The sequence below is a fragment of the Carassius auratus genome, linkage group LG44F (assembly GCF_003368295.1).
Source record: "Carassius auratus strain Wakin linkage group LG44F, ASM336829v1, whole genome shotgun sequence".
Taxonomy (NCBI): Eukaryota; Metazoa; Chordata; class Actinopteri; order Cypriniformes; family Cyprinidae; genus Carassius; species Carassius auratus.
The window spans coordinates 2,763,555-2,835,643 of record NC_039298.1 but is presented as its reverse complement, the minus strand read 5'-3'; the positions used below and the strand labels follow the sequence as shown (position 1 = coordinate 2,835,643).

General features: G+C 38.2%; 2 protein-coding genes across 2 annotated transcripts; both read left to right on the top strand.

Moving 5' to 3' along the window:
* The first annotated feature begins 39,913 nt into the window (after positions 1-39,913).
* Positions 39,914-56,443, top strand: LOC113068323 (transcription factor HIVEP3-like). Its single transcript, XM_026241034.1, has 6 exons — positions 39,914-43,889; positions 44,405-44,544; positions 51,526-51,701; positions 51,845-51,946; positions 52,831-53,441; positions 55,180-56,443. The coding sequence occupies exons 1-6, from the start codon at positions 40,140-40,142 to the stop codon at positions 55,738-55,740; spliced, it is 5,340 nt and encodes a 1,779-aa protein (XP_026096819.1). The 5' UTR covers positions 39,914-40,139; the 3' UTR covers positions 55,741-56,443.
* A 12,034-nt stretch (positions 56,444-68,477) lies between these two features.
* LOC113068222 (endothelin-2-like) lies at positions 68,478-71,615 on the top strand. The gene is made up of 5 exons (XM_026240882.1): positions 68,478-68,766; positions 69,323-69,461; positions 69,670-69,783; positions 70,242-70,334; positions 70,440-71,615. Exons 1-5 carry the CDS (start codon positions 68,706-68,708, stop codon positions 70,525-70,527), a joined length of 495 nt encoding a protein of 164 aa, XP_026096667.1. The 5' UTR covers positions 68,478-68,705; the 3' UTR covers positions 70,528-71,615.
* The last annotated feature ends 474 nt before the right edge of the window (positions 71,616-72,089 follow it).

The window sequence follows — 72,089 nt, the reverse complement described above, 5'->3', positions numbered from 1 at the left end:
CTACATTTGAGTACTGAGTAATATTAATAACTTGTACTTACTACAGAGTTAGGATCAGGTTTTGCATTGTAATTATGCATACTTTTACTCTTACTAGTACTTTAGTAAGTATATATAATGTGTAAAGAACACATTGTAAAATAAAGTGTCACTTCAAAGATATTTTCAAATGATTTTACCCAACACTGCCTGTGAGAACCGAGTTGATTGGTCATTTCTAGATTAGATAATGTGTATGTTTCTGTTTAAATTGTATACAAGTATTCCTGTTTGGGATCGAGGAGATCACAGTCTCCCGTTGTCACTCCAGGACGAGGGTTGTTTTCGATAATTACAGTTTAAACAGAAACATACACATTTAGACATCTTTAGCTGTCTAGCAAATGTGTAATGTTGGGTAGTTATAAAGTAATTAGCTACTGTAATCTAGTAATATAAATACATAAATAGTAAACAAATAGATACAAACATGCAGAACCTGATTTTACCAAGTGAGACATGTTCCTGGGACAACATCGTTGTTGACCCTGGAACAACATTGTGATTAACCAATCAGATTTGAAGAACCAGTTTATAGATTTTGTGAAGTTTACGCATAAAATCAGTGTTTGGTGCTTGTACATCAGTGTCATTCATCTATAATTTCCTCTGATTTTAGGGATTACTCATGGTTAAGGTTAGGTTTAGGTGTAGGGATATGGTTAAGAATATATTTTTGGAGTAAAATGTTGTTCCAGGGTCAACAAAATATGTTGACCTAGGAACACATCGAACTTGGCAAAATCAGGACGTGCATACAAACATATATACCTAAATGTCCTTTTTATTTTTTTAGATTAAATTTTTGTATTATATATATTATATATTATATATATATTCAATAAAACAGAAAAAATCAACTTACATCTGTTGAAACCTTGCAAAGTTATGTAATGTCCTGAAGTGTGACTTTGCTGAGGTGCTACAACAAGGAACCTTTTTCCCATCATGCATTACTTGGCGGTGACCTCACTAATTTTGCTCTTACTCCCTTTCCACTCGCTGCTGTCCCGCTGTGGGTATCCCCCTGTCTTTTACTACTCCTGATTGTTTTATGTCCGCACACACACACACACACACACACACCAGGGAGCAGTAGGCAAATCTAATTCGGTTATATAACCATTAACTGCACCACAACATAGTCTAAAGTGGGACTGTCTGCCTGCTTGAGTACGACGGCTGCCATCGCGTCGGCACGGGAAGCTGAAGGCCCAAAACAGGCTTTTGACAATATCAATGTCCCTCTTAAGGGACTGACTCAAATAGAGGATGATGCACTGTTTAGGGAGCCTCTTGCAGTCTCTGGATCTGTGTGTTTGCTGTCAGGGTAATTAAAGGTTCAGCTGCGGCTCTGAGACATCAGTGTGGTGTGTGGGGAGGCTGCTATGGTTATGTAGTGGAAAACAGCAACCGTTTACACCTGCTCCATAACAGCAGTAATTGCTCCTAATGATGCTCACTGTGCTGTCCATTGGAGCTCATTTTGAGTCTGATTAGTTCACCAGAGAAGAGGCAAAAAGCTTTCATCATGGAAATTGTTTTAGAAATGCTGTTTGGAGGCTCTCTTTTAAAATCATTAATATCAAAAGTCGTCCTATATATATATATATATATATATATATATATATATATATATATATATATATATAAATCACTATTTCACTATTGTCACTAAGTCACTATTGATGTGTTGTTATATATATTTTTTGGGCTTCTAATTTGTAACTCAATCATGCACTTCTCTGGTGACATATTTCTCTAATCAGTGAACTTGTCATTACCTCAATCTCAAAATTCACCACAACTATTTAGTAAATGCATGTCATAGAACTTATTGTATGATTCATCCATGTATATGTATATTTAACCTCTTAATTGTTAATTAAAATGTCATAACTCAATCCTCCAGTGAAACAGCTCAGGTGATGTATTTATTGTGTTTAAACTCCGCCCCTCCACAATTAGCTGCAAATTTGAATTTTTGAGTCCGGCCACTTCTCTGAATCCATCCAATCAACACTTAGTGGTTAAAACTAAGTTCCCACTCTAGTTTTAAATCACTTTCAATAATCTGTTACATCACAATACAGAATAAAAGTTCTGTCACTTCCTTTTCACTGTGACTTTACTGAACAGACACTGTGACTGTGCATTAACTGTAAACAGTGGTAAATAGTAGATAGAGATAGGTGATGTACTGAGTCATTTTGTATTGATTTATTGTAATAAATATTAATACAGTGTCCACACACACACACACACACACATCAATTCAGTAAATAAAGATTTTATTATAGAGGGCGGATAGATCATCATGCAACTGAAGCATAGCTTGATTTTGTATTTATCTATTTGTTTTAAAATGTTTGTTATATATTTGCTTTGAAATGTACATTTGAACATAATAGATGGATATAATGAAACTTCCGGACCACATCTCTCAAACAAATTAGATTGCTGTCTCTTCATTGTAAAAGGTTTAGGCACCTCTGGTCTTAACTTTTTGATATTGTGTGTAACAGTAGTCACATTTTAGGATAATTTTATATATATATATATATATATATATATATATATATATATATATATATATATATATATATATATATATATACGCCTTGGACTTCCAAATAAAATAATACGAGCTAAATTACCTCCAGTAGGACTTAATAAGCCCTGAATCCTCATAAAAATACAGATACACTTTGTTTTTACTGAAATATAATTTTCAAATACTGACCTTCTATGACACCTAAACACAACCATAATAAGACCATAATAAGCAGTTTCATTTAAATTTAATATAAAAAAAATCTCTTACTTAAAAAGATATACTGCTCAGAATGAAGCTAAGCGTATTAGGTAATTTGTGGTTGTTAGACTTGAGTGGGAATGAATTGTGTTCATATATAATGTGATGAACTACTGGTTGTCACTCCAGGATGAGAGTTGTTTTTAATAATTACAATATACATAGAAACATACACATTTAGACTTTAGCTTTCTAGCAATTGTAGGGCATCTAGTGAAACAAGGCTGAACTGACTTCATTCATCCACTAAAACCCAGTTGACTGAATGTCAAAAATGTCTCAGAAAAGTGCAATTAGCTCTTAATGCTCTAGCAGGCAATTCATTTATTTATTTGCACATGGCACTTGCTTTTATAATTCATTATCTAATATGAATAACATTCAACGTTGATCTACGGATCGAAACACGTTTTGGGGCCACTGCAGGTCTGCATGGAAACACATACTGTAAACGACTGTAAAGCACGCAGTGTGACAGCTCACTGAAGCGAGTAGAGGGGGCGTGGCGCCGGGGCCGCTCAATGGTCTCGTGCGGGATAGCGTGGCGCGTGGCGCTTGCGCTCAGCGATCCGGCGTGTCCTGCGCGAGACTGCTGCTCTGCAAGTGCCAGCCCGTGGACGAGAGGAAATACATGTCCCAGCATCCCACAGCCCTGCCTCCCTGGACCTAAATGCCACAAGGCAATCGGGTGCCCGAGTCATCGCGGACTAATAGATGGAGAGGGAACGGCCACGCTGTCAGGTAAACGTCTTTTCTGACATCGCGTTCACTGAGCTTCATTGTGTTCACTGATCTGTCCTGCAGGGAACAGTAACAGAGCGTTACACCTGAAGAAACCAAGTCTGTCCCATGCGGTGTGCAAATATCCTTTAAAGACTTATATTCACGCCTGATCTTTACAGTGATGCCAAATGCAAGGTTTAGTGCGTACAGCCCAGTGTTTTTACAGCCGCACGCGCCGTGCTGCGCTCGATGGGAACATCACTTAGGAGCCAGTAGGCACAGGGTGGGTATATGTTGCATTGTCAATGGTGTGAAGGGGGTCACTTATCATGCTCAGTGGCTTCAGTAAGAATACAGTCAAGTGTTTCCCACCTGCTCTTTCATTGATAGCAATTTGGGAAGCATTGTTACATGAACGAATGAACATCTATCATATGAATACCATATTTAATATAGTGCCTAGTCAGCAGCGATCTGGATAACGTGCCGTTTTGTCGCTGAAGTGAAGTAGTGGAATATTGCAGGCATTGTCCAGAGCGCGATGGAATCATCAATAGTGTTACATAATCGGGGTCACTGCGTTCCTAGAAAGATGAGAAACGTCACTTCATAATGAATATAAGTCAATCAACCCAAGCGATCCATCGCGTCGTTTGTTGATCGCCGTTGTTACGTCGACGTCCGCGCGGTAGTGCAGAACGCGCGAGCGCATCGCGTTATAGAAAACAGCAATTAGAGTCACTACGAGAATAAGCGTGGATGCTAAGGAAGCGTTCACAAAGCGTTAGTTTCATTCATTCTCTGTACACTTGCGCCGTTGTGTCAACGCCCCCTAAATAGTGTACGCTTCGCTGATTACAAGGGAGCGTTTCTATCGCGTCGCTCGCGCTGTGGATGGGGCTTAAAGATGACGCTGGCGTACAGCTCACGTGATTTATGCTAATGTGGCCTAATTATAGCCCACCTTTTTGTCATTTCCAGTCACATTCTGCCCGGATAAGCCAAAGGCACATTATTAAAAATGATAACTATATGAGCAAATAAGAGATTTTTGAAAAATGAAAGCATTGGTTTAGATTTGATGCCTACTGTAAAACTGGTATTATCCATCCTCCAGAAACCTAGATGTCTTTGCTGTCAGGCAGAGAGCGGTTCAGGAAAAATACTCCAGTGTTTCTGATATCATACTGCTTTTGACCCAGTTATAAGCTGACATTTCCATGCTGTGTGCTAGAGTATCATAACGCATAACTTTTGGAAATGCTGTCTGGCACTACGGTTAGAACTGTTCAGCTTTTTGTGTTATATGTTTAAAAAGAGATATACTTGTGATGTAAATCAGATGCATATTGTGTATTAATAAAATGTCATTTAATTAATAACTACACAAGAAAAATAATGACAAAAGTCTTTGTAAAATATAAAATAATGTCTTGTATTTTCAGGGCTTGCATTTTTAGGGGCTAAAATGTAAGATCATTTTTTCTGCCATAAATAACTTTGCAGCCATGGCTGATGCATGCCACGAAACCCTTTCACTGATCTGTGATGTCAAAGCTCAAAGGAGCCTAGAAAAAAGATCTGTACCACTGGTAAATCAACAGCACATTGTAAGTTATTTAATTATGTCAGACAAATGTCTAAGTGACCAAGGCATGTAACAGGTGAAGTGTCGTACTACCATAGTGTAATACCATGTACTGGACCAGTCATAGTATCATGAATTGTTTAGTTATTATCATTATTATTATTATTATTATTATTATTAAAAATGACTTTAAAGTATATTTTAGATTACGAGCAGTACATTTTAACCATAGTTCAAAGACAGTAGAGGTAATTATAAAAACACAAAGATATACTTAAGTATTAGTTAAGTGGGTCAAAAACACTACAGTTTAGCTCATTATTTTTAAAATTAATACATTTAAACTATAATATGTTTTCAGTTAACATGAAAACATTACATTTTGTTCACACAAGTAAATTCTAACATATAAATTAGGACTGCAAGATTAATTGAAATAAGATCGCAATAAGGCAGAAGCTGTGATTGTCATGGAAGCACGATTCTGTGATCAGCTGTAAATCTCCATCCGATGGCCAGAGGGCGCTCTCGTGCTGAAAACTCTTAATACAGCCTGCAGAAGAAATCAGGAAATCCCTATAGCTGTTAGCAAGGGGCAAGGAACTCGACCGGAAGTTGAAGTCGGGTGGGGGCTGCCATCTTTTAGCAGAACTTCACTTGCGTTAGCATTCCCATTGACTCCCATTCATTTTGGCGTCACTTTGACAGCGAATAACTTTACATCTGAGGCGTTTAAAGACTCTGTTTGTCCATTATTTATTTCTAAAGATACACGACAATGTATAAAGGGCTCCATTACCGTCTATGTTACATTATGGCCCCGTATAAACAGTTTTTGTAAAAAATAGGCTAACGATTGCGTCATAACCACTCGGCTCTGTCGCATTACCGTACAGACAGGAGGAGAAGCTCACAGGCAATTACCTTAATATGGTGTACTGTCGTTACATTTTAAAATACTATACAAAATAATTAATCAGAATACTTACTCCTGCTCACTCACGACAAAGAACTCCCCGCTCAAGCTCGCCGTCTCTGCAAGATTAACGATGGCAGTTTGCACGCACAGCTACTAGAAGATTTACATCTGTCAGACAGGTTGCTGACGCCGTCAAGCTTCGTTTGAGTCTGCACGTCAGAAACGGAAGTGCTCCACTATTGTATTTAGGTATTGCAAAATTTCTGCTTTTAAAATCAAAAATAAAGGCTTATTTCCTCCAAATTTACATTTATGAATACTAAATTTAGCTAACAGAAGAAGCAGCTTAATTAAATAATATTCCTTATGGTAAGATTTGTCATAAGAGAAAAAACCAAATAATACATTTTTAAAGCACAGTTGAAAGCTGGACATGATATGAGCCTTAATAAAGGAACAGAAATCTGACCAAAAACAAACTGAATGAGGACAACTCCAAAATAAATGATAAAATGTTTCATCGTGTAGATCACAAAATGTACACAATGTATCAATTTCACAATTAAATCTGTTCACAAGGAAATAATTACATGGGTAAATTTTATAAATAAGTTTAAGCGAGATTTCTTTGATTTTATTAGTAATTAAGTATTTATGTGGGAGTTTCCAGATTTTAAACCATAACAAATTATCGGCATATCCATTCCAGAATGATATAATAGCAGGTCTGGAGACAATATCCCTTTGAAACAAAGCCCGTATACAACGGTTATTATTTTTAATACAGGGATTAGAGAAACAGATCCGTCCAATTTCAGTATCAGCAGGATCCAACGAGCATGGAGAGAGCAGAGGACAGGTATTTTTAAGAAGAATTTTAAGACCAGAGGGGATAGCATCCATAACCACAGCAAAATCTCTAGGAGTAACTAGAATATTATATTTAGAAAGAAATTCAGAGTAGGTCATCATAAGACAATCATGGTTATAAAGTTGCCTGACAAAAATTATATTATTACAAAACCAATTCAAAAGAAATAAAGATTTAGATTTATATAGAATGTGCTTATTATTCCAAATAAAACACCTGTTAGGAGAGAAGTTGTGTTTATAGATTAAATTCCAGGAAAGAAGCATCTGTTTGTGAAAATTAGATAGTTTTAAAGGAAGTTTGGTAATACTGTAGTCACAAAGTAAAAGGAATTGAAGACCACCAACTTGTGAAAAGATAAATTGAGGAATAATATTCCAGATAGATGTTGTTTTTTTAAGGAATTGCTTAATCCAGTTAACTTTGAAGGTGTGATTAAGGGTGGTAAAATCTAAGAAATTCAGGCCTCCATTTTCAGTTGAGTTCATAACCACAGATTTCTTTATATAGTGGGTTTTATTTTTCCATAAGAAGTTAAATAGCATTTTATCAATAATTTTACAAGTATTATCGTTAACTGCTAGGGATAGCGCTGCATACGTAAGTCTCGATATGCCCTCTGCCTTTGTGATCAGTACTCTCCCCCTCAAGGATAGGTCTCTTAGTAACCACTGATTTAACTTTTTCTTTGTTTTGTCAATGACTGGTGAAAAATTAAGTTTACATCGTTCCTCTTCATTCTTTACGATCTTAATGCCTAAATATGTGATTTCATCTTTAATGGGAATATTACAAATTGACAGAAGATTACTGTTTTTAAGAGACATTAATTCACACTTATTTAAATTCAAGTAAAGCCCTGAAGCTTTAGAGAACGTGTGGATAATATTAAGGGCTAAAGGTATTTCCCCTGCATCTTTTAAAAAAAGGGTAGTGTCGTCTGCTAATTGGCTTATGATAATTTCTCTGCCAACTGCAGTGATTCTTCTTAAAGGGCTCTGTTTAACATGGTCTGCAAGAAGTTGTGAACAAAGTAAAAATAAATAAGGAGAAATAGGGCATCCCTGTCTGATACCACGACTGAGATTAAATCTGGGTGAGGTGCCATTACGCAGCTTGATTGAACAATTTGCATCATAATATAAAGTTTTAATGGAGTTATAAAGAAATCACCAAAACCAAATTTGTTTAGTGACGAATATATGAAATGATGTTCAATAGTATCGAAGGCCTTATGGAAGTCTAAAAAAAGAATGAAACTCTCATCTGGATATAGATGTGGGTAATCAATGAGGTCCAGTACCAAGCGAATGTTATTTGAAATGTGTCTATTACGCATAAAACCTGACTGTGTGTCATCGATAATGGAATCCAGGGTTGTCTTAATTCTAGAAGCTAATATAGAGGCAAAAATTGTATAATCATTATTAAGTAAGGAAATTGGTCTCCAATTGTCTAACATTAAAGTGTCTTTTTTGGGTTTGGGAATTAAGATAATTAGGCCTTGTGTCAGGGTAGGCGGGAGCTTACCATACTCAATAGATTGTAAGAAGAGTTTTAAAAGGAAAGGAGCAAGTTCTTCTGAGAAGGTTTTATAGAATTCAGAGTTTAAACCATCTATACCAGGGGATTTATTCATCTTGAGTTCTGTAATAGCTTGAAGAACTTCATTTAAACATATAGGACTATCACAATGTTCCTTTTGAGCTTCACTTATAGTTTTCGAATTAGTAAGACTATCTATAAAAACAGAGGAATTATCCTCATTAAATCTTGAATTGTAGAGGGTGCTAAAAAAGGTTGAACAGTAATCTGCAACGTCCTTTGAATCACTTGTTATTGTACCATTAATATTCAGTTGCACAATTGTATTTGTTTTTGCATGGATTTTTTCTAAATTAAAGAAAAATGAGGAATTCTGTTCACCTTTTTCCAACCATCTCTGTCTAGATCTAATGAAGGCACCCTCTGCCCTCCTTTTATAAATATCATCTAATTGGCTTTGAAGTGTGAATAATTCAAGATATTCATTATCCGACAAGTTTGGTGATTTATGAGTAAAAGACATAATTTTAGAAATTATCATCTCCTCTTCCAACTTTCTAGCTTTAGTCACTAAACTGCCAAATTTTCTAAGAAATTTACAAGCTTCAAATTTAAACAACTCCCAATTAGTGCAATAGTTATTACTAATCTGAGCTATATTCCAATATTGTGCAATCAAACTGCGAATGGTCATCTTAACAAATTCATGTTCCAATAATGACTTATTGAGCTTCCAATAAGAGTTATGGTAGTTAGAGGGAAGAGAAGAAAGTAACGAAATGTTAACAGATACTGCCTTATGGTCTGTTAATGGCGTGGGAAGAAGATTAACAGAAATATCTTCTTTGTGTAAATTGCACGGTGTTAACCAGTAGTCAATACGAGACATAACGGTACAGGACTTATTATTCCATGTAAAAGAGCGAATACCAGGGAATTTCTCTCTCCAAATGTCTATTACACTAAATTTCTGCATAAAAGTCTTTAGTGTGGAGTTATGATAATTTACACTGCGAGGTGGCCATCGGTCAAGGGAGTTGTCTAAAGTGATATTAAAATCTCCTCCTATCAGAACAGATGAATTTGGGAATTTAGATAAAAAATTTGTAATACGACTCTCTAACAATAATCATAGTCACCAGATCTACTTTAATAACTAAAATAATGAAATGACCAAGGGGATCACCCTCTGAAAATAAAATTTCCCCCGAAAATTTGTTTTTTAAAATTGCAACGCCAGCTGTACGCTCAGACCCATGAGCAAACCAAACATCATTACCCCATTGAGCTTTCCAGAATTTTACATCTTTGGGAGTAGAATGAACTTCTTGAAAGAAACAAAAGTCAGATTTCTGCTGTTTAGCAAATAAGAACAATGCTTTACGTTTAACATTAAACCTTAAACCCCTGACATTAAGTGTAACTAACGACAACGACATGAATATAAGATGAACAAAAGAAACAAGAACAGTTTTAGAAAAACTTCCATCCTCTTTTAAATCAAATAAAGAATTAACCCGGTTATGGGACTATAAATGCTAAAGCTAACATTAACCCACAATTTACTTGGGAGTAGGTGTAATAAGCATTAGCACACACTTACAAGTTGGCTTAACAGCTCGGTTAGAAAATTGTTCATATGTAAGATGAAAATCACTTAATTTCAGGTGGGTAATTGCACCTCTTTCCCATCAATGAATACGCGCACACCGACAAAGAACGCTCGTTTTCCTTCCTTCCTTGCAGCTTCAATCAACGGCCACCTCTTCATCCTCAGCAATTTGTCTGCTTGAGATAAATCTTCGGTGAATCTCAGCTTGTGACTCCGCAGATATTCAGATTGCTTGGCCTGTCGCCAGATCAAGTCCCGTGTAGATCTCCTCACGAAGCGAATGATCACTGGTCTCGGTCTATTGGTCTGCTCATTCAGCTTTCCCAGTCGATGCACTACATCTATGTCATCTTTGAAAGAAATGTTTGAGTCGGGAACAACTGAGACACACACGCCGATGACTTTTTGCTTGATGTTTTCCTCATGATGTCCAGGAATACCGTATAAACGGAGGTTGCATCTCCGCTGATAGCGTTCGGCATCGTTCAGTCTCTGCTCAAGTTCGTGGATTTTGGTGCTGTTTGAGTTGGCGGTAGTTTTGCAACTTTTCAAATCTGTCTTCAATGCGTTTACTTCTTCAAACACAAAGTCAATTGATTTCTTAAGACCCTCAATGCTCACCGTGTTGCTGGTAATCATTTTGCCGAGGTCGTTTGCACTTTCTTTAATCCTGGATGTCAATGCCTCAATGACGTTATCTTGCAATTCCGTCAGAGAAATTTCACCTCGAGATTTCTTTAGCTGAGGTTTCACAGGCGTATCTAGGTCAGAGTCATGGACAATCTCGAGACTTGGGCTCTCAGACCGGGTGACAGCGGGACTTTTTTGCCGTATTGATGGTCTATCTCGATTTGTGCAGCAGACTCAACAACATCGACAGGAACATCTAATTCCATTTCTTCTGTAAGCAACTTGGAAGTAGAATTCTTATTTTTTCCTTTGCGTTTCATCGTATTATCCTTGGTTTCCATGTGCGTTTGAGATCAGTTAACGATCGCCAACTAAATTAAATTAAACTTACTTAAATAACAAGTTACTTAGGTTAAACAAAACAGAAAAGTGCCCTATTGCATATTCGAACGTTTTGATGCGTCCGGGTTTAAATAGCGTTCAAATGTAGGGGATGTAAAGTAAAATTGAATCAGCTGCATAAAACTTTGACCGCACCGGCTGCCATCTTGGCCTCCCTCCGTCCATTTCTTTTACTGTCTATGGCTGTTAGTGATGGGAAGTTCGGATCATTTTACCGACTCGGACTTTTGAATCTCGTTCAGCAAAATGAACGAATCTTTTTTCGAGTCATTTCGTTCATTTCGTTTATTTTAGCAAAATGTTATTAAAATATTAAGTGCTACCTCCCCAACACATCTAGTACTTACGCAAACGTTGATCACACTACAAACAATACAAAACTAAAATGCTATGAGATAAAGAAAAAAATACTCATTCTTTACCTGGATCTTCAGTCTGTGATTAGCTCATCTCACCTCTTATCTGACAAGAAGTCTTCGGGTTTAAGTCATTCCTTAATCACGTGACAGCCCCATACGCAAAACTAACGCGGTCTTGAGCCGGAAAGAGAATTGATTAGTTCATCTCATGAGTCTTTCGGGTCGAGTTTGACTCGTTCCTTAATCACGTGACAGCCCCATGCGCTATTTCTGACATTTCTGTCACTGTGTTTTTGTTACTGTTTGTTGAGGATCTGTGGTTTGTTATTATTTTATAAATAAATAAAACCCTGTTATAAATAAAATTTTGATTAATTTGTCTTCTTGACTGTCTATCGGTAAATAAACACTAATAATCCAAGCTTACAATAAAAAGTATTTATAGACTATAAATTTGTTCATTTTTACTCCAATTTTGAGTTTGCTGGTATAATAATTGCTTTTCCTAGGCAGACTTGACATATTGGTGTAATATATGTATAAGAAGATTGCTCAAAAAAGGACATAATGACATACATTAAAAGCAAATAACATTTTGAATTTGAATTATTAATGTTAAAGACAAATGTTAAAGACATTAAGGTTATGATAATTTCAGCTTTAACAGTTTTAACCCAGCTCAGAGTGAGGAGTTTCAGATCCTGGTTCACTGCCAGTGCAGGGGCCATGTTTTGGGAAGACTTTGACGAGAGGGTAGCAAGCTTGAGGCCTTCTGCTACCTCTTCTAAGACCTCAGATGCTATGATGGCCAACCTTGCAGAGCCACTCTTACCCCGCACATCAGACCCTCTGGCCTGGTGGAGGAGATGTTCACCAGTATACACATGCCTTTCTGAAGTCACAAAGACAAGACTTTACATTGTGGCCACATCCGTGCCATCTGAATTTTTTTTCTAAAACTGGGCAGATTATCTCAGATAGAAGAACTCACAGACTCAGCCCATCCAAGGTCAGGGAGCTTGTTTTTTTTTTAATAATGTAAACATGCCTTAAAGCAAGTCCTAAAAATATATCCACAGTGTGTTTTTTATTTTAAAGTTTATTTATTTTTATTTATTTAGAAAAAGACTAGCTTGTTGTGCAATATTTTTGTTGTTGTGATTTTAAAAGGTAATTTGTTATTGTTATAAGGCTCCGTAGCTTTAGTATCTCTTAATTTTCATTTATTTTTTATTCAAATGGTTTAAAATTATTTTGGGAATAGCTTGTTGTGCAATATTTAGTTTTTCTTTTTTTTATATTGTACTTTTAAAGTTAAGGTTATTAGACCCTGTGGCTTTATTAACTTTTAATTTTAATTTCATTTTTAATTATTTTAATTAAAATAAAATATTTTATTATTTTAATTTATTTTGGAATAGTTGTCCTCTTTGTTACAAAGCTTTTCTGTAATAAACAATAAACAACTATTCAAAAGTATGTACAGTGTTTTTAATGTTTATAAAGTGTCATATGTTACAAAAGTATGGTTACACAGACAATCTGATTTAATAACTGCACAACTAAACAAAAACAAACAAACAGACAGAAAAAAAGATCAACATTTTAAGCATAACCAACTCTTTATTTCCACATTCAGTGTTATGGAAAAGTACCACCATGACAGAAATTAACAACAATTTGAAACCAGAAATGCATCATGTTACTGTAAGAGTAAATAATACTAATAATAAATAAGTACTACGCACCCATTTTGTAAGGAAAGTTGTAAATGAACTAATTACTCTAGCCAATGTTGTCACACAGTACAAAAGAACGAAAAACCCGAAGAACCGAAAGATGAACTATTCAATTATCTGCATTCTTTTACTGTCAGTGTCTATGGTTTTAGCGTATGGGTCTGTCACGTGATTAAGGAACGACTCGACCCGAAGACTCATGAGATGAACTAATCAATTCTCTTTCCGGCTCATGCTGCATTGGGTTTAACGTATTGTGCTGTCACGTGATTGAGGAACGAGTCAAAAACCCGATAGACTCAAGTACAGGTCTCGATAGACTCGAACTATGAACTAATCAATTCTCTTTCCGGCTCATGCTGCATTGGGTTTAACGTATTGTGCTGTCACGTGATTGAGGAACGAGTCAAAAACCCGATAGACTCAAGTACAGGTCTCGATAGACTCGAACTATGAACTAATCAATTCTCTTTCCGGCTCATGCTGCATTGGGTTTAACGTATTGGGCTGTCACGTGATTGAAGAACGAGTCAAAAACCCGATAGACCCGAACTATGAACTAATCAATTCTCTTTCCGGCTCAGACTGCATTGGGTAAGCGTATGGGGCTGTCACGTGATCAAGGAACGAGTCAAAAACCCGATAGACCCGAACTATGAACTAATCAATTCTCTTTCCAGCTCAAGACTGCATTGACTGACAGGTGAATTACTACTACTAGAACAGAACCCATAGAACAATGCGCATGCGCGACTGAACGAATCACTCCCCGAGACGACTCGTTCTTCTCGAGTCACATTAAAGATTCGTTCAAAATGAACAAATCGTTCAAGAACGACACATCACTGATAGCTGTTGCTGAATAAACAGAAGATTGAACTGCTTTCATTACTGCAACATGACTAAAAAACTCAAGTTTACGGCTATATATGGTTTATCTAAGGCTAATCGACATAGCCTTTATCACTACATATAAGACTTTGAAATATGTTGCTTGCCTTATTCTGTGTAAGAAGCCACATCATCTCACAGAAGGATTTTTTTCAAACACTCAACGTTATGAAGTGAGTTAGGTGTAAAAACATGGTATTAAATGTGGTATTGTCACAAGCTTTCAGATAAAGCAGCATTTACTGCACAGAGTCATAAGTTCACTGACAAGCTACGCAAACAGCTGTCATAATCACAGAATGATTTATTTTATTATTGCACCATTAAATCGTCTGCGATTATGAACATGATTATTCGTAGCTTCGTATTACTACGGCTCTGTGTAGTAAATGCTGCTCCATCAGAAAGCACGTGATTGAGATTTACTCCTAATCACAGAACTGGCTTTACTGACAAGATACACATGACAATCACATTCGATTGAACGTGCAGCCCTGATATAAAAACTCTTTTAAAATAAATGATTTCCATAATAAGGACTCTTTTTAAAGGTGTCATATGATGCGGTTTCATGTTTTCCTTTGTCTTTGGAGTGTTAAAAGCTGTTGGTGCATAGAGAAGATCCATAAAGTTACAAAGACTAAAGCCTCAAACCAAAAGAGATATTCTTTATAAAAGTTAAGAGTCAATCACACCCTCCTAAAACATCTCGTTTAAACACGCCCCCACATGTCTATGTCACAATGTGGGAAGATTTGCATAACACCGTCCAAATGTTCACGCAAAGAAAGGACAAGTTTCCTGAACCTGGTAAGGCGCGTAGCATTTCCGCACTGGAAAGCTGGCCAATCAGAGCACACTTGTTAAATTCTAAACGTTTCAGAAAGGTGTGACATATACGAGAAACAATAATGCAATATATATATATATTTTTTCTAGCAACATCATATGACCCCTTTGAAATATGCTGTACATCTTTATCATAAGCACTTGAAAGGGTAGTTAATGCAAAAATGTCATAATTTACCCTTGTTGTTCCAAAGCTGTAGGACTTTTTTTAAAGGATGTTTTATCATTTCTGCTTATAATAAAAGTTAGTGGGGTCTAAAACACCATTAACCCCACTGACTTTCATTGTGCAGAAAGAAGAAGAAAAAAAAAAAACAATTATATATATATATATATTTTTAAATGTTTGAAATTGTGTTCCAAAAGTTGAAGGTGACAGGATTTTAAATTTTGAGTGATTCCTTTTAAAGTAAATTTGTGTCACTACAAATAAAATTCTTTGCTCAATTATTCATGTATTCATCTATAATATGAGCAATTAATTGCATATAATAATAATGGAAATATTAATAATCATTCATGGCTTATCCAATAAATTCCAGTTATTAATCAAAGGCAGTACACCCGACGGAGCCACCAGCATGTGCTTTGATGGAATCAGTTCTTCCCTGCAGGGCCCTCAGAGGCTCCTTTCCTTGTGTTTCCGATGGCCTGGCATGCTGACATACTGATAAGGCAGTCTGATTTTTCAGGTTGCTTTGCATTGGACGGGCCATAACTTCTCTAGGAATCTCCCCAGTGGCTCTAAGGAAAGCCTGTGCCCATATTTATCTCAATTCTTTTTCTAAGAGCCATCCCGAGATCGCATAAGGGCAATGTTGCTCAAGATTGACCAGGATCTTACCTCACACAGCCTACTTTCTGTCTACAGCACTGAGCTGCTTCCTTTTGTGCAGTTGGCCTGTGGTTCTTAGCTCAAATCAACATGCAAAATGCCAATCAAGTCATGCCAGAAGTGTATAAATGTCAACTTTAAACTGCAGCATTAAAGTAACAGAGGACGATGTGGAAACAAAACTGGTTTCTCAATGACATCCTTAAATTGTGTGTAAAGCGAATGGTATCTGCTAATGTAACCAAATATAAAGATACTTCTTATATTACTTCATGGTTACCTTAAATAATCCCAATTATTCCCTTAAACTCAAACCTGATGCTTAACTGTCCTTCCCGTAACTCTCGTAACTCGGCTCATAAGATTTAGCTCACAATCCCTCTGTAATCATATGTCTCAGCCGTCATAGTCCAGAGGAATAAAGCCTTGATTGTGAAACTGATAGGCCCGGAGCCCAAATGGCACTCTGAAGGTGTGTCATCAGAGCCAGTTCGGAGTTTGATTTCTTGATACCTGATCCAGGCACAGTTCAGAAGGAATTAAACCCATTCTATCCAGACAAGAGCCAAGCGAGGGCCAAATCTGCTTTAGTGCTTGAGCTGTTTGATAAGTGAACGAGAGTGATGACAATATGACTCATATTTGGTGCTGTGCACCATGATGAAGCGCTAGCTTTGTTATGGACTCCGGCTAAATTTTGAATTTGAGGAGACTGCAGTAAATCTCAGTTGGCCAAATGTGTTGAATTCAGGGTTACCACGATACCAAAATGTCAGCAGTTAACACTGATACCAGTAAAATTTCACTATTCTTGGCACCCATTTTAGGAAAACAAATACCCTGTTAAACAGACATCATTTTTAAGGTAAAGATGTAGTGTAAATATGAACAAATTAAAACAATAGAATTTTAGCCTTCAAATATTTACTGAACTATGTATTAATAATTTAGCACACTTTGAATGCAAAGTCAAAATAAATATAAAATAATTACTCCATCATAATAACATTTCGAAGCAAATTTCCATCAAAGCATTATTTTGTTAAATCAATTTTATTATTTTTATTAAATTCAGTTCATTCATTTAATGAAAAGCTAATAATGAATTAAATCATAAAAAAAATAATAAATATTTTTAAATAACAAAGTAAAACAAATGTTTTTTTTGTTTTTTTTTGCGTTCAAACAGTGATTTTAGCATCAGATTGGTGCTGAAGTACTGACACTTTCATCCTTTGTTGCGTTGATTGCTCTGTACTGTAAAGTTCCCTGCAACTACCCCTCAAGTCATAGCAGTGCACATGTATAATTTCAAGACTAAATTATAGAAACAGTACAGGCTGTCCATTGTTTCAAGATTTTAGTGTACAGCCAACAGCAAATCCCAGCGAATTCTACAGTATATTGATATTCTTGGCTCATTCACATGTAGGCACTTTCAGTAGCTGTCAGTCAGGTGACTCCTCTGAAGAACTGGGACTTAGATTGGAGTCCAACCCCTTTCCAATGCACAGCACAAGAAAACAATAACCAACTGCCTTGTCAACCTTTAACCCATCAAATGAAATCATGAAAGCAAAGATTTGTGAGGTTAGTCACCAGTAGGCCAGTATGGTCAGCTGTCAAAAAAATTAAATGAAGGTTAGTTCTGATGGCTAACTGAAAGAGTAATCAAGGTCATTGCACCTTGCAGTTAAGCCATTACTTTTGAAAGATGTTTAAACACAAACACACACACACACACACACACATATATATTATATTGTATTCAAATTTTTAGATAGCCACCCCTCATAGCAGCCACTACATTTTCTCGTCTTACAATTTGCAGTTTGCAAGTTAATAAACACATTTGATAAAAAAATCTGCATCACTATATTTTTTTATATTCTTGTGGTTCCGCAGTATATTACATTATGATGATTTCTGTGCATGCCTGGATTTTTAGATAGGCGTATAGTAGGTTATTTTAAAGGAAAACATAGAAAATAAAACTATTTTAATGCCAAAAACAATTTTACCACCAATAATCAAATCAATTTATAAAAGTAACAATTCAGTAGATTTTTTTGTTTTATTTTAATTATTTTCAAGAATTTACTTTACTTTGAGAAATACATTCTATTGTGTAATAGTAAAATATATCTATTATATTTTGTTTCAATATATTTATCTATTTATTTTTTCATTTTTTGTCCGAACTGGTGGGTTGTAGTCATTTTTATGTTTCTGTGTTTAAATCAATGTTATTATTATTTTAATTATCATTATTACTACCTTAAAGCTGCGGTAGGTAACTTTTGACGCTCTAGCGGTTAATAAACAGAACTGCTTGCGTCTTGTGGAAGAACATCGTAGCCGGAACTACTTCTCTCTGTTTATGTCTATGAAGAATCACAAAGGTACTGGGTTACTCCCCCGCGGTATCCCCGAAGCAATCTAAAATAGTCCGAATATAAACACTTATTATAGGTGCACCCTAGTGATTCAGGACAAGCCAAAAACACAGTTTGGAAAATGGTGTACTCTCTTATTATATACATTTTTCTACATTTTGAACACAAACAAAGTTACAGACCCCAGCTCTGATTGGTTGATTTCTTACCGGGAGTGGTCCGTAACTGCAAATGGCAATAGGACACTGGGAGGAGCCAGAGGAGCTTGATTTTTTCACAGATTATCTGTCTCATATTCTACTGTCAGGACATAATGACAGGTTTAATAAATATGTAAAAAATATTTTTTTTACAAAAGTTCCCTACAGCACCTTTAATGCACTGTAAGTCACTTTGGATAAAAGCATCTGCTAAATGCATAATTTTTTTTTTTATTATTGTTTATTTAATTACTGTGATAAGTACATTCTACTGTACAATAGTAATGGATAAAGTTAAACTGAACTTTTATTTTGACAAGTTTTCTGGTACTTTGACTCTCATTTCGGTTTCTGTGTGTTTATTATATTATGAGTTTTGATCAGTTTTTTTCTTATCTTGGGTTTCATTTGTGTTTATATGTCAACTTTTATAAAATGTAGCCTTTCAAAGTCTAAACACTGTATATATCCAATAACATAATTTAATGCAAGTAAGTAATTATATTTGAAAACAATGTTCCCAACAACTAGGGATTACACAGCCCTGTTTATTTATTTAATAAAGTGCTATAAAGCCATGTAGTGGTTTCACCATGGTGCATAAATTAAGAGTAAATACTTAGTAAATATTTAGTACCAAAAAAATCACCTTAAAATACAAAATTGTCAAAATATGATGGAACTAATATACTATTATACATACATACATATACATATGGCTGAGCAATAACTGTCCCATCCCCAGTGTTTTTGCCCCTCAAAATGTCTGTGCTGTATCATCACATGGGTACTCAAAAAGTGGTGGGGGCAGCAGAGACGCAAATCCTGGAGCCAGTTTTTGGAGCCCTTGATGCAATATTTGTTGAGCCAACATTGATTCTGATTCCACATTGGGCTTCTACTACAGTCTGTGTGGCATTACATCACCAAAATATAAACTCTGAGGAAGACCATAGGCCACAGTTTGGGACAAGACGGTAGTGCACTTTTCAAGTTCTACAGGTTTACAATATTCTGTTCCACTGTATCTCAAGAAGAAATGTATCTGTTAGACTTGATTAGAAATGTATCTACAAAGTGTTTTATTTCTATATCTCACTGTTGAATTATCAGGGTTTCTCTTCTTCTTCCTACCTTTGCCTTAAAGGTGCCATAGAATGCATTGATACAATAGTTTAAATTGTTCTATGATGTCCCCAGAGTGTCTATGCAAAGTTTTATCTCAAAATAAAAAAAATGCCACTTTTAGGGTATGAGCCAAGTCTATGTCCCCTTTAAATGAGAATCAGCTGGTGCTCCAGCCTCCCTTACAGTGTTGCCAAGTCCGTGGATTTGGGCTACTTTAACACTTTCACAGCGGGCTGTTTTTCATGTCCGCGGGAGGGCTTTGTTGACCTGGCAACCCTGCTCCCTTCTCAGAAGTCTGTGGTGCTTCAAGAGCTCATGCTTGTGGCATACCAGTGATACGTGACCGTGTTACTTAAGTCACACATTGCTTCCAAACACAATTTTTAACTACTGTACCGCATTCCTATTCACAATCATTCTGGTAGCAGATGAAGGCAGCATTAGTGAAAACAGGCAGAGATGATGGTATATTTATCAACAATAGCCTTACAGAGAGGCAAGAATCTCTTTTGAAAAAAAAAATGATGCGTGATGCTTACTTTGTCTGGAGTCTGGACGTTTGCACACAAAGCATTGGTGTCGATCCCTCTTTCAGAAGCAATCTTTGCACAACTCCAGTGCTGAACGGACTCTCATTTGTGAGGCAGCCTTGTGTAAAATGTTAACACAAAGTATAAGAATTTTTTTAGCACAAAGTATAGGATTTTTTTCTCAGGCCTTTCTCAGCAGCCTATGTAGATTATATAAGTATAAAACAATGAGCCGGTGGTTCCCTTTCAAGGGAAGTTCAAACTGCATCCTCTAGGGGTTGCTCTGGGGAACACCTCATCGTGACCTGTGTCTGAAGCATACATTGAAAAAAAAAACACCAACGAGTTGGCAGGCGACAGCCCATGACTTCACTACGACTATGGACAAATAGGAGCTGGGAGAACACGTCATTCTCTTTTTCGTCTTCACTGTTCTGTTTGAAGCGTGCATCTGAAAGAACTGGTAAGAGCGATCTTTCTCTGTCTATCATGGCGACTACTAGCAAGCGTTTAGATGATGTGTGCATCCGTGTCAGCATTATTTGACACCCAATGAAACACAATCTTTGCGTTATTTCTTTGGGTTAAGAGCATGCAAGCAATGTCATTGAGGAGGCAATCTTCATGCAGTTTTAGCGTTTCTTCAGTGAAAAAGCCCTGCTCTCATTCGTCTTTCTTTCCGAGAAAAAACAAAACAAAAAAAGGGCAGCCTTCTGCTTCCCGCAGTTCAGGACCCGCCGTTGCTGAGGCACGGAGGAAAATGAGCTCGTGGGGATCACCGGTGGATCTGGCTGACGAGTTTAGAGAGGGACTTTCCCTTTCCCACTTGTCGGTGGCGGACGTGAGAGAGAGCCTCAGGAGGATGGTGTTAAATCTTAACACTTTCTGATACTGAGGTTAGAGCTCGGCTTGGTTTTTACTCAGGAAAAGCAGGAGATGTTTGAGGATGGCGAAGAAGCTGAGGCTGAGCCTTTTCAATCCTCCTGCCCTGCGTATGTAGAGCTGTTGTAGGTTATGGATCGCGCCACAGCAAAGTTGGACTGGTAGTGTGCTAACAAGGTGACGCTGTGAGGCCGCCTCGACGAACGTTATCTTTCTGACTGCAGCCCTCCAGCTCAGGTGAGCCTTCCATTTCTGCCTGATCTCCATGCAGAGATAAAAAAGGAATGTAAGAGGCCGTTTTCTTCTCTCGTCCATCGGTTTCGGCATAAGAGTTGTGCCGACATCATATCATATCATATTGTACATTCAATCATATCAGACTGATCTGCTAAAAGACTTGGATAAAGGCAAGTGCCTTATCTCCTGATCAGGTAGCCGAGCTGCACCGCACCACAGATCCCTCTGTCCATGCTACCAAGCAGCCCGCCTCCGCCATGGGCAGGACTATGGCAGCCATGGTGGTAACGGAGAAACATCTGTGGATGAACCTGGCAGACATTGGGAAGAAAGAAAAGGCTTTCTTCTCGATGTTCAGGTTTCGCATTCCGAACTTTTTGTTATCTCCGTTGAGACATTGATCGAGAAGTTCAGGGAGGTGAAGGCGCGCTCTGCTGCTTTCAGATCCTTCATTCCATGGAGGTCCAGGTCTGAGGGTGAACAACACAGGGGTCCTGGTCCGTCTCAATCCATGGATCAGAGACAGGCACAGAAGGCTGGTGTCACGACTCATGCTTCTCCCTGTCTGTGGGTAAGGGTAAAAATAATCGTGGGTAACAGGGAGGTAGGCAAGACCTAAGGCATGTGCTCGAGACGAGGCATGAGAGTTCTCGTCCGATTACAGTGTGTACTAAACAATAGTCTGCATAATGTCCAGCTGGTATGATAGCCCTGATTCTGGGCTCATGTTTCCGTTATCAGGGGGCCAGATCACAGGTTTCTGCGGGAGCCTTCTTGATCATCAGACCCGGCACGGCACTGCAGGGAATTTCATGGAAGTCTGGCCAGGTCACCCTGAGGGGCTTCCTGGCTGCTTGGTTGCTGACGCATCAAGCGGGAAGTGAAGGTGGCAGTTACAGAAGTCTTCTTGTATATGCTGCCTCAGGTGATGCTTCCCTCGCCAGAGGTTTGTAAATTTGAACTTGCCTCTCCTGTGCAGTTCAGAGACTATGCAATGCTTAGGAATCTTTAGGTACACACGCTAAGCTCTGTGTACTTTCTCAAAACCACATGGTGGTGAGTGTGCACGTTGAACACTTCGCGCACTTTCTAAAATTCACACTGTGGTAAGTTCGCACACTAGTGCTCTGCGTATCCTTGGATACCTATCTAAACAGGGTTTTGCTACTAGGGATCTGTTGAAACAGCTCCTTCAACAAGCTTATGCAAGAGCAAGCAGTAGCCCCCGTGTGACAGACAAAACTTAGAATAAAATGCTAGTTTCTTAGCCGTATCCCTTTATAGGAATCTTTCTTGATTCCAAGCCATCAGCTCTACCCCCTGGCCGAGGCCCTAACAAATACGTTGGGTATGCAGCCTAGGCCTTTGGCCATAAGGGGTAATGTCACGGACAGCTGTCTAAACGTCCCAGGGGCACCTCCCATGGAAAGTGTTCGACATGATTCTGGCCTGCACTCCCCTCAGCATGGCAGCATGGGTATACTGTTCCCCACAGTGACCCCTAGAGGACGCAGTTCAAAGTTCCCTTGAAAGGGAACGTCTCAGGTTAAGAATGTAACCATGGTTTCCTGAGTAGGGAACGAGACACTGCATCCTCTAGCTCCCGGCTTCGGATGCCAGCTTCAGACAAAGAAGTGTATGACGTATTCTCCTGGTGCCTATTTATCCATAGTCACACCGGTAGTGATGTCAGGGGCTGTTGCTGGCCAACTCGTTGGTGTTTTTTTCAATGTATGCTTCAGACACGGGTCACGATGAGGTATCCTCATATCGACCCCTACAGGACGAAGTGTCTCGTTCTCTACTCAGGGAACCATAGTTACATTCATAACCTGAGGATCTGAGGATCTGAGGAATCAAAAGGATCTGAGGTCCTCATTCAAAATACCCTCGTCTTTTCCCCTGTCCACGGTGCTGAAGCACATCATGTTTGGAACCTGGAGCAAAGCTGACAAGTGCTGTGACTGTTTAGCTGTGCATTTATTGAATGAGCACTGTGCGATGTCCGAACTGATTGCACTGTGTTTTATGTATTCACTGTATTTTATGTCAAATCATTGTATATTTTTAAATGTTTTAAAATCATTTGAAAGAAGTAATTAAAAAAAAAATAAGTTTCAAAGCTTCTAAACTGCTTGTTTTTTTTAATTATTTTTCTTCATTATTATTTTAATTTATTTTATGTAAAACACTTTGAATTACCATTGTGTACGAAATTTGCTATATAAATAAACTTGCCTTGCCTTGCCTTCCCTTTTCCTTTGACTTTCTCTCTGCTGTGGACAGGACAGCCAGTTAGGCAGAAGGAAATGCAAAGGAAGCACACTAACACTTTTCCTATTGTGTTACTTTATTTTTTTATTAACATAAATCAATTATAGTATTCATGACTGTACTTAACCGCACATTTCGAAGCCCCATCACCCACCGTAATCTGTCTATCTCTCATAATATGAATGCTGTAGATTTCAGGGCAGCAGGGATTTGGAAGTGTGCCATAGCTTGTATCTTGATTCAGTGTGGGTGAAATGAGAGAACATATGTCTTGTCCCTCTCCGCATGACATCACCTTGCTATCAGAACTAATCTGTTTGCCTGGGCTGCTCTCATGGGGTGGAACCGTAGTCCCTTTCATAATATAACCCTCTACTCCCTCACAGTTTTTTTTGCTCTCAAAAAACATTGAAGGTTTTATTTTTTTTATTTTTTTTTTCAGAGAATAGATTCCTAGATGCTTTGTTTCAATTTGACCTGCTGGACACTAGTTGCATAGGCTCATTGTAAAAAACATTCTTTACCTTCATTTTTGGAAAAAAATGTAACTGTACTTACAATTCACTGCAGTGTCTGGCTATCACCTACATTTTATTTATTTATTTATTTATTTTTATTTTTTTTGCAAATTATGATTATGGGCAGATTACTAAAGACTTATTTTCATAATCTAATACATTTTAACATTCACATTACATAACCAGCTATGTGTGTATTACTTTTCTGCTAAACTTGCTCGAAAGCACACCTGGTACAGCATTGCACTTAATAGAAGAGGTCAAAGACTTCTGGAATCAAGCTATAATGTCATGGTTACTTCAGCAAATTATTATTATTTTTTTTTATTTCATGTTTGCTTTTGTCAACCTTGTTAGTTACATTTATGTTTAAGTGCATGTGGTACAATAGAGCATTAATCTTATGGCACCACTCACCAGACATTTCATTTCCAGACAACAGCCAACGTAATAAAACTTTGCCAGATGTGCATTGATCTGTTTTGGATAAAACTGAACATGCTTTTTCACATTGAATGTGTTGCAAAACATTGAATAAGCAATTTGCTATAAAATTTGTAAAAAAAAAAAAAAAATTGTCTTTAAAATCCTGAGCATCCTTTGGTAAAACAATCAGGGCTTTTCCAGTAAGCATCACAAGTATCAGTAATATGGAGTGGTAAGTCAGGAATTAGACTGTTAGGGTGCTCAGTGAGACTCTTTACTGGAAGTAAGGTGACTCATATGTCATGCATTTTCTTCAGCACTCTCTGGTTCGATGCAGGTGGTTTGATCCATCTTGGTTTAATCTGCCGTGCTCCAAAAGTGTGATCCTGTGCTGTGACAGCATTTTAACAGCAGTGACAATAAAATGCTGAGCCCACCTTTTCCGAGACTTTATTACTATTTGACAAATATTGGCAGTGTTAGATACTGTGTAAACAGTGTTGTTTTTACAGTTAATAACAGATCTTCCAGAAAAGCCTCACCACAAGGTACTTTGTGGCTATAGATATGTATTTGAAGTGAAGGGTTCCCTGCGTGTGTTTCTGTACTTGACTTTTTTCAGAGCGCACTTCTATTTGAAGTAGTGGCCCAGTCTATGGTTTTCTTGTTACATGCTGGGAAGTCCATCATAGCCTCAGGTTTAAGGCTGTTTGTGTGTGTACATATCTTCATGTTTTAGTGTATGTCTGTGGGTTTATGGACAAGGAGGGTGACTAGACCCACCCCAGACGTGGTCGTTATTTTTAACCCCTGTCAGGTGCCCCTCAGGATGCTCACAGGGAAATGAATGACTCTCATTTATTGTGAACACATGGCACACACACATACTCTCTCACATGCTTAAACAAACACACATATGCTTTAAAATCCTACACTGGTGTGACATACATTACCAGTAAAAATGTCTGACACATTTTACTGAATTTGTGTTCTTCATTGTCTTGGAAAAGAGAATGATGCTAATTTTAAACTGTCAAGCATACACGATAAATTAACACTCAGAAAATAATAAAGGTATGAAAGCTGTCACTGGGGCGGTACATTTTGAAAAGGTACTCCTTTGTAGCTTATTTACCCATAAAGGGTGTATATTAGTACTTCAAAGGTGCATATCAGTCTCTCAGTGGAGTGAAAGATATTAATTACAAACAACACAAAAAATATAATATAAGAAAGATACAAATTAAGTAAACAATGCTTTACGTTTTTCAATAAGTAGTTTTATTTCACAGAAGCATTCAAGTAAGAAACTGAATTATGAAATGAAAACATTAAACACTGCATAGTTTTCATTGTATTAATTAAATATACACAGTGTCTAATTAAAGCAATAAAATGTTATTCAGTCGAGCAGTGAGAGATTTTCATTATTTTCTATTAAGATCAAAGCCATAGATAGAAGGACTGAAAAGATTAGTCCACAATAAAAAAAATTAAAATAATAATTGTTGTCAAATGTTTGTTGTCCAATAGTACTTTGATCTCATATGACCTAATGTAAGGGCCTGTGATAATGTGGTTTGTCCAGTGTGGCACAGTAGCACAAGACTATAATTCAGCTCTCCTGACTGCAGTCCAATAAAAGAAGACACTCTTACGAGAAGTGCAAACCAAACCATACCAGTACAGTGATTTACAAAACTACAAACAAAATAATTGCTCTGCAGTCGGCACCTCAGTAAAGGCATGTCACGGCATGTCATGTTTAATTATACTTAACACGATATATAATAGACTGCTTTAAAGCAAGCAGCTTTACAGTATATATATAAAAAAATAATAACAGTGTTAAAGTAGATTTCAGTTAGAATTACAATTTGATTTTCTACTATAAAGCAGCTCTGTATGTATATGAAAATGTACTGTATAGAATATGTATAACTCATAATAATAATTGATCAAAGCCAACTGATTAATCAGTTAAATAATAGAAAATTTGTCAATTAATTACTCTCCTAATTGTTAGATTAATCAATTATCAAAATAATTGTTAGTTGCAGCCCTAATAGCCTATAGGTTACTGTCAATTTAAGACTTAATGCACTGATCCAATATACTGATACACCCTTCTTAAGTTAACTTAAGTCATTACCAACTGTGTTTACATGAGTACTTAGTAAGACAGGTATTTTGACAATTTTATGTGTACCTGACTGTTCTGCCACACAAAATTGTGAAAGACAACTGAATTTGGGATTGTGGAAACATACCCCCCCCCCCCCCACTTTATTTTCTCTTTCATGCATGTTTCTTAATAATTTATATAGTTCTGTGCTGCACAGATGTATTTGTGTTAATTTATAGTTTTGACTTTACTAGTTTACATGGTAATATGGAAAATGTGTTTTTTGTTCTTTTTTTTCCCTTTTTTTTGGTGGTTTATATAAAGGCAGATCAGTATCATAATAGCAGATTCATTTTTGAGATTGTATTTAGCCATTGGTTGAGACTGTGTGACTGATTTTCTCTCTGTGTTTTGCAGGTGACATTGAACCCAGTTTTCTCCTTTGGCAGAGCAGGATTTCCAGACGACTCACCTGGAGTACACTGGTAAGACAGAGTCTCACCTAGCATCTGATGTTCTAGCTTAAGGTGACATGACAGGCAAGGACAGTTTGAATGTTATGTATGACAATAGCATCCAAGTAATATGCAGTGTTGTTGTATTTTTGCTTTGGAACAGAGCTGGTACACAGCCCTCATATATTTCATTTAGTAGTATAAAGGACAGGGGTTCTGGTTAGAACAGGGGTTTTCAAACATTCAGCCCTTTTTGGAAATTTTACCGTTAAGCAACACCTCTCTTGGCTGAGCGGCACATATTTTTAGTTGACAGATATCCTATTTTTATGTTTGTTGTGTTGCACGGTGGCTCTAGCTAAGATATAAAAAGCAGTTTTGTGATGGCATGAACACACTAAAAAAGTTTAAATATGGAGTAAATTAGGACCACAATGCGCTATGTTTGTTTATGGACAGGTTGTGTAGTAACATCTTCATCAGTGTAGCTATGTCATCACTCAGAGAGGTTTGTAGTTCCCCCACTTCTGTTTCAGCTCTGGCAAAAGAACCATCTCCATGTAATTGAAAAAGGTAAGTGTTTCTCTGGACAGTTACATAGAATCATGGCTATACTAAATACTTGCTGCCAATATTGTTGTCTATGGTCAACGAGACTGCCAGGTGTCCACCTGCATCACCGTGAATATTTTCCAAAGCTTGTACCCTAAACAGCAGTGTTGAAATAAATCACCATAATTCACAAACTCAGGGCAGTTCTACATAATAGAATCATGTGATGTGGATGTTTTATACTCATCAACAGTTTCATACATTGGATTTGAAAACACTAGATTTGCTTGTCCACAAAAAAATTATAGTTGTTAGAAGGTCTTCCCTCATCATAGTTGTACCAAACCACTCAGCCATCATTTTCTGATTGATTCCTTTGTCCTGTTCTGTATGTCATAGGCCATGTTCACACAGCAGCAGAATACAGTTGTCAGTCCTTAACACGGTTACGTTCACACACAGTTCAGTTATTTCCGGGTGTGACAACCGCATTCTGTAACTCACACCTGTAAAATTTCAGGTCTTACAACCGCATTCTCGGAAAACAAAAGCACTGTGTGAATGGAACAGGACTGGAAAACTAGTTATCTGTCCCATTATACACTGTGAAAGGGAGACACTGCCACACGGAAACACATCAGAAATTTTTAGATCCAGTCAGTTTTCTATGGGAGCCGCTCCTGTCAGTTTTGTGTTCTGTACACGACTCAAATATTCCTCTCTCCACCCAAATTTAAAGGCAGCTGTTGGCTAATGAAGATCTGATGGATGAACTTGCGGCTCAATTGGACTGTTCATACAGACAATATTCTAAACACAACTGTAAGCTGCTGTTTGAACGATACATTTGGAGACTCATACCTGTAAATAAAATGTCGTTGTCAATCCCAAAAACTGACAGTGAACGTAGCCTTAGATTTCTGTCGGTTTTATTACTGCCTCAAACACAGAAGGAGCTCATTTGCTGCCTCTGTTTTATATAATGCATCACTGGAGAAACTTAAAAACTAGTCATGACTGTTTCCCAAAACCATATTAACATAGTGGCACCTCCGTAGTTTGAACCACATTGGTTCAACAATATAGGAATGATGTTACGCAATTTATGACATTATACGCAAGTGCTGAAATCGTAACTAATGCTAATTAACTGATTTAGATGTTTGAGATACTATTGATGTCAGGATACAAGCACGGAGATCGATCGGTAAGTGAGTTCAAACACAACTTTATTTCTTCTAAGTGCATAGAGTGCAAGGTGAGTATTCCATGAATTAAAGAGTTGAAGCTGGGACGATCACTCGGTGCGGAACTAACAGCAGGTAAGCCCAGTAACTTCAGGAATGTAGCCACAATCCATGTGAACGGTAGCAATCGACTCAGATGGGACCGTAGAGAAATCAGGAGCACACGGGATCGCGGACATCAGGAACCAGATCTGGAGACAGTAGAACAGGAACACAAGGGTTAGTGAAACTCACATAAGTACGTTACGTCAGGATTTCTCAGAGGAATCAGAGACTCTGGATACAACTCGAGGTCGTGGAGCAGGTCTCTCAGGATGCTGATTATGAAATTCAGTGAGCAAATTGGGATCAAGGATGTCATTCCGAGGAACCCAACACCTTTCTTCTGGTCCGTGATCTTCCCAATCTACCAGGTATTCGAGTCTACCACCTCAACGTCGGGAGTCCAATATTTCCCTTACAGTGTAGATGGGTTCAGCTTCAATGGGTAATATTGAGGGGTTGTCCTCAGGGGTTAGATCTGCAGAGGGAACAGGTACAGGTGAGTGATGGGGTTTTAGGAGAGAGACATGAAATGTGGGGTGGATGCGGTACTGAACAGGAAGGCGAAGTTGGTAGGTAACTGGATTGACTCATCTCTTAATGGGAAATGGACCGATGTATTTTGGACTTAGTTTCCGACAAGGTAGTCTTAAACGAATGTCTAGAGTCGAAAGCCAAACAAGTTGTCCTGGTTGGTATTCAGGAGCGTTGTGACGACGGGTATCTGCAAAGCGTTGTTGTCGATTCACGGCTTGTTGAAGATGATGGTGTGCCTGGTTCCATACCCTTTCGCTGTTTTGAAACCAGGTGTTGACTGCAGGTATTTCAGATGGTTCACCTGAACAAGGGAACAATGGAGGTTGATAACCAAGTACACATTGGAATGGTGTCAGTTTTGTGGATGTCTGCTGAAGGAAATTTTTAGCATATTCCGCCCATATTAAGTATCGACTCCAGAGGTTTTGATTTGAGTGGCAAAAGATACGAAGGAACCGGCTGACATCTTGGATTTTTCGTTCTGCTTGACCGTTCGACTGGGGTTGATAACCTGAGGTTAAGCTCACAGTTACATTCATTAAGGCAAAGAATGCTCGCCACACCTTGGAAATGTATTGGGGTCCTCTGTCGGACACAATGACCTCAGGAATACCAAAGTTACAAAAGACATTCTCCATCAATAGTTCTGCAAAGGCTGTAGGCAAGCCTTTCAGAGGGATGAGCTTGCAAGTTTTAGAAAAGCGGTCAATGGTCACAAGGATGCAAGTATTGCCCTCGGAGGGTGGTAAATCTGTTACGAAATCAACTCCGAGGTGGGACCAAGGTCGATGAGGAACAGGTAGAGGCATAAGTTTTCCAGCAGGTAAGTGACGTGGATTCTTATTCATAGCACAGAGGATGCAACCCTGGATAAAGATCTTGATATCTTGCAGCATGTTTGGCCACCAGTAGCGAGTTTGGAGAACTGAACAGGTCTTACTTATCCCTGGGTGACCTGTACCAACTGACAAATGAGCAGAGGAGATTAGAGAGGTACGGAATTCTTCAGGTACGTAGATTTGTCCAGCTGGTTTCTCTGGAGGACTAGGTTGGTGTTGCGAAATTTCAAGGAGCTGTTCATTTAGTTGAACTAAATTCATTTAGTTGTTCATCTGTTCCCACTGGATGGGATTGACAAACAATTTCTCTTGCAGAATGGTTTCAGGTTCTTCATGGAATGTTTCGGGGGCATGGAGACGTGATAAGGCATCTGCTCAGGTGTTCCTTGACCCAGGATGGTAAGAAATCTGGAAATGGAAACGGGAAAAGAAAAGGGCCCATCTGGCTTGACGCAAATTGAGTCTTTTAGCTTCCTTTAAATACTGGAGATTTTTGTGATCAGTGAGGACTATGAATGGATGTTTGGCCCCTTCTAACAAATGTCTCCACTCTTCTAGAGCAAGCTTGACTGCCAGAAGTTCTCGGTTCCCAATGTCGTAATGAACCTCAGCGGGGGATAACTTGCTTGAAAAGAATGCACAGGGCATAGGTTTGGATAAGGAGTCTGAGTACTGTGATAAGACTCCTCCTACCCCGGTAGTAGAAGCATCAACTTTGACAATGAATGCTCTTTCAGGATTCGGGTGACGAAGCAAGGGAGCTGAGGTGAATACTGTTTTGAGAGACTGAAAGGCGTGTTACGCCTCAGAGTTCCATAGAAGAGTCTTGGGCTTTCCCTTTAGGAGAGAGGTCAGAGGAGCGGTTAGCATGCTATACTGGTTAATGAATCTCCGGTAAAAATTGGCGAACCCAAGGAATCGTTGTAACTCCTTTACAGATTGCGGAGTGGGCCAGGAAGTGATGGCTTTGGTTTTACGGTCTTCCATCTCAACTCCTCTTTCACTGATATTATACCCCAGAAACTTAACAGAAGTTTGATGGAATGTACACTTTTCTGCCTTAAGGAACAAAGAGAATTCTCTGAGTCGTTGGAGTACTAGGGAGATGTGGTGTTGATGTTGGATCTCTTGAGAAGATTAGGATGTCATCAATATAGACTATTACAAAGTGATTTAGGAAATCTCTGAATACTTCATCCATAAAGCTTTGGAATACTGAAGGGGCGTTGACAAGTCCATATGGCATGACAAGATACTCGTAGTGTCCTGCGGGGGTGATGAACGCTGTCTTCCACTCATCCCCTTCTCGTATTCTAATGAGATTATACGCACTTCTTAGATCAAGCTTGGTAAAAATCTTAGCCTCTCTGAGTTGTTCAAGAGCAGATGGGACCAACGGGAGTGGATAGCTGAATTTGACTGTGATTTTATTCAGTGCTCTGTAATCTATACATGGACGTAAACCTCCATCTTTCTTAGTGACGAAGAAGAAACTGGCGGCAGCAGGTGATGTGGAGGATCGGATATAACCCTGTTGTAGGGCTTCTTTGACGTATCTTTGCATGGCTTCTTGTTTGGGAATGGACAAGGAGTAAATTCGACCCTTTGGGATGGATTCCCCCAGAATCAATTCAATGGCACAATCCCAAGCTCGATGTGGAGGTACCTTGGAGGCTGCTACAGGATTGAACACGTCAGTGAACGATGAGTAACAAGACGGGATTGACACTGAAAGGTTTTCTGTGGAACTTTCGATGTATGTCGAGCTCACTGGAATCGACTCTGGTGGGTCGGCACTGAATGGGACTGGGAATTTAATGTCAGCCGAAGAGCATTGACAACCCCATTTCAGTATCTTGCCAGACTTCCAATCAATGGAAGGTTGATGTTGTATGAGCCATGGGCGACCAAGGATAATATCAGCCTGACTAGTTTCAAGGACATGAACGTAGAAAATGACCATCCCGTCCACAATATAAGCATAATTTTAATGCTCGACGTCGAACCCGCTCAGCTTGAGACAATCGATGTGTGTCAAATTGCATCTTCTCTATTGTCGTTTCTGAGGGGGCTTCAAATTAATTCTTATGTGGTACGAAAGCTGTTTGTTGTACCTCTTGAGAACACCCTTGGGATCTTTGGTGCACACGGAGGGTTTGTTGTATAAATTTCTCAAGTTCGATGGCATCATCATAAATTGCAAGTTGGAGGCGAAGTGCAGGATTTAAACCACGTAGATAGACAGAAAGTAGAGCCTTTTCATCCCACCCACTTGCAGCTGCTAAGGTTCGGAATTCCTGAGAATATTCTGAGACTGATCATTTACCTTGGCGTAATTGTAACAGTTTATCAATAACCGTTGAATCTTCTACAGGACGTCCAAAAACTTCTTTGAAGTGATTTATAAAGTCCTGTACTGAGGATGTGAGTGTCGTTTCCTGTGTCCACAATGTTTCAGCCCATCTTAATGCCGTGCCCGATAACTCCTGGATAATGAAAGAAACTTTAGATTTTTCAGTTGGATATAACTGTGTCTGTTGTTCAAGGGCCAGTGAACACTGCAACAGAAAACCGTTGCAGTCCTCCGCCCGGCCGGAGAATGGCGCTGGTCGTGACGTGGGGTTAGCGAAGCAAACCAGTGTGGAAGCGCTGGTGGCGGGCGGTGTAGGATTCATAGCCGTGAAGTTTATTCTCCTTTTCTACGGTCAAGCCTTCTGTCAGGATACAAGCACGGAGATCGAGGTAAGTGAGTTCAATCACAACTTTATTTCTTCTAAGTGCATAGAGTGCAAGGTGAGTATTCCATGAATTAAAGAGTTGAAGCTGGGACGATCACTCGGTGCAGAACTAACAGCAGGTAAGCCCAGTAACTTCAGGAATGTAGCCACAATCCAGTCTCAAGTCTCTTTATCTCCTTCTTTCAGATGTGAATGGTAGCAATCGACTCAGACGGGACCGTAGAGAAATCAGGAGCGCACCGGATCTGGAGACAGTAGAACAGGAACACAAGGGTTAGTGAAACTCAGATAAGTAAGTTACGTCAGGATTTCTCAGAGGAATCAGAGACTCTGGATACAACTGGTTAAGGTCCATTCCTGTTGGAGGCCTGATAACAACTGGAGTTACTGAGGGAATTTTATGTGTTGGTTGATGAAGCAGTTGATATAGAACAGGTGCAAGTGATTAGTACTCTGGAGAGAGTGATCTCTGTGTGGTGGATGGCACTGAGCTTGATTGGTCCCTGACAGTTAATGACTAGCTACAATATATATATATTTTCTTGTTCCCTGTCATTTTGCTTTCTTTGATATTTGATTCATTGTGGATTCTCTTTTACATCATATTTCATAAGGTTCCCTTATGCATTTATGCACATGCACTCTTTAAAAACACTGCTGATTGTTGACACGTGAAAATATATAGCTGAAGCATATATATTCAAATAGAATGAAAGAAATGGAATGCAATGCATGTCTGCTTGTTTATTGTGGCCAATAGCACAATTTATTTAAATCCACAAGCCTTACTAACAAGAAACTATGTTTCCAACCACAGGTCGAGAGCTGTAGTTCCAACCATGTAAGTTTGCAATGCTGTGATAACCATTTGAACTATGGTTTTGGGAAACACAGAACCATTGAACTATGTTGGTAACAACTGAACCTGCGACCATAGTTGGCTAATAATGCTTTTGGCAAATGTACCTCAGCCAGGTTGGAAGGAAGGAATAAAAGGAGAAAATAGGAGAAGACCTTGAACTATTGTTAAACTATTGATTTCTGCTTTTCCTGATATTATTAGGCGGCATTTTTACCTTAATGAGGTCATTGTTTTCCCTAACCATACTCAAACAGGAAAGTGCTGTTCATTTACATAATTTAATTTCTTACTTCCTTTTCCCATTTATTGAAACAAATTCCCATTATAAAACAGTGTAGCTGTTGCCTTGACTCAAAACTTCTCAATTCAAATCAACATCAAATTGGGCATTCAAAGACATAAAAACAGCTAGACAAGTACCAAAGCACCATAAAACACCTTTGAAACTCTAACTAACTCTGATCTAAACTGGTTTTCTCAGCAAGAATGCGTTTCAAGTTTGCTCTTTCTCACTATCCAGCCTATTTCCCTCAGTATTGCACACTGGGCTTCAGCTCCCTTCAAACTATATGAATGGAAATAAGTAGAAAAGAGTAATGATGTCAGAATTCCTGGTCTTATTTCAGCTGGAATGGAGGAGTGAGTTTTCAGTGAATTTGGCCAGTAACATGTGGATGTCTCCAGAGCCACTCTCTAACTGGATCCCCTTTTTTCCACAGCTTGATTCTTTCCATCTTGTGCAGATTCAAGACTGATGGGCAGAGCAGAAAACTTAATGGGAATGCTTTAGGCTTTAGGCTTAGTCTTTTCCGTCACCCTCTCCACATTGGAAAACGAAAACCCAAAGCAGCATTACAATAACTCACTTCAGGAGGACTTAAGTAAAGTTTTTTATATGGAATTTCGTAATGAATTATCTTGGCTTTGACATATGGTTGAAGTGTACAACCATTTATAGTAAACTAAAATATCCTGTAATGTCGTTTCTATTGAAACTAACACATTTGTAATGATGACGCTGCAATTCACTGCCTTTCAAATATATTAACTTTAAATGTAATACTGAATAACACACCAGAGATTGTAATCAAGTACTTTACACATGCTTTAGTTTGAATTTGACAGTGTTTCAAAGTGTACTTTTTAAAGTTTTAAGTGTTAAAAAGAATCAAGAAAACTCTTTAAGTACACTTAAGTGGCAGTTTTATATATATATGTATAAATATATACTCTTAAGTTGAAGTACATTACTTTGCATCATACAATTAAGCATACATCAATACAATTAAGCACACATTTTGTATAAATTATCACAAAGCGTTGTTCATGCAGTATTAACATGATCAATGATGATCTAAATGAAATAAAAATGAAAAAAAAAGTGTTTCTTTTATAGAACATTTAGATATTTTACTAAACAATTTCAAAATATGATTAAGAAATGACTTCTTGATGTTCGCTGGACAAAAACATCATAACTGGTTCCAATTGGATGTCATGCTTCACTGGCAGTCTGTGAGAACACTGGGCAAATATCTGATTGATTATTGGAAAGACTTTTCCTTTAATCATTGTATTTTTGTGAACCGAAATGTAACAACCCAACTGTTAAGTCAGAGGGTGCGGTTAGTTGAACTCTTTTTTTCCCATTACATTTTGTACACATCTTCAGCAGACCCGATCTTCTTCTGACAAGGATGCTTTCATTGCATTACAGCTCACTACACTGAATTGCCGTACTTTTTACTCATGTGATGCAATGTATTTACGAGTGAATCAAAATAATAAGGTAGAAGTTTTAAAAAAATAACATCTAATGTATCAATGCACTAATGAATAGTTCTCAATAAAAGCATGTGTTCCTAAAGTAAATACGGTCAGTTTTGATTTCCCCCTCCTACCTGAAAATAAATGACACATTTTGGCATTGATAAGTGGCATCTGTGCCTCCCACTCTTTGAAAATCTCTGCTGTCCATCCACCGTGCAAGAAGCACAATCTCACCTCCCCTTCGCCTCACGGTTAGCGCGCTAGACTACGGCAGCTCATTCATACATTCAGCCTCTCTCTCTCTCTCTCTCTCTCTCTCTCTCTCTCTCTCTCTCTCTCTCTCTCTCACGGTCTCTCTCGCTATGACTCACACGCTCTCAGCCTTCACTCAAAGCCTGACTGCTCTCACATATAAGCAGGGCTGAAGAGGAGACCTGCAGCTGCCAGGTAAAAGACTTCGATGATTACCAGTCTAATCTGCTTGATTACCAGATTTCACACACAACCACTTCTGCAAGGCTCACATTCACGGGATCATGATGCTGCTTTTCTTAAAGGGTGCTCAGCTGTCTAAATGGTTAGTGTTACATGTTATGCTGAATTGTGAGAGTTATGTATGTCTGGTAGTACAGTGTACCAGCTGACAGTTTCAAATGGCTGGCAGTACAGAGAGCAAGCTGAGAGAGGATGAATGAACTGACTGTACTGCGTATGTGTCCTCCTTTACGCTGCTGCCGTATGAATGAGACTCGGGGCGGATGGATGCCGTGGGTCTTTCACTGGAAGGAGGGGAAAGTTAAAACTCGGGAGATGGACGTGAACAGTAGAGATGAAGTCACTGGAATTTGGTTGATGGTTTGCTAATATGTAGTACAGAAGAGACTGAAAATAACAGATGTATAGAAAAGGCAAAAGACTGCTTTTGTGGGATTCCTGACACAGGGTTGTAGTGAATCAACAGAGGCTGAGATGCTTTGTGTTGTTTATCTCTGTCTGCATGAGTAATGTTTATGTCATGTGAAGTTATACGAGAGATTTCGTTAGGACCATGCAGCAGCTGCAGACTGAGCATTTGTTGCTTTGAAATCTCAGAAATTTCCCAAATGATTAAAATGGTCTTTATCTCGAACTTAAGTGTCTGAGTAGCATCAGTGTGTGCATTTCATTCAATGGGTTATTTCTCATGAGCTTTGCTAATTGTGGTCTGCTAATCTGGATTTAATTGAACAAATAAAATTAAATGAAATCCTGCATTCATCTCTGCAAATTCAATCTTGCATCTCGAATTTGTGAGACCGTATCTTGCACTGAATTTGAGAATATATGACTTTACTGTAAGATTTTACTTGGTTTTATTTTTAAACGAAATTACTAGATTCTGATATTGTTTTTCCACGTCCATTCGCTCCTGTCTGGAGAGATAAGGGTTTTTGGAGAGACGGGGGGCACCTTGGCTTGTCAGGCGCTCACTCTGTAGTCAGGGAGGATGCTGGGAGATAAATTTAGCCCTCCAGCTTTGCTTCCATCTGCCATTGCATGGTTTAGGGCCGTTGCCATAGGAACCACCATTGGGTGCCCATTCGTGAGCGAGAGGGAAAATTGGCGAGCTTTCTTAAATGTATTTAAACAACATATTTGGGATTTGGTTAAGTACAGTGTAAAGCTTATGTTTTGTGTGGTTTTGACAGAGTGGACAAAGCTTTATGCATCTGAGTCTGGCAGGGTTACGCTGTGGTTTGGTAAGTCTAGTCACTGACCTCGTTATGAAATATTTTTAATTGCTCACAGGTGCCCAGTGATCATGTCCAGTGCAGCTTGATGATTCTCTTTGCCACATATTGAATGTTTTCATGTTCTCATGAAGTCAGTACAAATCAGTGCCTTTGGTTCTTCCCCGTTGCTGGCACAATCCCTGTAAATGTTCATTTGTCTGTGATGTAGGATATCATCATGGGTTGAGTTTATTGACTTTATGGGTTTACCTCAAACGACATCATTGTGTGTTTCGAGTTTAATTCTAATCCTGACTCCTAATCAAGAACATGTTTGGAAAAGCAGCTCAGAGAAGACAGATCGGCCCCTCTATGTGTAGTTTGAATACAGAATTGGGGAACTGTAATAGAACTGTGTTCGAGCTAAAATGAGTCATTAGGATGTGCCACTGCGGTCTGTGATTCAAGGTCACCAGTGTTTTTGAGTGGGAGGACAGACCTACATATCCTCATCAAACATAACAAACCATGAGCCAAAGAATGACATGTGAATACAAGCCTGGCGGTTTCATGGTTTTAATTTATTTCGGTTAAAACCGATGTTCAGATCTCATCTTTTCAACCTTTTTGACTTGAGATCTTCAAACTACAGTGCGTCTTTATTAAAAAATAAAAATAAATAAAAAAGACTTGTTTAGAGTTTTAATGAGTATTGGTTAATTTTCCTTGAATCAATTCTTTTGGTTCACTGAATGTAATTGTCACTTTTCAGATTCTCTACACTACAGCAATATGTATGCACAAGGCAGCATTTTTAAATAATACACTCATCAATATGTTCTGGTTTCACTATAATTGGAAGTCTGTGAACACTTAGAGTTGGATTCACACAACAATTCTGCTGGAATGTAAAGTTGGCAGTGATTTTGATATGTACCAGCAGGATCTCCTGTGGTTCCACACCTAACCGCCCCCTAAAGTAAAGTGTGGGTGCCAATACCAGCTGGTCAGTGAGTGGGATGCCTAATTCCTTATTGTGTTCTAGCATTGGCGTAGGCAGAATTGTATTTTTGGGTGGGCCTGGGCAAAAGTGAGCGGGCACTAGTAACTAACGGATGGAGTCGGACTCAAAATTCAGATATTTTAAATCTTTTCATTGATCATATTGAAAATAAACCGTAGAACAAAGTGAAAGACACGCATTTTAAAACAACCACTTCTCTGTCACCATCACAAACATGAACTACAATCATTTAAAATAGCCCCAATCCCTATACTATTGCATATTACAGTACCTGTCCACATACAAAACCTGAGTATCAGGATGAAAATTACATTTATTTATTTATTTATTCTGAAACAGAAGTCATTTAAAATGTTATTTGTATATTTAGAATTTGTATTTTCTCATTCTACAGAAATGTAGCCTATTATTTTATATTATTAAATAAAGTGTATGAAATAATTGTATTCAGAAATGTCATGTTTGTGGTTTTTTATGTATTAATTCTATATTTAAATAAGTAGATCTACATATTTGGAAACAGTAAGTCGCCATCTTCAGTCACAAAATTTATAAAAATAATCTTTGTGAGGATGACATGGCAACAGCTGGTTTAAAATTTTTGTAGACACTGCACACTTAACAACTTTAAACACTGACTGAAAACACTGCCTTAGCCCAAATTACATTCATAATGGGCCTGACAGTAGTGTGTTCCCCGCTGTACAGAATGAACCGGATCAGCCTGCGCTTGGAGCTAAAGAGTCTTAACGTTACTTGCGGACTGATGGACCGGTTCTCTCCCTCGTCAGTGCGAGTTTTTAAAAATCCTTTTTTACAGAATTATGCTTTGCTGCTCTTTTTCTAACATTTTCTAACACACAGCTGCAAATTAAGTGTTAATTGAATGGGTAAATGCACAAATTCACAGACGCAACATGCCCGAGACAGCTTGGATAACACCTAATTGCCTTACACAGATGCCAATCAAACTCATCAAGAATAAGGCAAAAACTTATTTTATTTATTTTAATTATTTGAGATGCTATAATAATATAATATTTAATATAATAATAATACATATTTAACAAATATTACATTTGTTATATTATATTTGGGGGGGGGGGCTATCTGGGAACCCCTTTGTTCTAGTGAAGGCAGTGTCAGAGTTTATTTTCACAATTTTTTTGTGCTTTTGTTAAGAATACTAAGTCCATAGTCTTTGTCCCTCTTTAGCACATACACATATATTTATAGAAACTATAATGCCTTTTAATGTTCTTTTAGTCTAGTTAGACAGTTTGTTTTAATCAGTTTTCTTTTAACAGTCAAAGTGACCAACTGTTTCAACGGAAAAGGACGAAGGTTTTACAGTCTTATCAGATGTAGTTCATTTAGTGATTCAATGCATTTTATTAGTTTTAGTTGTAACATAGAATTGACAGTGACACCTTTTGTTGTCTTCTGATATTCCCCAGAATTTAAATCTCTGAAGTGGATCATCACAAAGCAACTACAGAATACTGGGACTTGAGGGCATTTGTGGCGTATCAAAACGTATTTCCCATGGATTTTCAAGGACAAGAATAAACAAGGAACAGAAGAGGCAGAATTTCTAAAACTTAAAAAGAAGAAAGAAAATTGTAGTTGTATTTCATTTAATTCCTTTTGAAGACATTCTTCTCACATTAAGCAATAATGTATACAGAATGCTCCAGTTGTGACAAATATGTACAATCCATGCATATGTTATGCAGAACAAAGTATTATGCCATACTCTGAATGGTCATAAAATAATTGGTCATTCATACAGTCTGAAATAAAGTACCTCAAGCTTTCATCCCATTTTATGGAGTCCTTGCATAGCCAGTTGGCCACAGGGGAGCAATCTGGAGGTTTAGAAAAGCAGAATGAGACTCCAGTGGAAAGTCTCCAGACACAATCAGTCCCGCAGTATCATGAACAAAACAAGATTGTCAACCAGCAGCAACATGCAAAACAGCAAAAACATCTTAATATTGAGAGAAAGCGTCTCAGATTACAGAGGAAACCTGCTCAGGAGACAGACACTGTTATAGAGGGAACCTCTCCAAGTGCATCTGGAAGTTCTGGATGTCTTGTTTCTAACATGAGGAAGCCTAGTGAAATGCCATCTGGAGCTTCATCCTCAGCAGTATCAGCTATACCATCCTGCTCCATGGATGAGACCCTGGAAGGTACGACTAGACAAAAACGTGAGCGTAAACCTCAAAAGCCTGGAAAATATTTGTGCTCATACTGCGGTCGTGCTTGTGCTAAGCCCAGCGTGCTTCAGAAACATATTCGATCCCACACTGGAGAGAGACCTTACCCCTGTGCACCATGTGGGTTCTCCTTCAAGACTAAAAGTAACCTTTACAAACACAGAAAGTCCCACACTCATAGGGTGAAAGCTGGTCTCACTTCAGAAATGGATGGACCAGGTATAAGTTGTTCAGAGGAGCCACTTACAGAATCAGATGAAGAAAGCCAACCATCTTCCTTTTTAGAAAAACAAAGAATATCCCCTCAAAAGTTAGATGCCTCAGAAAAGTGCTCTGAGGGACAGTTACAAGGTATAGAAGACTCCCATGCAGTTAAAAAGAGACTTGCAATGAGACTTAGCAGGGGGAGACGAACACCAATAGGATCATCTGATGAAGCCTCCTCATCGTTTGGTCTAAATAGCAAAGGTAGCACAGAGTCTGGCTATTTCTCTCGATCTGAGAGCATGGAAGTCTCTCAAGATAGTCCACCAAACACAAGTGCCAAAAGCTATGCAGAGGTCATCCTTGGAAAGTTTGGTCGCCTTGGTCATTTACAAAGGTCTGCTCGTGAACAGCATGACAATCCTGCTGGGCAAGAAGGGAAAATAATTCCATTCACTGTGCCTAAAAAGCAAGTTATTGACCACATAACTAAACTCATCACTATTAATGAGGCTGTGGTAGACACCAGTAAAATTGACAGTGTCAAACCCAGAAGGTTCTCACTCTCTAGGAGAAGCAGCACAGAAGTGAAGCCAACCTCTTCCAAAGAGTCCTTTCTTCACAGTCCAAAAGAATTAGATTTGAGTTCAAAGAGCAGTGGTTCTATTACTCTTGGTGTACCTTGTGAGAAATTTCAGCCCCATTCTCTTAGTATCCAGCAAGCTGACCCGACCACCACTGCTCCTCTTCTAAGAAGTCACTCTATGCCCTCAGATGCAGGTGTTAGTGATGTGCCTGGAATTTCTCGTAGCCTTCGCCTTAGCCAGTCCTTTGATGACCAGCAGCCTGTTCAGAAACGGCGTCATGGTATGCTAAGACGGCAGCCTGCCATTGAACTGCCCATTGGTGCTGAAATGACCATGAAGGAACAATCCTATTCCAGATCACCATTACATCCCTCAGTTCCAGATCCCAGCCAGAAACAAGATACATTTGAGTGTGATGCATGTGGTATAGTTTTTAATGACTGGGAGAGATATCAAACACACGGACAACACTGCTGTATGGTTCACATTTCCCAACAAACTGAAAGTCAAGTCTATCAAGTGGAAGAGCCCACAAGAACACACACAACTTGTCCTGGTGCTTTTGCATTTAGAAAAAGAAGGAAAGAAGAAAGTATTGAACTTGAAGATCCTTCTTTACCCTCTGTTTCTTATATACCACGGAAAGGATCTACACCATCTTGTGAACAGCCTATTAAAGGGACCATTGAACTGAGTCAAGAACATGGTACAGAATGTGCTTTGAAAGGAATATCTGTCATACAGCATACTAGTTCATTTGAGAAACATGATAGTGCTATAAAAACCTCTGGATCAGATGAGGTCTCACACTCTCATGATGTCCCTCACTGTTCTACTAACTCACAATCAAAGCAACAGGCAACTAAACCTTCCATCCGTAAACTTGTACGCCAACACAATGTCCAACTGCCGGAAATCTTGGTCACTGAAGACTCAAATATCAACACCATGGCAGTATCACCCCCTCCAGCTATCCCTAAAATTAAAGACATTGAAAAGGTCAGTGATTTCCAATGGCCCCAAAGAAGTCCGACTTTGGCTCAACTTCCAATTGAGAAGTTACCACCTAAAAAGAAACGCCTTCGTCTTGCAGAAGCTGCCCAGTCATCCGGGGACTCAAGCTTTGAATCAATGTCCCTGCCTCACAGTCCAAGTCAAGACAGTTGTGTGTCTCATACCTCCAGTCGATCAACATCATTTGAAGAGGCTTGCAAAGGTGATGCAGATACAACACCAACTAGGAGATCAAGAGCCATTCATACTTTAACAATTCCCATAAATTATCACCGAGAAATGAGGCGCTCTGCATCTGAGCAGGCACCCCATGTTCCTCAGCATGTTAACCTTGTTACAGAAACTCGAAGCAAGTCATTTGACTACAGTAGTTTGTCTCCAGATCGAACCCCTGCAGGATGGAGAGAACGGCGGAAATGCCTTCTAATGAGGCATAGGGCTGTGAGGGAACCGGAGGAGGAAAACCAATCTTCTAAAGTCTTCAACACCAGTTCTCCAACTAAAAGGACTAACACATCACCCAGCTATAGCCCAGGCACCTCCTACAGCCCAAACACCACCCATCGTGTGATGTTAAGCAATACTATTCACTCAATTGGTGAGAAGCAGATCATGCAATCACAGCATGTTTTATCAGAGAATACCCAGCCGTTTCATACTGACCAGCCCTCAACATTGGGAAGTCTGCTTTGTGCAACAGGTGCTGCCAGAGCTCATTATTCTTCAATGTCGACAGGACTCAAGCTTGAAATTCCAGTCGAGAATGAATTGGTGAATTCTGATACAAGGGTCAATCAACCATTCCTCACTCATTATCACCATCAGAATATTGGTTTTGATGTTACTTCAAACCCAGAACTACTGAGACCTTTACCAACCCAGAAAATTCCAGTCCGACTTAATTCACATCTTCCACATTATGCAGGCTCCATTTATACTACAGTTTCACAAACATTTGCCTCAAGTCCTCAGGAACCTTGCTGCGCTGGAGTCAGTTCAGATGCAGTGACCTCAAGGTTTGAAATCATAGACCAACAACCAATATCTGTTGGATCTAAATTAGTAAGTGCTGGTGCAACCAAACGTCTGCTGTCCCCCACAAGCAGTGAGGAGCTCAGCCCACTAAGTGAGCAACAACAAAAACGATTGAAGGAGGAGAGGGACAGTCAGGAATATGAAAGTGGAAATGATAAAGTTTTGATCGAATGCAAGAAGGAAGAAAGCCTTGGTGAGCAAAGTGACATCTTCTCTATAGAACACAAAGAACCATCATTTCCTACTCTTAACACTAACGTTAATTTTAGTTGGTGCTATTTAAACTACATTAAGCCCAATCCATCCATACAGAGTGAACAACAAAACTCAGTCTATTCCTCATGGTGTACAAGTACCCGCAACCCATACCCTCCTGGCCTGACAAGCAAGGAAGTGCTGGCCCTGTTGCACTGCAGGCAGAGACATTCAGCACTCATCTACACCATGGCGGACATGTCACCCTCTCTTGACAGGAAACAAGAAACCCCTGACTCCCAAAAGCCTAACACGACTGAGGTAAATGTAACAACTCTTGAATTTATCTAGTCAATGCATGAAATGCACTAAACTCTTACATTTGCAGCTGTGTTTTGGAACATGGTTGCAGGTTCCTAGCTGCTCAAAGCTGGTCTTTAGTTGATTAACCAGCTACCATGTTCTCAAAACAACTTGACCTTTTTAAACTCGATTTTCTAACAGGGAGAATGGCTGATATGCTAGGTTACGTTCATTGTATTAACTTGGGGGCTTATGTTTGTTTAGTTCAGTATTTCAGTAATTTAAAAGGTATGACTTTAAAAAAATAATAATAATAATTAGCTTCAAATTCCACATTCAAGTCTTTTAGTCTTTTGTAATTTTATTTTATTTAATTTTTAATTTTTTTTTACTTACTTTTGACATGACAACCTAAAATTAAATCAGTTCTAATGCTATCTGGAAAATGTTGAATGAGACTTCCCCCCCATCTTTATCTCCCTGGGCACCTCGGATAGGGTTGGTGAACTTGCCCGTGTCTCTCTCGAGTGTAGGTACATACCACTCAGCGCACAGAAACGAAAGAAGCCCAGCAAGCTGAGTTGAAAGAGGTAGAAAAGAAAACAACAGAGGAGAATGAGGATCAACAATCTACCTCCAAATACTGCTCACGGGTTCAGATTTGTGAAGGAGGGTAAGTCATACTAATTTAAACACTTGTACAAATGCAGTGTGAAAAAAATGTGATGATGTAGAGCCACACGGAGATGCATTTAGCTGTATACGTAAAGATGTTGTATCATATTTCCATTTCGTCCGGTGTTTTGGGAGCCTGAATCCACTATTCTTTTAAACTGGGTCCCAGAGTGGATAAATCTGAAAATTACATCCTTGCGTTTTTATGTGTACAGCCAATCCGTATAGTTTGTGAAATGATGATCAGACACCACTACGTCACTTGACAGCAACAAAAACAACAATGGCGGACTACATGCTTGTATTCGTGCTGCAGAAGCTGCCAAGCCTATTAACTTTACTATAGCACAATCAAAAATTACTAAGGTAAAAAATGCTAAGTATATGCGCATGCTCCAAGTCTTCTTCTCCATTTTTAGTTTACCTCTGTGGCAGAATTACAGCACCACACACTGGTCTGGCATGTATACTACATTGTAGATACATAATCCTTGTGTACACTATGTGCTGTCTGTTTTTGTTTTTTGTAAACATTGTACTTGAAAAATGCAATAATAAGTTAACATAATGAAGCCAAGTGATAATGTCACTGAGATATTTGCATACTAATCTGCGATTCAACATGAAAACAACAACAAGGCCAACTCTGATATATATGGAAGCCCATTTCCCTGCCATTCACTGAATTTGTCTTGCAATTCTGAAATTGTCTTGCAAATTGTGAGTTATAAAGTCAGAACTGCAAGATTTAAACTCACAATTGTGAGAAAAAAAGACAAAATTGCACAATACTAACTCGCAGTTGTGAGAAATTAAAGGGTTAGTTTACCCAATAATCAAAATTATTTCATTAATGCCTCACCTTCAGGTTGTTCCAAACCTGTAAGACCTCCTTTTATCTTCAGAACACAGTTTAAGATATTTTAGATTTAGTCCTAGAGCTCTCAGTCCCTCCATTGAAACTGTGTGTACGGTCTACTGTCCATGTCCAGAAAGGTAAGAAAAACATCATCAAAGTAGTCCATGTGGATTAATGCTTATGGGAACCGTTTCAAAAGATTCAGTTTGATTCTGTGAACTGGTTGAAGAAGATCCGGTTACACTGAATGATTCGCTCGCGAACTGGATATCACTACATTTTAGTGTTTTGAAATCTCGCAACAGACCAGAAGAGAAGACAGTGCTGAATAACATCGTAGTTTTTGCTATTTTTGGACCAAAATGTATTTTCGATGCTTAAAATATTCTAACTGACCCTCTGATGTCACATGGTCTACTTTGATGATGTTTTTCTTACCTTTCTGGACATGGACAGTATACCGTACACACAGCTTCAATGGAGGGACTGAGAGCTCTCGGACTAAATCTAAAATATCTTAAACTGTGTTCCGAAGATAAATGGAGGTTTCATGGGTTTGGAACGACAGTTATTAATTACAAAATTTTGATTATTGGGTGAACTAACCCTTTAAGTCACTGTTCTAAGAAATAAAGTTAGGCTTGGGAGATACAAACTCACAACTGCAAGTTAAAAGACATAATTATGAGAAAAAATTGCAATTAACTTTTTTCATTTTTTTATAGTGTCATTTATTTGTTTATTTTTTTTTATATAGTAGCATAAACATGCTTCCATAGATAAGCCATTTCATATATAGAGAGAGAAAAAAAGATAAACTTTTCGATACCTTGCAAGCAGGTATGAATTTTAGTTCAAATCTGTTATGTTTCATCCATCTGAAAGCTAGAGTCTTTTACTTCTGTCGTACTTCCTGCACTATACACCCTGCTCATGCTGTAAGTATGGTGGCTTTCTGTCACCAGTTTGTCAGTATTTTGAGCAGTGTTGTTCTTGCCCCGCTGCAGGAGATCGGTTGGTTGTCAGAGCCAACACGGACCGTCTGTTACACAGTCCGAGCCAGTAAACTACCTAGCCTGGCGGTCACTTCCTGTGGAACCCCACAGAATCCCATTTACACCATACTGCATCAATGATTTTGGTCATTGAGCTGCAGGCATATGGAGATGACCAAGATGCAGTAAACCCACATTTTGAGGTGTTTTTATATGAATGAAAAAACAATATCTAAGAGATTTACGACAGTGGTTTTCAACAGGTTTGCTTCAATATCCAGATTTTAAGTGGCAACCAAACAGTACCATTACTGTTTTAAGTACACAAGTAAAATGTCAATAATTCACTGCACAGAACATTATGGTTATTATAAAGCCATGGTTATGCTAGACTTTATAAATATTAGAATTTAAAATTGTTAAATATACATTAGAAAATAACACACCACAGTGAACATGATATGTTTTAATAATTAAAAAATCACATTTAATGATAATTTGAAATGTGAAGACCATCTACTCTACTTTGGTCAGCTTTTCTCATCATACCAATTTGTAGATCAGAATTGACCAAAACTTGACATTGTTTTGTTTGCAGCACACTGCACACCTCTGCATTAGCTTGTGTATCTATTCGCCAATGTTTCTGTGTGTATAAATGAAAGACAAATGAAGGTAAAGTCTAGTATGACTGCGGCTTGAACCATTTTAACCCTTGTTGCTATTAAACTCATATGTAAAGTAATCTGGGTAATATAATTTGGGGACATTTTAATTGGATGCATAACATTTAGCATTCCATGATCCCTGATTGAGTGGTTCTCAACTACAGTCCTCACATACCACCGCTTTGTACATTTTGTATCTCTTATGACTTCAGATGTGAAGAGAAATTGGTTCTTTTTAATGAAAGAGGGAAGACTATATAATAAAATAATCTGAGCTATGAATTAAAACTATGAATCAGTCAGGCTTCAAGACTTATATGATCTACATCATACACACTACTACAAGAAAGAAATGTAATTCTTCAAGGTTATGTGGTCTGTAACTCAGTCTGTCATGAGTGAGATCGGTTTACAGGCACACGTCTTCCTAGAAACAACCATCTGCGGTGTTTCTGTGGAATGATGGCAGTTGTAAAACACAACGTACTCTTCACAAAAGCCATGAAATTGACTCATAATTTGGCTGTACTCGTCCACCATGCAAGTATGGTCATCGGGGAGCATTAAAACAGAGTTTAGGACACATTTCTGTGCCTTCAGAATGAAAAGACTGAAGGTGGTTAGGGTGGTTTGTGAATCTTAAAATGGAAGCTCTGAGGTTTTACTTGATGAATGAGGGGAGTGATTTTGCATGAAGGTTTAGAAAATGAATTTAGTCAGCATTTCAGGTGGAGGTTAATTATGTGGTTTCTGCACAATTTGTCAACTCTTAAAATTATATTTCACCCAAAAATGAAAATTACCCAATGATTTACTCACCCTCAAGCCATCCTAGGTGTATATGACTTTCTTTTTTCTGACAAATACAATTGGATTGATATAAAAAATGTCCTGGCTTTCCCAAGCTTTATAATGGCAGTGAATGGGTGATATTAATTCATCTAAATAAACTCTGCCAATCCATCATAAAAAAAGGCTTCCTGAAGCAAATCAATGCATTTGTGTTAGAAAAATTGACGTATTTAAAACTTTATAAACCGTAATATCTAGTTTCCACTAACTGTCGTACGCATGCTCACAAAAGTGGCCTTTCAGCAGATGATGTACAGTAGGATGTAGGCGTAGCATAAACTCCGTTGAGAAGGGATGAACGTGGAAGCACAGCCGAGAGAGCAAACAAAACACCGGTCATGAATCAGAAGTACAAAACAAGGATTTGTAAAGAAAAATGTTGGAGGATTTCCATATCTTTTATATTCTTAGACTTGGCTGATGATAAATCAGGCAGAAAAGCATACAGGCTCACTTTACAGGAGAACAACAAAAGCCATAATCTAGACACCAGATTATCATCAGATCTTTTTTTTTTTTTTTTTTTTTTTTTTTTTTTAGCAATTTAACATTTCCTTATTTTTCCCCCCAAAAAAACTTGAACGGTGGTGTATATTCTAACAAAAGATTTCTATTTTGAGGATCATGCTGATATTTTAAACATTATTCATTGAAGTTTCCTGAGGAAAAAAAAAGAGAAAGAAATTAGTGTTTTCAACACTAATAATAAATCAGCATATTACAATGATTTCTTCAGGATCATGTGACACTGAAGACTGGAGTAATGATGCTGAAAATACAGCTTTGATCACAGAGATAAATAACATATGAACATATATTAAAATTGTAGGACGGCCCACTAATAGTTGACTATCCTTTAGTTGACGAGAGAGGCTTGGTCAATTTTATCAGTCGCTTAATCGCAGAAATAAAATATCCACAGGAAGTGCACAGACAGATCGTAAACAGATGGATTTTGTTGTAGTACAGTACATCCAAATGCTCGCCTATAATTCATCAACCTCAAATATGGCTTATCATCTGAAATATGTAAGTAGTAGTAACTTTACATGGCCACTCAATCTAATGTTAACCTAGACAAATGTGCGCTATTTAAGTGTCTGAACAGTAGGGGGCTCACAGCATGACAGACTGAGCCGCCAGTGCGGTCACTTGCTCTAAAAAATTATCCATCATTTTAGTCATACAGATAAGAGTAATACATCTTTCAAATCTGTAAAGCCTCTATGTTCATTAGTGTGCACTAACTGTAACAAAAAAAACCAACAACATTGCACTTTTGTAAAATAATGAAAGTAAAAACTGGGTGCGCTTTCTGCCCCCTCGGCCTCTGTGAACTTGAGCGTGCAATTAACTCTCTGTATACTACTCTTACAGAAATGAAAAAGATATCTAAAGAGAGAGAAAAGTCTAATTTCAAATGAACCGATTAAAATGGAAAACATTATCATGATTTAAATGGTTTATTAATAAACTTGTAATTAGTCAACTAATGCTTAACATGAACGACTACTAGTCGACCAGAAAAATCTTTAGTTGAGTGCAGCCCTATAAAATAGAAAACCATTACTGTAAATTGTAATAATATTTCATAATATTACTGTTTTTACAAAAATTTTGATCAAATAAATGTAGCCTTGATGAGCATAAGAGACTTACTTACTGATCACAAACTTTTGTAAGGTAGTGAATGTCTGGAATGACATTTGTTATTGGATCACATTCATTTCATTTTTACTGTGTGAAGAACACTAGTCTGTTACTTTGGGAAAATATTGTATACAGTACAACCACAAATTAAACAGGAGCATGTACAAAAACTAAAACACTAATCCGCCCAAAATTGGACTCTATTATGACTGTTATTTTTAAGAAAGCTGGCACACAGTTCTTGATTTGTACTCATGTCTTTGGCTATGAGCTTCAGGTCGGGACCAGGGTTCCCCCCCTCTCAGCTGTTTGGATTGGCACAGACGCCTGGACTCTGGGCACAGAGCGGCATTGCAAGAACCCCAGGTCTGAGCCGGGGTGGTGGTGAAGGGCGTCGGAAGGGAGGGGGGCCCTAGTTCTTGACATTATAAATGGTGCTCTGTTTGAGGTCAAGTGGAGGCCCCGTTTTGGGACTTTCTGGACACAAACAGGGTGGATACCCAGCCAGACTACCCATGTGTGTGTGTGTGTGTGTGTGTCTGTGGGTAGGTGGAGGGGGTGTATATGGATATATTGTATATGCATGCATGGTGTCTGAAAGAGGGACTGTCCCAAGCATATCAAGCTGTTTAAGAGTACCTTTAAAAGTGTAGCATGCAGGTGCTATAGATTGGAGATCAGATCTCCCACACAGATTTTTTTCTATTCATATTCCAGCCCTGAGGCTATGCTCCGCTGCTGTTTTAATTAACCTAGAGTTGATGTTGAGAACCTCCAGTTTCAATGTCAACATACAAGTGTTGTTTTCTGTTCCATTCTGTTTGTTTAACACTGAATAAATATTACTAGTATTGCTGATGTGATTCACTTTTTTTGTTGCTCTCCGTTCGGCCTGTTAAAGGGTTAGTTCACACAAACTTGGAAAACATTTGCTATATTCAGAACTGCATACTACTGTACTCTTACTATTCCTGCCAGAGAAAGATATGGTACAAATAGTAAGAGTAGTATACTAGTTTGTGGTCATTATTTAATCACCAAACCCACATGTATTCACTTGAAATACATGAAATACAAAAATAAGTGTGCTTAATCATTGTGCACTTGTACTGTACTTCAGATTTTAATTACAGTAAAAAAAAAAAAACTCTACTTGCAGGTAACAATTTTAATGATTGTAAAGGCACTTAAGTGCACTTTCATGACACTTTTACATTTGTAAAAAGCGGCTTTTATAATGATGTCAAATGAAAAGTTTTGTTTTAAAGTAATTTTTAAAGAATGTTTTAATAATCTTTTGTCAGGATTTAAAGAAGTACGCTTTTTTGTGTATACTAACATACTATAGCACATGTACTTGAGTTATCGTTTTTTAACGGTAGTGTGTTTATTACATTTAAATTTATTTAAATTTATGCATTTAGCAGATGCAACTTACAGTGCTTTCAAGCTATCAAGTTTTACCTATCATGTGTTCCCAGGGATTCGAACCCCCAACCTTGCGCTTGACAGTGCAGTGCTCTACCAATTGAGCAACAGGAACACTTAAAGTAATGATAAAAAAAAACACTGTATAATGCACTTATAATTGTGTATTTACAAATATCATCCTTCTCTAACATTTTTTTCTCATTTTTATTCGTTTACAAAAATGTCAATAAATTTGCATCATAGTTTTTGTCATTTAAAAAGAGTTTTCGTACGTTATCGTCAGTGAATAAAATATTATGACGAAAATTATTTGTCAGTGAAATTAACACTGGCTTGTACAGTATGATATATTCCCAATCTTGCGAAGCCATAAAATAGCTTTTTTTTTAGGAAAGACATTTCCACAAAAGAAGGACATTTCTGGGTTATCTGTAGTCCTGCCAGTCATGGGTCAGTGATGGGGGGTGAAGTCCAGTGCAGGTTCACATAGCATGTTCTTTCAGCTGTTACGTTGGGTTTTCCAGCTACAGGTCGAGTGAGGAGTACGTGTATGTCCGAGGCCGCGGGAGAGGCCGATATGTATGTGAAGAGTGTGGGATACGCTGTAAGAAACCCAGCATGCTGCGCAAACACATACGGCTGCACACGGACGCTCGGCCCTACGTCTGCCAGCACTGCAACTTTGCCTTCAAAACCAAAGGTACTGAACGCTGCACAGCCGAGGAATGGAGATCTGTGGCTTTTAGTCCATATCTGCCTTTATATAAAGTACTTAGTTACTGCACGTGATATACGCACGTTTCATATTTTCTTGTGTTCCCATGTCGAAATTGCTTTCCTCAGGGAATCTGACTAAACACATGAAGTCGAAGGCTCATGGGAAGAGGTGTCCAGAGGGAACTGCTCCAGGACCAGTGCAGTGTGAGCTTGAGACAGATGAAGGAGGTGAGGGGGGGGGAAAGCATTTCGAGGAACTTTCGACTCAGAAAAAGGCTAAAAATTTATATAAAATGATACGTATATAAACCTTGTATTTTGCATTATGTGTGTGTGTGGTTATAGTTTTTTATTTGTTAAAAGTACAGTAAAATAAAATACAAATTCTGAATTCTAAAAATACAACTACAATTTAAAGTAACTGTTTTCTGGATGTTTTCAAATGTCACATGATCCTACAGAAACCATTGTACAGTAGTATACTGATGTATTTTTTTAATAGAGGATTTGCTGTAATTTATAGAGAGTAAAAAGCCACATTTGTTTGAAATAGAAATTGTTTGTCAAATATAAATGATGACACTTTTGATCAATTTAGTGTATTTTTGTGCTATCATTTAAATTTTATAAATATAAAATTAATATTATACCACAAGGATAAATTAAATTAAATTAAATTAAATTAAATTAAATGTATGCATTTAGCAGACACTTTTATCCAAAGCGACTTACAGTGCATTCAGGCTATCAACTTTTATCTATCATGTGTTCCCGGGGAATCGAACCCCCAACCTTGCGCCTCATAGCACAGAGCTCTACCAATTGAGCTACAAGAACATTGAAGGATAATGGATACAATTTACATGATTTCAGACACATTCTGACATTTTTCATAATTCTGTTAATTGAAAGCATTAAAACTGTGACTGTCAGTTTTACTTAAAATATATATATGATACCTACAGTAATATAATGACTCAGTAATTGCAAATAATTGCATATAACAGTATTTGTGTATGCAGTGGATTGCTGTGGCATATAGCTTGTTTCATATGGTCAGGGGAATGTATTTCAGTCTAATGATCTGTGCCTAATGAAATCTTGTGCTGTAGGGGACAGTGAGAAGCATGTCCTGGAGACGGAGCCGATAGAGGAGCATCAGTTCTCAGACGCAGAGGACTCAGATGTGGACGAGCCTGATGATAATGATGAAGCTTCGAGCTCCTCCTCATCTCTCTCCAGAGACGCTCCTGGCTCCTGTGACGTCTCAGGCCTGTCGAACCCAGGCTGGGAACCGCATCCCAAAGCGCCTGTCAGCATGAGCCCCAGGAAACCGAGCCACTATGGACAAGCCTCCTCTCCTAAGACCACCAAATCTATCGTAACCCTTCCACACCTTCAAGCCGCTGTAGAGACGTGCTCGTCCCCCATCCACAGCATGTCTCCTGACCTGCACATGTCCCCATCTTTACCAGCGTCTCCTGGACGAGACTTGTCCCCTCTATGCTGTCCCTCTCCATCGTCCTGTCTGTCCTCTTTGTCTCCTTCAAACCACCCAGCCTCATCGTTCCCAGAGAGACGTGTGTCCCCCATTCAACCTCCGTCTCCCAGTTGTCCACTTGCATTGAGCGTCGGGGCCAGTGTGACGATTCACTACCAAGCCGAAAGATCCAGAGACTCAACGAAAGCCTGTCCCAGCAGAGCAGACCTCAAGACCAAACCGGTGAGTGTCTGACAGGACTTTTCTTTTCTCTGGCTTATTTATGGTCACTGCACAGAGGAACCATAATGAAACACTGTTAAAAGACAGAATGAGACACGTATGTCTTTAACCTGCACACATTTATTAAAAGAGCATTTTTATATTTTGCTCTGATCTGAAATAGAGGTTTCCAGTTTAAACCTGTTTTGTTCAGTTCGTCTAAAAGCAAATAACACTCCCCAGAGAAAAAATAATAATAAAATCAAAATAAACAGCTTTGTTTAAATAGTATTTTTGCTTGACGCCAGAGTGTTGATGTGCAAAACACAAACAGTTTGATTATTATTATTATTCTTATAGTACATCAGATTTTAGCAGAAAATGGCATGCATATTTTAAGAAGAAATTACATTTTTAAATTGCCTTATTTTAAGTTATTACACTAAATGTTGTTTAACAAAACATTTTTAGTTTTATTGAAAATTCTACTTTCATATTATAGCATATTATAAAATTATAAAAAAAAAAAGAAAATATTGACTCACATTAAGGAATATTTTGGCTGAAGTCTAAAGAAAATATATTGATAAATTGTCCTTATAATAAGCGATCCTTTACTTTGATTTAATATTTTGGTTTTTGGGAAAATATTAATATTAAATCATAATGGAAAAGCAATAGCTACATAAAAATATAAACCAAACCATAAAAAAAAAAAACCTGATGAATTTAGTTTACAATATATATATATATATATATATATATATATATATATATATATATATATATATATATATATATATATATATATATATATATATATATATAAAACCAGTATTATTTATTTAGTTTTATTATTATTATTATTTATTTTCCTTTTTAATTCCTTTTTAATATACTCTTTAATTAGTTCTTTTAGTACTTGGAATTAATTTTATTTCAGTTTTAGTTATAGTATTTTTTTATTTTTTTTTGTAATTAAACATAAACATATTTATTTAATTGCTCTGCTAAGGCCACATTCCTCTTCTTTATGTTTTTCATCTAAAATCACCTAACATTTTTACTCTATTTCCAATAACAAAAATGATTTTAATAATGATTTTATAGTTTTAGTTAGCAGTAACAACCGAGCTTCATACAGCGTGATCCAAGAGACTTTTCTGATGTCAGAAAGATCAGATCATTATTTTGAGAAGCATGCCACAGAATTTTTGGCATTTACATATTTACAGTAGTTTTCTCTTTTAACAGCCCTGTTAGTCAGCAGTGAGTAAACTGTGGGTTTCTAGTCGTGATAGCTAAATATGTAGCTGCTTCTTTCTTTATGTGAGTTTGTTTAAGTCCACTTATAGAAAGATGGTTTTTATTAGCGCACAAAATGTAATTAGTCTGAAAACGAGACAGACAAATATATCCAAGCTAAACATCCAAAACAAATACCCTGGGTCCAAAAGCACTCTGTGTGTTATTTCAGTGTCACACTTCCATTAGAAACAGAAGCCAGGCCACAGCTCTTTACATACAATTAAAGCCAAAACCTTAGATACTAACCCATGAAATGACGGCAGACACATCTGTTTATAATCTACTGTATGAACCAGGACTATCTTTAGCCGTAGCCGCGAAACAAGACTTACCACACAGATTAGAAATAGTGTCCTAAGCCCAGAATAAAGATGACTGCAGTAGTGCTCACTCTACAGTACACAAGTGGTGATTTCACTAAATAAAAATGTGTTTCTGGCTCCTTCCGAAGGTGAAAACACACAGTCCTCAGAGACGGACCAGCATGACACAGTCTTGGCTTTGGGCACAGGGGTGTCTCTCCAGGAGCACACAGCCCGGGGAAGGCCAGCGCGTGTTAAGTCACCTGCCCCTTCACTCGCAGCCCCAGGTGATGATTCCCAGCCTCAGCCTCACCATTCCCATCGGCGGGATCCAGATGGTGCAGCCACGCTCCAGTATACTGCTCCGGAGCGCATCTCTGAACCACATGACCGTCACCGTCCTGACCAAGGAGAAAGGGGCCGATGGGAGTCCTGCAGGGGAAGTTCCTCTTCGCAGAAACCAGCTGATAGTGTTCACGGAGCCGGCGGTGGAGATGAGCTCGAAGAGCGACGCTTCCTCCGATGAAGACAGAGAGCAGATCCGGGGAATGGTTCGGACAGGGCTCGCATCAAAACAGAGGGAGGTTCACAGTGTTCCCTTGACCACCTGGAAGAGTATCTCTCAAAGAAACAACCGAAGGCATTCTGGGAGTCTGGAGAAAGCTCCGCCGCCGGACGCTTGCAGAACATCCGTGGATGCTAGGTGCTGAAGGAAAAGTTTGGGAGAAAATGAAAATGTTGTCATTGTTTACGCACACACACACGTGTCATTACAGATCTACACGTTAGGCACAATGTTCAGTTTCACTCTTTCTGCAAAAAGAGCTTTTGGGACAGCCAAACATGTTCAGAGGATAATGAACAAAAATGCCCCCAAATTCAGGATAAGGGGGCAACAACTGCCCCTGCACAAATAAACGAAATATATATTGGCTGTGTGAAAATGAACTAAAAGTGTTGTTTTTGGCATTACGTTGGATTAATTATTTGGTGTTTTTTGCAGCACTGACTGAGCATCATAACCAATCACAGGTTTCTATTGAGCTTATGGGTGCAGCGGCCAATCAGAGGCGTTTCGATTAGTCACCGCTGAAAACAGCTGAATTATGTCCTCTTGATAAATACTCGGATCATTAACAGTGCAGATGCTGTACAGGGAGTTTTGATTTTATCATGTGTAAACAGCAATAAACTAATTCATAAATGGTTCTTAATGCATGTGTGGCCAGAATACGGCAAGCTATTTCTACAAACATTTGACATAAAAGAAAAAACAAATAAATTAAAAAGTTAATTTGAAACTGTGTTATTCCTAAGTTTAAATGCCCAGGGAAATCTTTTATTGCCCATTATCATATTTTCCGGACTATAAGTCGCACTTTTTTTCATAGTTTGGCTGGTCCTGCGACTTATAGTCAGGTGCGACTTCTCAAAATGAATTTGACATGAACCGAGAGAAATGAACCAAGAGAAAACGTTACCGTCTCCAGCCACGAGAGGGCGCTCTATGCTGCTCACTGCTCCTGTAGTCTACACTGAAGACATAGAGTGCCCTCTCACGGCTGGAGACGGTAATGATTTCTCTTGGTTCTTGGGTGTAAATAAATGCGACTTATATGTTTTTTTTTCCTCATCACGGCGTATTTTTGGACTGATGCGACTTATACTCAGGTGCGACTTATAGTCCGAAAAATACGGTACTTGAAAAGTCTGTTCTGACCCTGTTGTCCAACATGTAAGACATTTCATCGTGCTATATTTGAAGATGCTTTAATGATATTTGAGAGTGAAGGGAAGATTTCTACTGAATAACGACTTCAAGAGGTCATGAATCAGGAAAACACATTTTGACACATAAGAGGTCATTAAAACGTCCTATACTGTAAGTTTCAGCACTCAAAACCTCATTCTGAGTCCAAAAACAGCTTTTACTTATTAAGCCACCAAAACAACTTTTTTATGACGTAATTGACATGAAAACATCAGCACAGTTCAACACAAACTTCTAGATCTCTGATTCTTTGGTCCACCTACAGGCAGGAGAAATAATGAAACAGGATTATAGTTTTTACAGAAGGATATGAACCCAACAGTAATGCCACAAAACATATACCTTTAAGGTATTAAAATGCACTTTTGAGGTCCCAGTGACAGCTTTTGTACCTTTTTTCTGAGGGTGTGAGGGACTGAATGTTCCTGTTGACAAGCATGAACATTGATCTGTTATTCAATTAGAAAGCACAGAAAACAAGAAAAACAGTTAGTTATATACTCCTTATAATGACTAGAGCTGTCAATCACTTCAGTTCTGCACTGTAACCCAACCTCCCGTCATTATCAATGTCTGCCTACACTACGCAGTGAATCTGCTGTTTACCTCCTGTGTTGACTGTGTTAGTTATGATGAGAGAGTGCAGAAGTGAAGATCATTGCATCCGTGTGCTCAACAGACATGACTGTGATCAGCTGCGATGCCAGCTGTAGATCGCTACAATCAACACTTAACCACAGCAGCTGGGACAGTCAAAACGTAAACTACACATAGAAATGAGTTTCACACATATGCAAAGTTATTACTCAATCATAGCAGTGGGTGTTTACAATGAGACACAAACCTTCAGATCGTGTTTCAACCATAGGGTTAAAATCGAGGGAGAAATATAGCCTTTTATTTCTAAACTATGTCTAACATTATAAGCGCATCTCAGGAAGCATAACATATTGAAAGAAATGCAGTTTGTGACCATTGCATGGTTCGAGGACACTTGGAATAGAGGACAGGAGCTGTATTTATTTCGACTGACATGCTGTTTTCGATGTGAGGGTGCACAGCTTTCACTGTTGGGTCAACTCTCTTAATATGGGTCAGATTGTAGGCACCAGAGAAAATGTCTCGGACCATGATTCAATCATTAGACTAAGCTTTGCTGAATAATTTTAGCTCCGTGTGGATGCATAATTTTCCTGATCTATGTATATTTTCTTTTCCGCCGTCTTTATGTTTCTGCACACCTAAAACACATGCACATTTGTGTGTGTGATGTGTATTTTATAACATCTATTTAATAAAATAATATATATATATATAAGGTGCCAATTACAGTACGTCCAACTCTCAGTTAGACACATATTATGTTACAACATTAACTCATCATGATGAAAATATATCTATATCCGACTGTAAATCTGAATAGAAACCCCACTGTACAAATGTATGTTTTTATATGCATTTATACTACATTCTATGGCATTGCAGCATAGTTTTTCTTTGTTATACGTGATGGTCGGTAGAATGTTGTTGGCCAGGACTTGAAACACTCGTGTTTTTCCAGAAAGTGAAGAAGATGAAGAGCTGTGGTTGATGGTTGAGTTGTTCTCGTGGTGTTGATTATTTGGGTGTGGGGAGATGTCCGTGTGGTGTTCCTCTCGTTGTGATGTATTCAGATAGACCGAGATCTCCTGTGTAATCTTCAGACGGGACAAAGTATTAGCAGAAATATAAGAGTAATGTGACTTTACATTAAAAGATGGTTTCACGAGACTGTTGTTGCTTTAGCTATGTTTATTTTAATTGATAAACTATGCACAAAATGTGTTCTGTCATATGTCATTATATTCAAATACATTAGAAACGTAGGGATCTTCATGTTTCTGATAGCATTTATGATTACAAATGTTTGTGCATCTTTTGAACTGGACCATGTTTAGCTTTGATACTGTGATATGTAATTTAAAATAAATTTTTCTGATGAAGACTACAGTGATTTTCTATCGTTTCAGATCTGGAGCACCTCAGTAAAGTCAGGGAAAGGCTTTGGTGTTTAAAGGAGAGGACATCTGTTCTTGTTAAACATCATTCTCTTCCAGCAGAGGCTAACCAGGTCACGATAACCAGCAAAACTGTGCTCTTACCATCGTGCTCCACCTGAAGATGGTGTTATCATGTAGGCTACAGTATGATTTTAGGAACCATATCGCCCTCTACTGGCACGTGACCATAGCTCTACACATGACTCCCTGGTTGTTTATGGGGATAAATTGGTAATTGTAAATTTTGAAAAACTTTTTTTTTTTTTCGAAATCACTTTAGTTTTTACCTCTAATAAGTCTAATATAAACTACGTTTTTGTTACAGCAGATGCATAACACGTGAACACAATAAAGTCACACTGAACTGTGTTTGCAGTACATAAATATTTTCATTAATGTGCTTTTTTATTATTATTATTTATTACATTTTATTTTTACAGTTATTTAATTCATTTATTTAAAAGAAAAATGCTGTTTGACGACATGCCTCATTATTGACAAAGCTTCCCGATATTTATATCAGATCATCAGGCCTTTTTCTTCATTAATAACTAAACGTCTTTACTGTTTTCACTGATAAAAAAAAAGAAAGAAAGAAAATCCATTTTTAAAAGGTACTGTGAATGCTGATGTAATGAATGCAGCGTCTGCTCTCAGTTTGTCACTAGATGTCGCTGTAAACACACTATAAATATAGAAGTTACAGGAAATATATACAGTAAGCAAGGTCATATATACAGTATGCAAAGCTGTATAAACATACTGGGCTACAGTACACCATTTAGGTTTATGTTTGTGCAACATTCTGTCAAAGTACAATTGCATGCACATATATATATATATATATATATATATATATATATATATATATATATATATATATATATATATATATATATATATATATATATATATATATATTACATAATTTAAGTAAATCTCTCTCATTCTAAATGATAAATAAAATAAAACCGTAAACTCAATGCTCAGTGTATTCTCTTTGACACACAGGCCCAGATCGCAGACCAACATTGAACCAACGCTGAATCACTGTTAATGCATCAACCAAATTATCATTGCATCAGTGTTGGAGTTTAACATTGATTTTATTTTTTCGTCATGGTTGCACCCTCAAATAATGATATTTCAATTCTGAAAAATAGATCAAGATGGTTATGAAAATCAACATTTCTTCAACTTAAACTAATCCACCTATTAACATTGAATCTACATGAAAATATGATCAAACCCATCTTGATTTTTACTCTTTTCAATCGGAGCACCTGCAGGACTGCAGTTAATATGGTTTGGAATCAAAAGATGACTCAGAGTAAACAACATCCTTCAGTTTACATGCAGATATTATTTTTTGCCCCCACACAATTTAAACAACATATCTGAACAGGAAAACAGCATCACATGTAAGTAAAACAAGTTATTCTTTTATTTAAATCAAACAAACAAAAAAATGTTGTAGTGCCCTCGATGCATATAGGCCCTGTTTCACAGACAGGGATGAGCTTTCAATAAAGGATTAGTAAAAAATAGGATAATAATTTGTATTTTTATTTTTCTGTAAAAATGCCTGAGGAAAAACACATTACTGGTGTGCATCTTGAGACAAAACAATGACACAGACATATTTTAAGATCTGCCAGAGCATGTTATTTTCAGTTAAGAGAGCTCAAACATGCATTTGAGTCTGGGACTAGGCTTAAGCCTTGTCTGTGAAACCAGGAGACAGAGCTTAAAATACAACACTGGCACATAATACGATAAAATGGACAACAAAGTGACTTAATTACATGGAATAATTCATTCTGAATTTAAGCAAAGAAGATCCGGTCAAACTGACGATATATAACAAACACAAACTGCATCTGTCAAATGGAAGTTAATGCAAACACCAAAGTACAACAGACTGACACATTATCACACGTTAAGGACATGAAGCTATTTATCTGATTCAAAAAGGATGTCCTTACTCCTCATTAAACAGACAGTCTGATGAACTCAATGCTCCACGCTGTTCAGGAGCACAACAAAGTCATTTTTGCACAGTCACTGCAAAGATGATCTCTGAGGACTCCTCTTTCTCAGCATTGTTGTAAGGTATCTAAAGAATAAAAACAAAGCAGACTTCCCTCACACAATCAGCTCTTCACATCTCAGCTCACGCAGAGAACTGCATCTCGGCATGTGCTGTTAGTTTACACTGCATTTGGGAACTCAACAGTGCATTTTACAATCTGTATTTTTCAAACCACACTATACTTGCATATTATTTTGAAACACTTAATACAAAACATGTTTCATGTGTGGGACAAACTGGATTATACTCTTTGCACACAGCAGCTCACTCGGTGTTCTCTATTTTTCAGATGTGCTTGTAATATCAAACAATTGTATAATGATTTAAATGGTATTCATATATCAATATATCATAAAATCAAACAATGCTAGGTTTTCCTTTATTATCAAACTCAAAGTAGAAAAACACGAATAATAATTTGTGTTCAAATATCTATTACATTCACTCGAGAAACACCAAACCTCTCTCACCAAACCTCTGAAGACACCAAGGTTTTTCTGCAGTCATCCAGCTGCACTGTGCAGGACTTTGGTTAACCTCGGCTCCTGAATGAGGAGGACAAAAAAGTGCTGGAGATGCCGTAAATAATACTGTGCATTCAGTTTTACATAATACTAAAAAGGTCATGAGCTTTAGTCAGGATGAATCAAGCATTATCAAGGTTTGATTGTGTGTGTGTGTGTGTGTTTTTTTTTTTTAATGCCCGTATTTGAGATATAAAAAACAAACCCTGTTGCAGATTTCAGTCTTCTGGCACTTTCACACAGTGAGGACATGTTTCCTGAAAAAAAACACACAAAAAAAGGTCATTTGTAGTCGGGACAGAGAAAAACGTAAGCTATACATAAATGTATAATGATATAGTAAATAATATATAAAACCCAATAATATAACTGTATATAGAATTCTCTTATTTTTTAAAATATATCCTTATATTAACTTCTTATTTACTGAACGATTGTGTAAAATCACATTTGGGACAAACAACAAACATGCCCCAATATCTTGCATTTTAGGGGCATAACTGCATTTATGAAATAGTTGCATTGCATCATATCAAAGTCCTTTTCTAGTCTTTGATCATCACACACACACACACACACACATATATATGAAGAATTGGAAAACAGTTAAAGAAACCATTAATTACTACTACTACTACTACTACCATCACCACTATTACTAATCATAATAATAATGTCCAGCTGGTTCATCTCACACACATAGCAGGAAGATTTGTATTTATTTACTTGTATTTGTATTTTTTTGGTGCTAGGTGTCTGTATTGGCACATGTTTACTGATGCTTATTTTAATAAGACAGTGTGGGTTTATCAGTAAAGCACCCATATGCCTGAGTTCCAGACACAGATCCTCAAACGTTGTTTATGTTCTTAACTGAGATGCAGGTCATAGCTCACGCCAGAGGAATGCATAGGAAACGGAAATGGACGTGTGTTTGTGTATGTGTGTTTCCTATCATCTCGCTATCTTCATTGCCCTTCTTCGATATCTGCCAAAAACTGAATCATCTTTCGCAACATTCCAAGAAAGTGAATCCATTTTTCCTTGTTTGGAATTCCTCAAACATCTCTGTCACGGGGGCATAAAAAAATCAAAGCCATTCTAGCTGTTGATAACTTGTGATAAGGATGCATTTTGCAATTTTGATGGTTTTACCTGCTCCGGTTTCAAAACACCTTGAACAGTGTCATGTTTGATGGCAGAATGAAGTAGAATCGACAGATAAGCATCAATATTAAAGAGGGTTAGTGATTTACTAACTGTTTTACTACACTGTTACACCCAAACCTCTACCTATTGCATGAGCAACGCTCTAACAACCACATACAAAACCTCATAAACCCTCCAAAACACCACATTGGTCATTAGGCAAATATTCACTCTTATTTTCGTCACAAAATAAAAGATTAGGAAATTGGGCAAAGTCTTTTTTACACTTCTATAAAAAGTGATTTGCAGAAGAATCCCTTGTGAAAAAGTACACTAATTTAAAAAAAGTACTTATGGAAATAATATACTTCAAAATAATATACTTAATTGTGTATTGCGATGTTTTTAAACACTGTGTTAATGTAAATTGCAATTGATTGAAAATGTATTACAGTTGAATTATGGAGTAAATGCAGTAAGCTTAAACTTGAGTACATCTTTATGCAATTTCATAATTACTTCAGTTGTCTATGATATATTGTCAAAGTTAGTTCTTAACCCATGATTTACTTGCCCTCAAGCCATAGGTGTAATGATCAGTCAGAAGCATTTTGATCCATTTGCAGCACTTTATTGAATAAAGCAAGGTCAACAACAGGCAATGGTCAAACAACAGTGGCAGGAATGACAAGACGGAGGCAGAAACCATACCAGGCAGGAGTCAGGGCAGCCAGCAAACAATCAAAGCTCCAGAAGGCAAGATCACAAGGGTGGGCGGCAGAGAATCAGTGAAGTCAAACTGTCCAGGGTGATACACCGAATAAATTCAGAATGGTAGGGAAAATGCTCAGAAATGTCATCTGGGACAAAATAACACTTCTGTGAGTGTGAACGCTGGTCAAATAGGTCACTGATGAGCAACACCTGTAGAGGTAATCAGAGTCCAGGGTGAAAGTTAATACTCAGGTGAGGGTGCCCTACGGTGTCCATCGGAGAGAGCCACAGTGGTCTGATTCATGACAGTGCCCCACCCCTGTGAGTGGATCCGGATGCAAGGGGCAGACCGACGCTGCCTTTCCACAGGGTCGAGTTGCAGGTCAAGTTGGATAAGCTTGTTGAAACTCGAGGGTGAGTGTGGGATCCAGGATATCATGGGCGCTCACCCAGGACCTTTCCTCTGGGCCATATCCTTCCCAGCTGACCAGATTCTGGAGCACTTGTCCTCTGCGTCGGGAATCTAGAATCTCTCTGAACTGGTATGCTTCCTTGCCGTCCACAATTAGGGAAGGAGTTCTTCAACGTCGTACTGGTCCCTCTCTCCTCCGGGTCCACTGCTTGGCTTGAGCAAGGAGACCTGGAAAGTGGGCGAGATACGGTAATTTGCAGGTAAAGTCAAACGATATGAAATTGGAGTAGTATGCCTTAGGATTTTAAATGTACCCACGTACCTGGGACTTAACTTTTTGCTGGGTAGTTGCAGATCCCTGGTGTATAGCCAGATCCATTGTCCAAAAGTATATTCAGGTCCCTCCCTTCTATGATGATTGGCTTGTTCCCTGGTTTGGCACACTGCTTTTTGTAGGTGAGGGTGAGCTGCATTCCATGCGTTCTCGCTTCTCCTTAAACAGTCTTGACACCAGGGAATTTAGAGGGTTTTCCCGACCAGGGAAATAGAGGGGGCTGGAAGCCGAGGACACACTGGAAAGCGGTAAGGCTGGTTGATGGCTTGCGGAGCAAGCTTTGCGCATATTCTGCAAATAACAGGAACCGACTCCAGTCATTCTGATTCTGGTTGCAGTATGAGAGTAAGAACAGGATCATTTCTTGGTTGAGTCTTTCAACTTGGCCGTTGGACTATGGATGGTAGTTGGAGGTGAGGCTGATGTTGATGTTGAGTTGCTGGCAATTCACTCGAGATGTGAATTGTGGGCCTCAGTCGGAAACTATATCTTCAGGAAGGTCATAGATATGGAAGACCTGTTCCAACAGGACGTTGGTGGTTTCGAAGGCAGTAGGCAGTTTGGGTAAGAGTCGACAGACCTTGGAGAATCTGTTGATGACTGTGAGAGTTGTGATGTGATTTCTGGAGTTGGGGAGATAAGCAACAAAGTAAATTGCTGTGTGAGACCATGGGGATCGAGGAATGGGATGGGGTTGTAATAAACCTGTGTGGCGTTGGTGAGAGGATTTTCATGTTACATATTGGGCATTGTTGAACAAATCTGGTATCCGGCAGTAAGGATGGCCACCAGAAGCGCTCGGACACCAGCTGGATTGAAGCTGTGATCCTGGGGTGCCCTGAACCGGTTGTCAAAGATCAGCTGGCAAGTAAGTTCAGTCGTTGGGGCAGTCCGGCAGTGGTGGATCACTGACCTGAGCTTCAGTAACCTCGAATGTACCATTGAACTGGTGCTAAAATCAAAGTTGGCGGGATAACGGTTTTATCAGAGCTTTTCAGAGTGAGTGAAAAGTTGTGCAATCGGGATTATGCATCTGCTTTACAGTTCTTGGACCCTGGTCGGTAGGTAACTTTAAAGTTGGAGTGTGAATAGAATAGTGACCATCGAGCTTGCCTTGGGTTAAGACGTTTGGCCGAGTGAATATACTCCAGGTTGAGGTGATCAGTGAGTACCAGGAAAGGAATTTTAGCCCTCTCTACCCAATGCCTCTATTCCTCAAAGGCTGCCTTCATTGCCAGCAAATATTGTTCACCCATGTCATAGTTTCTTTCGGCTGCATTCAGTTTGCGTGAATTATAGGAACAGGGGAATAGCTTGGGAGGATTGCCCTGACATTGTGACAAGATGACTCCGATCCCAGTGTTGGATCCATCAACCTCTACTGTGAATTTGAGATCGGGATCTGGAAAATGAAGGATGGGTGCTGTGGTAAAGCAGTCCTTGAGCTGATGGTGACCAGTCTAGGTGTTGTCTCCCTCCCCTGAGCAGTAAAATAAGTGGAGCCACTATGATGAAAGAAAGAAAAATTCTATTGCCTGTAGAAATTGGCAAAGCACAGAAAATGGTGCAATTCCTTTACAGTCTTTGGTTGTGGCTAGTTTAATACAGACTCAACTTTGTTATCGTCCAGGGTGACCCCCTCAGCGCTGATGATGTAGCCCAGGAAGGACACTTGTTTCAGATGGAACTCACATTTCTCTCTCTTTGTATACAGTAGTGATCCATTAGACGTTGCAGGAATGCTCAAACTTGTTGAACGTGCGTTTCAAGGGAATCAGAGTAGATGAGTATGTCGTCAATGTAGACTATAACCCAGCGTTTTGAGCGTATCACGGAACACTCTGTTGATGTAGGCTTTGAAGACAGACGGAGAGTTGGAAAGCCAGAACATCATAACCAGGTATTTGTAGTGCCCGGATGTGGTTGAGAAGTCTCTTTCATTTATTGTCCTTCCAGATGCGGATCAGATTGTAGGCACTGTGGAGATCGAGCTTGGTGAAATACTAGGCAGAGCACAGTTGCTCTAGGGGAGATGGAACAAGTGGCAGTAGATATAGAAATTTGACTGTGACATCATTCAGACTTCGGTAATCAAAGAAAAATTAGCTTTATTGGCATGGCTTGCCAAAGCCAAAGCAGTATTGCCAAAGCATCTCTCTCTCTCTCTCTCTCTCTCTCTCTCAGTGACCAGCTTTGGTCAGGAAAGTCTAATGGAGCATGTGAGGTGTCAAAGTGCAGTGGAGCAGCACATAGCTGAGAGCTTCTTGAGGAATTCAGTTGTTTTGTGTTTGTCAGCGCACAGTGGCACATTCCTCCAGCGAGCCACTGCACTGAGTGGAAAAGGAAGTGGATAAAGCCACATTGTTAGATTGTGCCTGAGACAAAAACACACACACAAACACACACATAGAGAGAGAGAGAGAGACTCTGAGATGGAGTACGGGTGACCTGAGCAATCAGTAACTTATTAAGCACAATGCTAGGTCTCAGGTTAAATTGTTTTATAAATGACATTCAACATAATTAATATCAGTCATATTGGCTCTTGGTTCATAAAATTCACATGCGTATTCTGCCACTTTTTTATAATCTGTCCATGATGTAAGATTTATAAACATTTACTTTAGTTACTGTTTTTCAGCAGGACAGAGAATCTGTGAGGTGCCATTGTTGGTGGACTGTGACATCACTCTGGCATTTCCTGTCCCCCTGCAGAGACTTTTAAATGTTCAATATTATTCAAGTTCATTGATGAAGAAAAAAAAAAAAAAAGTTTAGATGAGCAGTTGCGATATAAATGTCATAAATTCAGTATTATTAATTTATTCATTATGAATATTTTTCATGATGTTTTTAAGCACATTTACCAACACATTTAAACCATAAAACCAATCCAAAAGTTCAGTTCCAATCCAAAAACACACTTTACGAAGGTGCCATGGCATTGCATACAATTATTTTTTCTCAAAAAAATGCAGTGTCATGCTTTGCTTGGTTTTATATTTTCGGTGCATATCCATGCATTTTAACTATCATGAATAATTACATAAACGGGTACAAATAAATAAATAATATTTAATAAACAAACAAACAAATAAGTAAATAAATAAATACATTTCTATTCTATTTGAAAAATTATCAAGTCATTATCGTGTCACATTTATTTATTTTGTTTAGTTATAATATGAAAAAATTGCAGGTATTAAGAGCATGCAATATAGTTAGAGCAGCGGCTGGTGAGAGGATCTTCCAGCTGTAACACACTAGAGTACATTTCCAGCATGTCATAAAAATGTCTTCCTCCAGGTCACACTATTTTGCATATTTGAATCAGTGCCATTTGTCAACAGGAGTGTGCTGATATGACAGACAAATGATGCTGTCACGTTCTCCATTGATGGGGTTTCTGGTTTTATTTGCATATCTGAATGTTATCTCATTTTCCCAGAGGTCAAATATATAGCTTCCATGACACGTTATATAATATGTTAAAACTATATGGAGAGGATAGATATTATTGCTCAGAAATTGATCTGATCTGATTTGGTAAGACTTTAGTTTAGGGACCAATTCTCACATTTAACCAGTTGCTTATTTGCATGCATATTACTATATTGGCTGTTTATTAGTACATAATAAAGCACATATTAATGCCTTATTCTACATGACCAAATAAGCAGCAAATAAGGAGGAATTTATTAAGGTTAAATGTCATAGTTAATATTTAGCTAATAGTGAGAATCAGACCCCCAAGTAAACTGTGTATATATATATATGTATATATATATATATATATATATATATATATATATATATATATATATATATATATATATATATATATACACACACACACACACACAGTTTACTTGGGGGTCTGATTTTTTTATTAAAAAAATGCACCCTTGGTGGGCAGAAAAAATCTAGTAACAAATCTTATCAAACCCAAACTTAAATCTTATTATATATAATATATGCTTACAAATAATATATACTATACAATGTGTTTATAAATACCACTATACACACGATCCACTATATCTCATACAGTACCTCCTGATCTCTCACAAAATATCTTTCTTATTAGTTTGACGTGTGCTACTTTTTGGCTTTATATCATTGCTAAATCATTCCAGCACCCATGGCATTTCCACAATCTGTGATCCTGAACCTGAACTGGATATCCTGCTCATGCACTATCAGTCCTGCTTTTTCCTACGGGGGTTTCTGCACTAATGTGGGATGTAGTGCTGAACTCATGCAAAACATGCCATTAAACACTATCTCCTGTGACGATGACAGCACACGGACTCCCCTGCGGAGAAAAAAGTTTCCTGTTTCTGCGACACTGACTTGTCAAAGGGGTCACTGACATCAGCAACTGCTCCCTACCTTACTTTCATTCTTCCCTCCACCTCATTCAACCCTGAAACCAATCAGGAGACAGGAATGTCAGGAGTGGGATAGTCAGTGTTGCGTAACAGTGCTGATGGGCGGAGCCTTCGGCAGGATAAATGAAGGCGGGCAGGTTGAGTTGAACACAAGCACCTGTCAGTGTCTCAGTGGAGCTCGGTGGACTGCGGAAACTCACTGTACATCATCCCTCAGCCGGATATAACAAGCGTGTGACACTCCTGAGAATGGCTTTCTCACTGCGGCATGCTGTCTTTATCACTGTTACACTGTGTGTGCTGCAGCAAGGTAAACACTTTTAACTTTTATAAGAAACAAATCACTTTCGTTTTCAGCAGCATGTGTGTTTTCTGTGATTTGACACAATTATTTATTAGAGAAACACAATATAGCAAAGTAGACTTACTATAAAATGCAGTTCTTTTAGCTTGACAGCAATGAGAGTTTATGATTTTTTTTTTTTTTAATTATCTGTCTGCATATAATGATTATATTGTCCTATTAGACTCTATATTGTCTTGTATTTTATGACCCCACTGGTGGATATCTGCCAAAACTTAACACACAAAGAAAATCATTATGCCTTATTGTCCTTCATCGGATACTACTCAGTGTCATATCTATATGGAGTTATGACAGAAAACTGTATCTGTTGTATTTGTGTATTCATCAGATTAAGTGGAAATAAATTTAGATACTTATAGCAAACACTATTTCAAAATGGGTATTTGTTGCAGCTGGATCAGTAAAAATGACTTTTGGTAGTGTGTTTTACTCTAATGATGTTTTTAGGTGATTTTAGGTTCCCAAATAAAAATGTAATCGTAGATTCTGTGTTTTCTAGGGTTTGGATATCCACTGTCTGAACAGTCTGAAGCATCTAACAAACGGGTCCGCACCAAACGCTGCTCCTGTAGCAGCTGGTTGGACAACGAGTGCATCTATTTCTGCCATCTGGACATCATCTGGGTCAACACACCAAAGTGAGTACGTCGAAGATGATATAGGGTGAATGTAGGGCACTGAAAATGATCTTCGAAGGATGCAAGTTTGAACTGAATTCTGATTCAGAAAAATCTCGATCCATAACATGTCATCTTAACCAACTGTAACCCCCCAAAATATGAATTCATAACACCTCGCTTGCACTTATAATTCTCTGTTAACCCTGTCCTTCTCATCTCATTACAGTAAGATCACACCTTTCGGTCTGGGAAGCCCTCTGTCCCGTCGCCGGCGCTCCACGGGCCGCTGTGAATGCGCCAACCCCTCCGACCGGACCTGCTCCAGCTTCTGTCACAGCAGGTGAGCTCCACCCTGAAGATGAAATCAGACAGATACATGTCTTTTCGTCAGCCGTGTGTGACCAGCGGAGATCAGGGCAGCTTGTGTGTTTGCGGGGTTTACCCAGCTCTGATATGCATCCTCTTCTCTCAGATAAAAAAGCAAATGAGGGAGTGAATGAGAAAGTAGTTAGAAGTCATGCGAGTCTCCAAATCAAGGGACAACTATTTTTGGACAAGTTTAATATTATCTGAAGATTCCTGTGGTTGTTCAAGGACAGCACTAGCCCTTGTTTTTATGTGGGAAAGACATTTAGATATGTTTGCCCTTGGTTTTACAAGAACAAGTCACCGACTAAAGTAAATGGAATACAAATGTTATTTTATTTGATTGTTTATTTATTTTACATGCATGGCCAGTCAAAGATTGCACATGTTTGAATGACCACATTGTTCACTATTCTCCAATTTTCTTTGCAGTTTGGAAAATCCAGGTATGGAGATTGTGACCCGATTTGATGACCAGCCATATCACATGGAGAAAACTGGTGACTATCTACTGTCATCTCTCAGGTAAATCATTTTCTACCAACATAAGCACATTTACCACATGCTTTTGCTTCATGAACATAAAGTATCCTGCTTTGAGGCTAAACATTGTGTCCTTTTCATTTGCAGGAAGGTGGTTGTAGACAACCTCATGACAGCCTCACGATCGGCTTCAACCAAGAAGAAATCCAGACTCAGGAATCTCTTGATCAGTTAAAGAGAGAGAGAGAGAGAGATGAGGTGATGGAGCGCTGGAACAAAACCAGTCCTGGGTGAAGAGGATCTGCCTCGTGAGACAGTCAGGACTGCTTCGAGACAGAGCTGAAGCGCTGAAGAACACAGCCTCAGTTCCTTCAGAAACCTCTGTCCTCCAGAGTAAAGGATGATTTAGGAGGTGAAAAGAAGAACAGATCACCTTCTGCACCAGTGAAATGGTGACATTTCCAAAAACAGTTAAATTAGTGCAAACATAGTTTAATATGTTCATCTGAGAAGATACGCAGGTTAGGGTGGAAAAGATGAGAGAAAATAAAAACAAATCCCCTTTACCCTCTGCCTGAAAGACTTTAGATGCCGTATAGTCTCTATACTTGACACTGAATATTTTATTAATATTTTATTCATTTTTATTATCCTTTATTTATTACGTTTTCTCTGTATCAGAGCTTAATTTCATTATTTATTTATTTATTTATTTATTTTACTTTTATTTAGAAATGAATGTGTCTGATGCTTTCTATGATCAGCTGCTCAAGTAATTGTCTAAATGTTTAAAAAACTGAAAAGGAAAAAAGTTCCAGTCATGAGGAATGTTTAACTGTCTTCTTTTCTTTTTTTCTTTTCTTTTTTTGACTCTTCCTTTCCTTCATTTTCCCTCCAGTGAAGGCGGAAGTATTTGTTGCATTCTTCCAGTAGAGTGTTTTTATTGTTCGGACACCAGCAGGTTTCAGTAGCTCAAAGCTTGCCAGAAAATGCTGTTATTGTATTCCTAAAGTACAAACTGGCTGCTACTGTCTGCCAGCTCCGTTATAGAAACACTGTAGAACTGTGTAGAGTTCCCATTACTGCCTCAGTTAAATGCAATCTGTTCATGACTACCTGTGAAAGATTCATTATACGTTTTGACTGTTGTCATACATGCATTTAATTATGCTGTACCTGTTCTTGTTTTCTTCCTGTTTAGAGAAGGACTGTTAGTTACTCACAGATGCTTGAATGTTTAATCTTGAATTGCTAATGTCCAGCAGTCAGTTTGTTCATTTAATTTATTTGATGAAAACTATTTTTGTATTATTGCATCTATTAATAAACAAGTAATATATTATCGAATAACAGAGAAGTCTTTGTTGAATTACTTCACAGTTTTTGGTACTACATGGTCATTGACTCAATCATGTTCAGATGAGTAAAACAAACATCACATTAAACTCCTCCGTAACATAAATCAGCAGTACATTCCTATACAAACACAATCCCATAATGAGCAGTGACGAATGCATAATTAGTTCGTTCCACTGTGTGGCCTGTAAATGTATGAGCAAAAGACATTCGATTATGAAAGCTCTGTGTGTTTTCTGGGGTGTGTAAAAATTATGTGTTATTATTGTCAGCAAAATCACATAAGCATGTATGTACATACTATATTTGGATATTTTATGTAACTTGACAAGATCTGCTTGATTGGTGTTCATGTAGAGTTTCAGAGAACTGTGAATTCCACATGTGCATCCGAACAAGTGCACTACATACTTTTCTGAAAAGTCAGTAGCAAGGTTAGCT

Bases quoted from the DNA above. Each gene is read 5' to 3' on its own strand.
- LOC113068323 (XM_026241034.1), top strand. From the start codon at position 40,140: ATGGAGTCCTTGCATAGCCAGTTGGCCACAGGGGAGCAATCTGGAGGT. The intron at 44,545-51,525 runs GTAAGTCATACT...TGGGTTTTCCAG, and splicing joins GTTCAGATTTGTGAAGGAGG to CTACAGGTCGAGTGAGGAGT. The intron at 51,702-51,844 runs GTACTGAACGCT...TGCTTTCCTCAG, and splicing joins CTTTGCCTTCAAAACCAAAG to GGAATCTGACTAAACACATG.
- LOC113068222 (XM_026240882.1), top strand. From the start codon at position 68,706: ATGGCTTTCTCACTGCGGCATGCTGTCTTTATCACTGTTACACTGTGT. The intron at 69,462-69,669 runs GTGAGTACGTCG...ATCTCATTACAG, and splicing joins ATCTGGGTCAACACACCAAA to TAAGATCACACCTTTCGGTC. The intron at 70,335-70,439 runs GTAAATCATTTT...TTTCATTTGCAG, and splicing joins TATCTACTGTCATCTCTCAG to GAAGGTGGTTGTAGACAACC.